Genomic DNA, 65,842 nt, shown 5'->3' with positions numbered 1-65,842 from the left:
TCATGATGGCGTTTTGTGTTGATTGATTCGAAAGGTCTGATGAAATACGTCAGGATGGCCGAGCGGTCTAAGGCGCTGCGTTCAGGTCGCAGTCTCCCCTGGAGGCGTGGGTTCGAATCCCACTTCTGACATTACATTTGGATCTCGTTGATTGTGATTATCTGTTCAAACTTTGTAATATGGAGAACATTTGGAAAAGGTATGGAGATTTAAACTCAATGGCCATCATTTATCAAACGAGCGTACGACAGAAAACGTGCGTAAAATGGATCTAGCCTACGCTCATTTCAACGTTGAGCTTGGCATTTATCAATTTGAACGTGAGCGCAGGCTGCGATGAAATCTCACGTCAGGTCTGAGCTCGTGTACGCAAGTTTTTTTGGCGCAACACACGGGTATTTCACTGATGAATAGAGCAGCACAAGTAGCCCATGTTGCACATCTGTATTAATTACTAAATAAATTGGAATTAGCCCAGCCGTTCAAACAATTACAAACAAGTCAGCCCTAATTAAAAACAGTATTGCTATGAAAATAATTAGAATGTGACAGGTGAAATGTTTATTCAGCTGTCTATATAAACAGGAGCTTTGCCAAATAGGTGGTCGAGTCGCAGCAATGGCAGATCTGGCTGTTAGAGGACCTCAACGCGCGTCTAAGACGAGAGAGATTTTCGAGAGCGATGAATGGCTCTTGAGTCGTTTTCGTCTCCCAAGGCATCTCCTAATGGAGCTATGCAATGCTTTGGAGCCACAGTTAAGGCGAGAAACTAGGCGTCTAAACGCAATACCTGTGCCAGTGCAGGTGTGCTCTACCTTGGGGTTTTTGGCCACCGGGACCTTTCAGCGGGAGATCGGGGACAGGTCTGGTATTTCCCAGCCAAGTATCCGAACCATGCCAGCAGTTTTGGCAGCTATACTGTCCCTCTCTGAACGTTATATTAAATTCCATACACTAACGATCAGCAAACTGGAATCAAACGGGATTTTTATGCTATTGCTATGTTTCCAAATGTGATTGGTGCGGTTGATTGTACCCATGTGCGTATGAAGCCACCATCTATTAATGATTAAGCGTACATCAACCGCAAAAGCTACCATTCAGTTAATGTTCCGATTATTTGCGATGCCAGAATGTCAATCCTGAACATGGTAGCCCGATGGCCTGGGGGCACGCACGATTCTTTTATTTTCCAAAATAGCAACGTTGGGCATCGTCTACATCAGGGCGCACTACATGGTCAGAGTCATCTCGGTGAGTTACGCTGCAGTCGCACTGCACCGGCCTCCTCCCGTTTCTTGCTTGGCCGGCTTCACAGCCGCAACACGTTTTTTGGTGATGAGCTTCATGTCGGACCATTTTTTCTTCACCTTATTCGGAATTAAATAACTTTAACGGAATGCAAACAATAGCATATATGTGAAATGTTTTAAGCTGGATAACAGAAGTTGTACATTTAATTTATTATTTAATTAATTTAATTAACAAACCTCTTCCGTAGCCGACGAACATTGGAACAATATTCACTGCAACAGTTATTTCCTTCCATATAGCATTCTTTTGCTGGCCTTTAATGCCAGCTTTTAGGCTACCAAATAAAACCAGACGGTTCGCATCCACCAGTGACCCGAGCGTCTCCATTTGGGTCTCGGAAAAATTCCTCTATTTTACCGTTGGACGTTTCTCCATGTCGTAAAAGTTGGGGGCGAGACTTCTGAAGACGTGCTTTTATATGGGCGTATCACGTTCATTACGATCAATCTCAGCCGCCGTATTTATCAACACCAGGGGCCTCATGTACTAAGGTTGCGTACGCACAAAAACGTGGCGTACGTCCTTTTCCACGCTCACGTTCAGATGTACAAAACGTGAAATGACCGTAAAAATGTGCGGTCCCCACGCCAGCCAGCTGTCGTACGCACGTTTCTACAGCTATTGTTCCTTTGGCGACACTTAGAGGTGACGCTGGGAAACTGGGAAAAAAGGTGAAAACAATGACTCATCAGAGTGATATGCACATCAGAAGTCCTTTTTCGATCAGATTTTTAAGCGAATTAACTCTTAAAGCGAATTAATTTGTAGCGACATAAGAAGCGCCTAAACGGTTTTCCATCGACAGAATGATTATAGCGAATTAAAATTGTGTCACAATGCCCCGTGTTGAAGCGCATTTTTCTAACCCGCTAGATTTTCCGTTGTCAATGCGCATGCGCGACATTCTATATCGCTTCAGCCGTTTTCCATTACTTTTATGTCGCTAGAACTTTCCCAAAACCACCTCTGCAGAGCGAATTAACTTAGTGCGACAAAATCGGCGTTAGAGCGATATAACCCTTTTTCCATCACATATGTCGCACTAACTTTTGATGCGCATCATTTTAAAGCGCATTATCTTTTTGATGGAAAAAGGAGAGACACACTAATGAACAATTAACACACCTTGCAATTATATGGGTGGCTATAAAAGCATGCGCAATGGATGAAGAAAATTGTTTTAAGAATGGCTGCGTTAGCGTTGTTAGAGGACATCGCAAATGGTCAAATCCGAAGGGCGCTGGAGACGCCGGGGCCGACGGAGGAGACGCCGGGGCCGACGGAGGAGACGCCAGGGCCGACGGAGCAATCCGTGCCCTCTCCTTGCTTGTCTATTCAAAAATAAAAAATGTAAGTTAATAAACACGAGTCAAAGTCTTTAATATCCTGGCATCTTTACGCACGACTTATGTGTATTGCAAGCAGCCAATTGACCAGTATAATTACAGCATTTATGACTTCAGCATATTTACCGTGGGGATGATCGGTGTCCCCTTCATGGGCTCCCACCACTCCGGTGAGAGCCGTGTCACCGATCAAAGCGGCCACTCTCAAATCGAAGGGGGAGAGTTCCCCCACTCCCGTCCCCCCACCTGTTGCGGTCACGCTTCGGCGATGGGCAGAAACCCTCCGCTTCACCTCCACCTTGGGGTCTGACCACTTCTTTTTAATTTCAGAGTGTGTGCGCTGCTGAGACCCCACTGCATTGACGGCCTCGCAAACACTCTCCCACTCACTTCTCTTTTGTTTTGCATTTATCCCTGTTGACAGGGTTCCAAATAGCATATGCTTGCGCATTTCTACCTCGTGGAGCAAAATCTCGAGCTCAGACTCCGTGAAGTTTCGTTTTTTGCCTCTGTTCATGGTGCCAGGTGATCGGATTACGAGGTGAATCTCAGGTCCAGAGGCCTATTTAAATGAAATTGCATATTCAAATGGGCGTGGACAGGGAGGAGTTTGGCACCTCGGCATGTGCGCTCAATTCCACGTGGATTGAGATGTACAAAAGAAACGTGCTTGGATCCATGCGTTCGCACACTTTGATACATCTGAATTTATTTGTGCGTAAGACAGTTTCTTGGTTTTGGCGTACGCCAAGTTTTAGTATGAAATCCACGCAAGTCTTAGTACATGAGGCCCCAAGATCCTTCGTACGCTGGGATTGGTGTGATACGAAGGTTTCGTAAATCTCACGTGGGTCCTATCGTAAGATGAATCATGCGTTCAGATTTGCGCTCATTTCTACGTTCGTTTGATAAATGAGGGCCACTGTCTCAATCTGTGTGTTTGCACGTCCGTGTCGGTGCATTAGTTTATGTAAGTAGTGTAATCCATGTAACTATGGTAACGTTACAGCGCATGGTAGCTGGGGTTTATTATCGGTCCTTGTTGTACGGACATTTGAATATACGAGAGCAGTAACCATGATGGTGTGTTGTTTTTATTGATTCGAAGGGTATGATGACATACGTCAGGATGGCCGCGCGGTCTAAGGTGCTGCGTTCAGGTCGCATTTGGAAAAGGTAAGGAGATTTAAACTCAAAGTGACTGGCTGGCTACGGTGGGGTAGTGGAAATGGGTAATGAGAGGGGTGTCTTTCTGTCTCAATCTTTGTGTGCACGTCCGTGTCTGTGCATTAGTTTATGTAAGTAGTGTAATCCATGTAACTATGGTAAGGTTACAGCGCATGGTAGCTGGGGTTTATTATCGGTCCATGTTTTACGGACATTTGAACATACGAGAGCAGTAACCATGATGGCGTTTGTGTTTATTGATTCGAAGGGTTTGATGAAATACGTCAGGATGGCCGAGCGGTCTAAGGCGCTGCGTTCAGGTCGCATTGTCCTATGGGGGTGTGGTTTCGAATCCCACTTCTGACAAGTTATATGGATCTTGTTGATTGTGATTATCTGTTCAAACTTAGCAATATGGAGAAAATTTGGAAAAGGTAAGGAGATTTAAACTCAAAGTGACTTGCTGGCTAATGTTGGGTAGTGGAAGTGGTTAATGAGATGGGTGTCTGCGTGTCATTCTGTCTCAATCTGTGTGCGTGCGTGTGCATTCGTTTATTTAAGTAGTGTAACCCATGTAACTATGGTAACGTTACAGCGCATGGTAGCTGGGGTTTATTATCGGTCCATGTTTTACGGACATTTGAACATACGAGAGCAGTAACCATGATGGCGTTTTGTGTTTATTGATTCGAAGGGTTTGATGAAATACGTCAGGATGGCCGAGCGGTCTAAGGCGCTGCGTTCAGGTCGCATTGTCCTATGGGGGTGTGCTTTCGAATCCCACTTCTGACAAGTTATATGGATCTTCTTGATTGTGATTATCTGTTCAAACTTAGTAATATGGAGAAAATTTGGAAAAGGTAAGGAGATTTAAACTCAAAGTGACTTGCTGGCTAATGTTGGGTAGTGGAAGTGGTTAATGAGATGGGTGTCTGCGTGTCATTCTGTCTCAATCTGTGTGCGTGCGTGTGCATTAGTTTATTTAAGTAGTGTAACCCATGTAACTATGGTAAAGTTACAGCGCATGGTAGCTGGGGTTTATTATCGGTCCATGTTTTACGGACATTTAAACATACGAGAGCAGTAACCATGATGGTGTGTTGTTTTATTGATTCGAAGGGTATGTTGACATACGTCAGGATGGCCGCGCGGTCTAAGGAGCTGCGTTAAGGTCGTAGTCTCCTCTGGAGGAGAGTGTTCGAATCCCACTTCTGACACTACATCTAGATCTCGTTGATTGTGGTTATTTCTCCAAACTTTGCAAAGTGGTGAACATTTGGAAAAGGTAAGGAGATTTAAACTCAATGTGACTGGCTGGCTACGGTGGGGTAGAGGAAATGGGTAATGAGAGGGGTGTCATTCTGTAACAATCTGTGTGTCTGTGCATTAGTTTATGTAAGTAGTGTAATCCATGTAACTATGGTAAGGTTACAGCGCATGGTAGCTGGCGGTTATTATCGGTCCTTGTTTTACGGACATTTGAACATACAAGAGCAGTAACCATGATGGCGTTTTGTGTTTATTGATTCGAAGGGTAATGTTGAAATACGTCAAGATGGCCGAGCGGTCTAAGGTTTCGTTTTTTGCCTCTGTTCATGGTGCCAGGTGATCGGATTACGAGGTGAATCTCAGGTCCAGAGGCCTATTTAAATGAAATTGCATATTCAAATGAGGGCGTGGACAGGGAGGAGTTTGGCACCTCGGCATGTGCGCTCAATTCCACGTGGATTGAGATGTACAAAAGAAACGTGCTTGGATCCATGCGTTCGCACACTTTGATACATCTGAATTTATTTGTGCGTAAGACAGTTTCTTGGTTTTGGCGTACGCCAAGTTTTAGTATGAAATCCACGCAAGTCTTAGTACATGAGGCCCCAAGATCCTTCGTACGCTGGGATTGGTGTGATACGAAGGTTTCGTAAATCTCACGTGGGTCCTATCGTAAGATGAATCATGCGTTCAGATTTGCGCTCATTTCTACGTTCGTTTGATAAATGAGGGCCACTGTCTCAATCTGTGTGTTTGCACGTCCGTGTCGGTGCATTAGTTTATGTAAGTAGTGTAATCCATGTAACTATGGTAACGTTACAGCGCATGGTAGCTGGGGTTTATTATCGGTCCTTGTTGTACGGACATTTGAATATACGAGAGCAGTAACCATGATGGTGTGTTGTTTTTATTGATTCGAAGGGTATGATGACATACGTCAGGATGGCCGCGCGGTCTAAGGTGCTGCGTTCAGGTCGCATTTGGAAAAGGTAAGGAGATTTAAACTCAAAGTGACTGGCTGGCTACGGTGGGGTAGTGGAAATGGGTAATGAGAGGGGTGTCTTTCTGTCTCAATCTTTGTGTGCACGTCCGTGTCTGTGCATTAGTTTATGTAAGTAGTGTAATCCATGTAACTATGGTAAGGTTACAGCGCATGGTAGCTGGGGTTTATTATCGGTCCATGTTTTACGGACATTTGAACATACGAGAGCAGTAACCATGATGGCGTTTTGTGTTTATTGATTCGAAGGGTTTGATGAAATACGTCAGGATGGCCGAGCGGTCTAAGGCGCTGCGTTCAGGTCGCATTGTCCTATGGGGGTGTGCTTTCGAATCCCACTTCTGACAAGTTATATGGATCTTCTTGATTGTGATTATCTGTTCAAACTTAGTAATATGGAGAAAATTTGGAAAAGGTAAGGAGATTTAAACTCAAAGTGACTTGCTGGCTAATGTTGGGTAGTGGAAGTGGTTAATGAGATGGGTGTCTGCGTGTCATTCTGTCTCAATCTGTGTGCGTGCGTGTGCATTAGTTTATTTAAGTAGTGTAACCCATGTAACTATGGTAAAGTTACAGCGCATGGTAGCTGGGGTTTATTATCGGTCCATGTTTTACGGACATTTAAACATACGAGAGCAGTAACCATGATGGTGTGTTGTTTTTATTGATTCGAAGGGTATGTTGACATACGTCAGGATGGCCGCGCGGTCTAAGGAGCTGCGTTAAGGTCGTAGTCTCCTCTGGAGGAGAGTGTTCGAATCCCACTTCTGACACTACATCTAGATCTCGTTGATTGTGGTTATTTCTCCAAACTTTGCAAAGTGGTGAACATTTGGAAAAGGTAAGGAGATTTAAACTCAATGTGACTGGCTGGCTACGGTGGGGTAGAGGAAATGGGTAATGAGAGGGGTGTCATTCTGTAACAATCTGTGTGTCTGTGCATTAGTTTATGTAAGTAGTGTAATCCATGTAACTATGGTAAGGTTACAGCGCATGGTAGCTGGCGGTTATTATCGGTCCTTGTTTTACGGACATTTGAACATACAAGAGCAGTAACCATGATGGCGTTTTGTGTTTATTGATTCGAAGGGTAATGTTGAAATACGTCAAGATGGCCGAGCGGTCTAAGGTTTCGTTTTTTGCCTCTGTTCATGGTGCCAGGTGATCGGATTACGAGGTGAATCTCAGGTCCAGAGGCCTATTTAAATGAAATTGCATATTCAAATGAGGGCGTGGACAGGGAGGAGTTTGGCACCTCGGCATGTGCGCTCAATTCCACGTGGATTGAGATGTACAAAAGAAACGTGCTTGGATCCATGCGTTCGCACACTTTGATACATCTGAATTTATTTGTGCGTAAGACAGTTTCTTGGTTTTGGCGTACGCCAAGTTTTAGTATGAAATCCACGCAAGTCTTAGTACATGAGGCCCCAAGATCCTTCGTACGCTGGGATTGGTGTGATACGAAGGTTTCGTAAATCTCACGTGGGTCCTATCGTAAGATGAATCATGCGTTCAGATTTGCGCTCATTTCTACGTTCGTTTGATAAATGAGGGCCACTGTCTCAATCTGTGTGTTTGCACGTCCGTGTCGGTGCATTAGTTTATGTAAGTAGTGTAATCCATGTAACTATGGTAACGTTACAGCGCATGGTAGCTGGGGTTTATTATCGGTCCTTGTTGTACGGACATTTGAATATACGAGAGCAGTAACCATGATGGTGTGTTGTTTTTATTGATTCGAAGGGTATGATGACATACGTCAGGATGGCCGCGCGGTCTAAGGTGCTGCGTTCAGGTCGCATTTGGAAAAGGTAAGGAGATTTAAACTCAAAGTGACTGGCTGGCTACGGTGGGGTAGTGGAAATGGGTAATGAGAGGGGTGTCTTTCTGTCTCAATCTTTGTGTGCACGTCCGTGTCTGTGCATTAGTTTATGTAAGTAGTGTAATCCATGTAACTATGGTAAGGTTACAGCGCATGGTAGCTGGGGTTTATTATCGGTCCATGTTTTACGGACATTTGAACATACGAGAGCAGTAACCATGATGGCGTTTTGTGTTTATTGATTCGAAGGGTTTGATGAAATACGTCAGGATGGCCGAGCGGTCTAAGGCGCTGCGTTCAGGTCGCATTGTCCTATGGGGGTGTGGTTTCGAATCCCACTTCTGACAAGTTATATGGATCTTCTTGATTGTGATTATCTGTTCAAACTTAGTAATATGGAGAAAATTTGGAAAAGGTAAGGAGATTTAAACTCAAAGTGACTTGCTGGCTAATGTTGGGTAGTGGAAGTGGTTAATGAGATGGGTGTCTGCGTGTCATTCTGTCTCAATCTGTGTGCGTGTGTGTGCATTAGTTTATTTAAGTAGTGTAACCCATGTAACTATGGTAAAGTTACAGCGCATGGTAGCTGGGATTTATTATCGGTCCATGTTTTACGGACATTTAAACATACGAGAGCAGTAACCATGATGGTGTGTTGTTTTTATTGATTCGAAGGGTATGTTGACATACGTCAGGATGGCCGCGCGGTCTAAGGAGCTGCGTTAAGGTCGTAGTCTCCTCTGGAGGAGAGTGTTCGAATCCCACTTCTGACACTACATCTAGATCTCGTTGATTGTGGTTATTTTTCCAAACTTTGCAAAATGGTGAACATTTGGAAAAGGTAAGGAGATTTAAACTCAATGTGACTGGCTGGCTACGGTGGGGTAGAGGAAATGGGTAATGAGAGGGGTGTCATTCTGTAACAATCTGTGTGTCTGTGCATTAGTTTATGTAAGTAGTGTAATCCATGTAACTATGGTAAGGTTACAGCGCATGGTAGCTGGCGGTTATTATCGGTCCTTGTTTTACGGACATTTGAACATACAAGAGCAGTAACCATGATGGCGTTTTGTGTTTATTGATTCGAAGGGTAATGTTGAAATACGTCAAGATGGCCGAGCGGTCTAAGGCGCTGCGTTCAGGTCGCAGTCTCCTCTGGAGCCGTGGGTTCGATTCCCACATCGGAGAAGACATTTGGATCTCGTTGATTGTGATTATCTGTTCAAACTTTTTAATATGGAGAACATTTGGAAAAGGTAAGGAGGTTTAAACTCAAAGTGACTGGCTGGCTACTTTGGGGTAGTAGAAAGGGGAAATGAGAGGGGTGTCTTTCTGTCTCAATCTGTGTGTTTGCACGTCTGTGTCGGTGCATTAGTTTATGTAAGTAGTGTAATCCATGTAACTATGGTAACGTTACAGCGCATGGTAGCTGGGGTTTATTATCGGTCCTTGTTGTACGGACATTTGAACATACGAGAGCAGTAACCATGATGTGTGTTGTGTTTATTGATTCGAAGGGTAATGTTGAATTATGTCAGGATGGCCGAGCGGTCTAAGGCGCTGCGTTCAGGTCGCAGTCTCCTCTGGAGGCGTGGGTTCGATTCCCACATCGGAGAAGACATTTGGATCTCGTTGATTGTGATAATCTGTTCAAACTTTTTAATATGGAGAACATTTGGAAAAGGTAAGGAGGTTTAAACTCAAAGTGACTGGCTGGCTACTTTGGGGTAGTAGAAAGGGGAAATGAGAGGGGTGTCTTTCTGTCTCAATCTGTGTGTTTGCACGTCTGTGTCGGTGCATTAGTTTATGTAAGTAGTGTAATCCATGTAACTATGGTAACGTTACAGCGCATGGTAGCTGGGGTTTATTATCGGTCCTTGTTGTACGGACATTTGCACATACGAGAACCGTAACCATGATGGTGTGTTGTGTTTATTGATTCGAAGGGTAATGTTGAAATTCGTCTGGATGGCCGAGCGGTCTAAGGCGCTGCGTTCAGGTCGCAGTCTCCTCTGGAGGCGTGGGTTCGAATCCCACTTCTGACAAGACATATGGATCTCGTTGATTGTGTTTATCTGTTCAAACTTTGTAATATGGAGAAAATTTGTAAAAGGTGAGGAGATTTACACTCAAAGTGACTCGCTGGCTAATGTTGGGTAGTGGAAATAGTTAATGAGATGGGTATCTGCGTCTCAATCTGTGTGCGTGCGTGTGCATTAGTTTATGTAAGTAGTGTAACCCATGTAACTATGGTAACGTTACAGCGCATGGTAGCTGGGGTTTATTATCGGTCCTTATTTTACGGACATTTAAACATACGAGAGCAGTAACCATGATGGTGTGTTGTTTTTATTGATTCGATGGGTATGATGACATACGTGAGGATGGCCGCGCGGTCTAAGGTGCTGCGTTCAGGTCGCAGTATCCTCTGGAGACGGGTTCGAATCCCAGTTCCGACACTACATCTAGTTCTCGTTGATTGTGTTTATCTGTTCAAACCTTGTAATATGGAGAAAATTTGTAAATGGTGAGGACATTTACACTCAAAGTGACTCGCTGGCTAATGTTGGGTAGTGGAAATGGTTAATGAGATGGGTGTCTGCTAGGGATGCAAACAATTAATCGATTATCGATTAATTGTCGATAAGAGATTACTCGATTAAAATAAATTACTTGCAATCAATCGCATTTTAACCCGTAATTCCCCAACCGTCCACGTGAGGGCGCACTTGACGCCAGACGTACTTGACGCACACGCGGGAACACAAGCGGGAACACAAGCAAAGCAGTGCCGTGTTCCAATACCCGTACTTCCATGAGTATACTTAAAGGAAGTATACTATCCGCACTGGCTACTACGTTAATTTTTCAAATGTGAGTGCTGTTCCAAATCGAGTACTCCGTGGTGCACTAACCGGAAATTACGATCACGACTGCCGCCGTGGCTCCTCCCCCGCAATAAACATCCCGCTTTGAACGGTGAACTATTTACGCCTAGCAGCTATAAAAAGCTATAAAAACTATAAAAACTACAAAATGACTCTATTAATGCAGGCTATGTGGAAAATGCGCCGACTTTGGCTTTGCCTGGCTCCGCCTCTTCTGCTACGTAGCTAAGAAGGCTGCCGTTCAGTTCAGTACGGGGAGTGTCCTTCGATCCACACTTCACGATTAGCCCGTTTTGAGTACGGCATCCGGGTGACGGGTCCTTGAAGTATACTTCTTTTCGCCGGATCTGAATTGGAGTACTGCGTACTCAAATTTTGGCTAGTAAGTACGGACAGTACGGGTATTGGAACACGGCAGGACAAGACAAACGAAAAGCGGGACACTGACACGATGAAGAGGGCAAAACGGAGTGCAGTATGGAGCCACTTTAAGTTGGTTAATGACGACAAAGACGGCAAATGCACAATATGTGGAAGTATTTTAAAGTAAACAACTAAACGACTTCGTTGAATTACCACCTAAATGTGTCACATTCAGAAGGAAATTCAGCTTCTCAGAAGAATTGCCGCTTATCAATTAATCGATCATCGATCGATAAGATGAAACAACTATCGATTAATGAATTACTCGATAATTTGCATCCCTAGTGTCTGCGTCTCAATCTGTGTGCGTGCGTGTGCATTAGTTTATGTAATAGTGTAACCAATGTAACTATGGTAACGTTACAGCGCATGTAGCTGGGGTTTATCATCGTCCTTGTTTTACGGACATTTAAACATACGAGAGAGTAACCATGATGGTGTTGTTGTTTATTGATTCGAAGGGTAGGTTGACATACGTCAGGATGGCCGCGCGGTCTAAGGGCTTCGTTAAGGTCGTAGTCTCCTCTCGGAGGCGCGTGTTCGAATCCCACTTCTGACACTCACATCTAGATCTCGTTGATTGTGGTGATTTCTCCAAACTGTGTAAAATGGTGAACATTTGGTAAAGGTAAGGAGATTTAAACTTCAAGTGACTGGCTGGCTCGGTGGGGTAGAGGAATATGGCAATGAGAGGGGTGTCATTCTGTCACAATTCTGTGTGTCTGTGCATTAGTTCATGTAAGTAGTGTAATCCCATGTAACTATGGTAAGGTTACAGCGCATGGTAGCTGGCGGTTATTATCGGTCCTTGTTTTACGGACATTTGAACATACAAGAGCAGTAACCATGATGGCGTTTTGTGTGGAATTGATTCGAAGGGTCTGATGATATACGTCAGGATGGCCGAGATGTCTAAGGCGCTGCGTTCAGGTCGCAGTCTCCTCTGGAGCCGTGGGTTCGGAATCCACCTTCTGACATTACATTTGGATCTCGTTGATTGTGATTATCTGTTCAAAACTTTGTTAATATGGAGAACATTTGGAAAAGGTAAGGAGGTTTAAACTCAAAGTGACTGGCTGGCTTACTTGGGGTAGTAGAAAGGGGAAATGAGAGGGGTGTCTTTCTGTCTCAATCTGTGTGTTTGCACGTCTGTGTCGGTGCATTAGTTTAATAGTAAGTAGTGTAATCCATGTAACTATGGTAACGTTACAGCGCATGGTAGCTGGGGTTTATTAGCGGTCCTTGTTGTACGGACATTTGAACATACGAGAGCAGTAACCATGATGGTGTGTCTGTGTTTATTGATTCGAAGGGTAATGTTGAAATATGTCAGGATGGCCCGAGCGGTCTAAGGAGCTGCGTCAGGTCGTAGTCTCCTCTGGAGGCGTGGGTTCGAATTCCCACATTCGGAGAATACATTTGGATCTCGTTGATTGTGATTATCTGTTCAAACTTTGTAATATGGAGATAATTTGGAAAAGGTAAGGAGATTTAAACTCAAAGTGACTGGCTGGCTACAGTTGGGGTAGTGGAAATGGGTAATGAGAGGGGTGTCATTCTGTCTCAATCTGTGTGTGTGTCTGTGCATTAGTTTATGTAAGTAGTGTAATCCATGTAACTATGGTAACGTTACAGCGCATGGTTTGCTGGGGTTTATTATCGGTCCTTGTTTTACGGACATTTGAACATACAAGAGCAGTAACCATGATGGCGTTTTGTGTTGATTGATTCAAAGGGACTGATGAAATAGGTCAGGATGGCCGAGCGGTCTAAGGCGCTGCGTGTTCAGGTCGCAGTCTCCTCTGGAGGCGTGGGTTAGAATCCCACTTCTGACATTACATTTGGATCTCGTTTATTGTGATTATCTGTTCAAACTTTGTAAAATGGAGAACATTTGGAAAAGGTAAGGAGATTGAACTCAAAGTGACTGGCTGGCTACGGTGGGGTAGAGGAAATGGGTAATGAGAGGGGTGTCATTCTGTCTCAATCTGTGTGTCTGTGCATTAGTTTTATGTAAGTAGTGTAATCCATGTAACTATGGTAAGGTTACAGCGCAAGGTAGCTGGGGTTATTATCGGTCCTTGTTTTACGGGACATTTGAACATACAAGAGCATTAACCATGATGGCGTTTTGTGTTCATTGATTCGAAGAGTCTGATGCAATACGTCAGGATGGGTCCGAGCGGGTCTAAGGCGCTGCGTTCAGGTCGCAGTCTCCTCTGGAGGCGTGGGTCTCGTTGATTGTGATTATCTGTTCAAACTTTGTAATATGGAGAACATTTGGAAAAGGTAAGGATATTTAACTCAAAGTGACTGGCTGGCTACGTTGGGGTAGTAGAAAGGGGACATGAGAGGGCTGTCTTTCTGTCTCAATTTGTGTGTTTTGCACGTCCATGTCGGTGCATTAGTTTGATGTAAGTAGTGTAACCCATGTAACTATGGTAACGTTACAGCGCATGGTAGCTGGGGTTTATTATCGGTCCTTGTTTTACGGACATTTGAACATACAAGAGCAGTAACCATGATGGCCGTTTTGTGTTGATTGATTCGAAGGATGTGATGAAATACGTCAGGATGGCCGAGCGGTCTAAGGCGCTGCGTTCAGGTCGCAGTCTCCCCTGGAGGCGGGGTTCGAATCCCACTTCGACACTACATTTTGATCTTTGTTGATTGTGATTATCTGTTCAAACTTTAGTAAATATGGAGAAAATTTTGAAAAGGTAAGGAGTTTTAACTCAAAAGTGACTAGCTGGCTAATGTGGGGTAGTGGAAATGGTTAATGATGATGGGTGTCTGCGTGTCATTCTGTCCTCAATTGTTGTGCGATGGTTGCATTAGTTTATGGTAAGTAGTGTACCCATGTAACTATGGTAACGTTACAGCGCATGGTAGCTGGGGTTTATTACGGTCCTGTTTTACGGACATTTGAACATACAAGAGCAGTAACCATGATGGCGTTTTGTGTTGATTGATTCGAAGGATCTGATTGAAATACGTCAGGATGGCCGAGCGGTCTAAGGGCTGCGTTCAGGTCGCAGTCTCCTCTGGAGGCGTGGTGTTTCTCGTTGATTGTGATTATCTGTTCACACTTTGTAAAATGGAGAACATTGGGAAAAGGTAAGGAGTTTTAAACTCAAAGTGACTGGCTGGCTACTTTGGGGTAGTAGAAAGGGGAAATGAGAGGGCTGTCTTTCTGTCTCAATCTGTGTGTTTGCACGTCCGTGTCGGTGCATTAGTTTATGTAAGTAGTGTAATCCATGTAACTATGGTAACGTTACAGCGCATGGTAGCTGCGGTTTATTATCGGTCCTTGTTTTACGGACATTTGAACATACAAGAGCAGTAACCATGATGGCGTTTTGTGTTGATTGATTCGAAGGGTCTGATGTAAAAGGTCAGGATGGCCGAGCGGTCTAAGGCGCTGCGTTCAGGTCGCAGTCTCCTCTGGAGGCGTGGGTTCGAATCCCACTTCTGACATTACATTTGGATCTCGTTTATTGTGATTATCTGTTCAAACTTTGTAAAATGGAGAACATTTGGAAAAGGTAAGGAGATTGAAACTCAAAGTGACTGGCTGGCTACGGTGGGGTAGAGGAAATGGGTAATGAGAGGGGTGTCATTCTGTCTCAATCTGTGTGTCTGTGCATTAGTTTATGTAAGTAGTGTAATCCATGTAACTATGGTAAGGGTTACAGCGCATGGTAGCTGGGGTTTATTATCGGTCCTTGTTTTACGGACATTTGAACATACAAGAGCAGTAACCATGATGGCGATTTTGTGTTGATTGATTCGAAGAGGTTGATGCAATACGTCAGGATGGCCGAGCGGTCTAAGGCGCTGCGTTCAGGTCGCAGTCTCCTCTGGAGGCGTGTGTCCGAATCCCACTTCTGACAAGACATATGGATCTCGTTGTTTGTGATTATCTGTTCAAATTAGTAATATGGAGAAAATTTGGAAAAGGTAAGGAGTTTTAAACTCAAAGTGACTCGCTGGCTAATGTTGGGTAGTGGAAATGGTTAATGAGATGGGTGGTCCTGCGTGTCATTCTGTCACAATTGTTGTGCGTGTGCAGTAGTTTATGTAAGTAGTGTAACCCATGTAACTATGGTAACGTTACAGCGCATGGTAGCTGGGGTTATTATCGGTCCATGTTGTATGGACATTTGATCATACGAGAGCAGTAACCATGATGGTGTGTTGTGTTTATTGATTCGAAGGGTAATGTTGAATTACGTCAGGATGGCCGAGTGGTCGAAGGCGCTGTGTTCAGGTCGCAGTCTCCCCTGGAGGCGTTGGTTCGAATCCCCACTTCTGACATTTTGATCTTGTTGATTGTGATTATCTGTTCAAACTTTTTAATATGGAGAACATTTGGAAAAGGTAAGGATATTTAAACTCAAAGTGACTGGCTGGCTACGTTGGGGTAGTAGAAAGGGGAAATGAGAGGGCTGTCTTTCTGTCTCAATTTGTGGTGTTTGCACGTCCAGTGTCGGTGCATTAGTTTATGTAAGTAGTGTAACCCATGTAACTATGGTAACGTTACAGCGCATGGTAGCTGGGGTTTATTATCGGTCCTTGTTTTACGGACATTTGAACATACAAGAGCAGTAACCATGATGGCGTTTTGTGTTGATTGATTCGAAGGGACAGATGAAAAAGGTCAGGATGGCAGAGCGGTCTAAGGCGCTGCGTTCAGGTCGTAGTCTCCTCTGGAGGCGTGGGTTCGAATCCCACTTCTGACATTACATTTGGATCTCGTTTATTGTGATTATCTGTTCAAACTTTGTAAAATGGAGAACATTTGGAAAGGTAAGGATATTTAAACTCAAAGTGACTGGCTGGCTACTTTGGGGTAGTAGAAAGGGGAAATGAGAGGGCTGTCTTTCTGTCTCAATCTTTGTGTGCACGTCCGTGTCGGTGCATTAGTTTATGTAAGTAGTGTAATCCATGTAACTATGGTAACGTTACAGCGCATGGTAGCTGCGGTTTATTATCGGTCCTTGTTTTACGGACATTTGAACATACAAGAGCAGTAACCATGATGGCGTTTTGTGTTGATTGATTCGAAGGGTCTGTTGTAAAAGGTCAGGATGGCCGAGCGGTCTAAGGCGCTGCGTTCAGGTCGCAGTCTCCTCTGGAGGCGTGGGTTCGAATCCCACTTCTGACATTACATTTGGATCTCGTTTATTGTGATTATCTGTTTCAAACTTTGTAAAATGGAGAACATTTGGAAAAGGTAAGGAGATTGAAACTCAAAGTGACTGGCTGGCTACGGTGGGGTAGAGGAAATGGGTAATGAGAGGGGTGTCATTCTGTCTCAATCTGCTGTGTCTGTGCATTAGTTTATGTAAGTAGTGTAATCCATGTAACTATGGTAAGGTTACAGCGCATGGTAGCTGGGGTTTCTTATCGGTCCTGTTTTTACGGACATTTGAACATACAAGAGCAGTAACCATGATTGCGATTTTGTGTTGATTGATTCGAAGAGGTGATGCAATACGTCAGGATGGCCCGAGCGGTCTAAGGCGCTGCGTTCAGGTCGCAGTCTCCTCTGGAGGCGTGTGTCCGAATCCCACTTCTGACAAGACATATGGATCTCGTTGTTTGTGATTATCTGTTCAAATTAGTAATTCTGGAGAAAATTTGGAAAAGGAAAGGAGTTTTTAACACTCAAAGTGACTCGCTGGCTAATGTTAGGGTAGTGGAAATGGTTAATGAGATGGGTGTCTGCGTGTCATTCTGTCACAATTGTTGTGCGTGTGCATTAGTTTATGTAAGTAGTGTAACCCATGTAACTATTGTAAGTTTACAGCGCATGGTAGCTGGGGTTTATTATCGGTCCATGTTGTATGGACATTTGATCATACGAGAGCAGTAACCATGATGGTGTGTTGTGTTTATTGATTCGAAGGGTAATGTTGAATTACGTCAGGATGGCCGACGTGGTTCTAAGGCGCTGCTGTTTCAGGTCGCAGTCTCCCCTGGAGGCGTTTGGTTCGAATCCCACTTCTGACATTTTGATCTTGTTGATTGTGATTATCTGTTCAAACTTTTTAATATGGAGAACATTTGGAAAAGGTAAGGAGTTTTAAACTCAAAGTGACTGGCTGGCTACGTTTGGGGTAGTAGAAAGGGGAAATGAGAGGGCTGTCTTTCTGTCTCAATTTGTGTGTTTGCACGTCCGTGTCGGTGCATTAGTTTATGTAAGTAGTGTAATCCATGTAACTATGGTAACGTTACAGCGCATGGTAGCTGGGGTTATTATCGGTCCATGTTTTACGGACATTTGAACATACAAGAGCAGTAACCATGATGGCGTTTTGTGTTGATTGATTCGAAGAGTCTGATGAAAAAGGTCAGGATGGCCGAGCGGTCTAAGGCGCTGCGTTCAGGTCGCAGTCTCCTCTGGAGGCGTGGGTTCGAATCCCACTTTCTGACATTCCATTTTGGATCTCGTTATTGTGATTATCTGTTCAAACTTTGTTAAAATGGAGAACATTTGGAAAAGGTAAGGAGATTGAAAACTCAAAGTGACTGGCTGGCTACGGTGGGGGTAGAGGAAATGGGTAATGAGAGGGGTGTCATTCTGTCTCAATCTGTGTGTCTGTGCATTAGTTTATTGTACGTAGTGTAATCATGTAACTATGGTAAGGTTACAGCGCATGGTAGCTGGGGTTTATTATCGGTCCTTGTTTTACGGACATTTTGAACGTACAAGAGCTAGTAACCATGATGGCGTTTTGTGTTGATTGATTCGAAGGGTCTGATGAAAAAGGTCAGGATGGCCGAGCGGTCTAAGGCGCTGCGTTCAGGTCGCAGTCTCCTCTGGAGGCGTGGGTTCGAATCCCACTTCTGACATTACATTTGGATCTCGTTTATTGTGATTATCTGTTCAAACTTTGTAAAATGGAGAACATTTGGAAAAGGTAAGGAGATTGAAACTCAAAGTGACTGGCTGGCTACGGTGGGGTAGAGGAAATGGGTAATGAGAGGGGTGTCATTCTGTCTCAATCTGTGTGTCTGTGCATTAGTTTATTTAAGTAGGGTAATCCATGTAACTATGGTAAGGTTACAGCGCATGGTAGCTGGGGTTTATTATCGGTCCTTGTTTTACGGACATTTGAACATACAAGAGCAGTAACCATGATGGCGTTTTGTGTTGATTGATTCGAAGGATCTGATGAAATACGTCAGGATGGCCGAGCGGTCTAAGGCGCTGCGTTCAGGTCGCAGTCTCCTCTGGAGGCGTGGGTTCTCGTTGATTGTGATTATCTGTTCAAACTTTGTAATATGGAGAACATTTGGAAAAGGTAAGGATATTTAAACTCAAAGTGACTGGCTGGCTACGTTGGGGTAGTAGAAAGGGGAAATGAGAGGGCTGTCTTTTTGTCTCAATTTGTGTGTTTGCACGTCCATGTCGGTGCATTAGTTTATGTAAGTAGTGTAACCCATGTAACTATGGTAACGTTACAGCGCATGGTAGCTGGGGTTTATTATCGGTCCTTGTTTTACGGACATTTGAACATACAAGAGCAGTAACCATGATGGCGTTTTGTGTTGATTGATTCGAAGGATCTGATGAAATACGTCAGGATGGCCGAGCGGTCTAAGGCGCTGCGTTCAGGTCGCAGTCTCCTCTGGAGGCGTGGGTTCTCTTTGATTGTGATTATCTGTTCAAAACTTTTTAATATGGAGAACATTTGGAAAAGGTAAGGATATTTAAACTCAAAGTGACTGGCTGGCTACGTTGGGGTAGTAGAAAGGGGAAATGAGAGGGCTGTCTTTCTGTCTCAATTTGTGTGTTTGCACGTCCATGTCGGTGCATTAGTTTATGTAAGTAGTGTAACCCATGTAACTATGGTAACGTTACAGCGCATGGTAGCTGGGGTTTATTATCGGTCCTTGTTTTACGGACATTTGAACATACAAGAGCAGTAACCATGATGGCGTTTTGTGTTGATTGATTCGAAGGATCTGATGAAATACGTCAGGATGGCCGAGCGGTCTACGGCGCTGCGTTCAGGTCGCAGTCTCCTCTGGAGGCGTGGGTTCTCGTTGATTGTGATTATCTGTTCAAACTTTGTAATATGGAGAACATTTGGAAAAGGTAAGGATATTTAAACTTAAAGTGACTGGCTGGCTACGGTGGGGTAGTGGAAATGGGTAATGAGAGGGGTGTCTTTCCGGCACAATCTTTGTGTGCACGTCCGTGTCTGTGCATTAGTTTATGTAAGTAGTGTAATCCATGTAACTATGGTAAGGTTACAGCGCATGGTTGCTGGGGTTTATTATCGGTCCATGTTTTACGGACATTTGAACATACGAGAGCAGTAACCATGATGTCGTTTTGTTTTTATTGATTCGAAGGGTCCGATGAAAATGGTCAGGATGGCCGAGCGGTCTAAGGCGCTGCGTTCAGGTCGCAGTCTCCACTGGAGGCGTGGGTTCGAATCCCACTTCTGACATTACATTTGGATCTCGTTTATTGTGATTATCTGTTCAAACTTTGTAAAATGGAGAACATTTGGAAAAGGTAAGGAGATTGAAACTCAAAGTGACTGGCTGGCTAGGGTGGGGTAGAGGAAATGGGTAATGAGAGGGGTGTCATTCTGTGTGTCTGTGCATTAGTTTATGTTGTCCTAGAATGTAATAAGTTACATGAACACATGTTATATACGATGAATGAATTGCTGCATTTAAGTGTAAAAAGCTAATTCTTTACATTTCACTTCAGTAAATGGAATTAGTAATGCTAACTCATAATACACTTGTCACAATAACTCTAGATATAAGAGTTATCTTTACTTAAATAAATTAAGTACCAGCAATTATTTTATGTGAGTTAGTAAACTTAAATAGTTCAAGGCAATCGGTTTCCTCAAATAGTTTAAGTTGAACTAACTTATCAGGTTTTACAGTGCACTACATTTTGATCTTGTTGATTGTGATAATCTGTTCAAACTTTTTAATATGGAGAACATTTGGAAAAGGTAAGGATATTTAAACTCAAAGTGACTGGCTGGCTACGTTGGGGTAGTAGAAAGGGGAAATGAGAGGGCTGTCTTTCTGTCTCAATTTGTGTGTTTGCACGTCCGTGTCGGTGCATTAGTTTATGTAAGTAGTGTAACCCATGTAACTATGGTAACGTTACAGCGCATGGTAGCTGGGGTTTATTATCGGTCCTTGTTTTACGGACATTTGAACATACAAGAGCAGTAACCATGATGGTGTTTTGTGTTGATTGATTCGATGGATCTGATGTAATACGTCAGGATGGCCGAGCGGTCTAAGGCGCTGCGTTCAGGTCGCAGTCTCCTCTGGAGGCGTGGGTTCGAATCCCACTTCTGACATTAAATTTTGATCTTGTTGATTGTGATTATCTGTTCAAACTTTGTAATATGGAGAACATTTGGAAAAGGCAAGGAGGTTTAAACTCAAAGTGACTGGCTGGCCACGGTGGGGTAGTGGAAATGGGTAATGAGAGGGGTGTCTTTCCGTCTCAATCTTTGTGTGCACGTCCGTGTCTGTGCATTAGTTTATGTAAGTAGTGTAATCCATGTAACTATGGTAAGGTTACAGCGCATGGTTGCTGGGGTTTATTATCGGCCCATGTTTTACGGACATTTGAACATACGAGAGCAGTAACCATGATGGCGTTTTGTTTTGATTGATTCGAAGGGTCTGATGAAAAATGTCAGGATGGCCGAGCGGTCTAAGGCGCTGCGTTCAGGTCGCAGTCTTCTCTGGAGGCGTGGGTTCGAATCCCACTTCTGACATTACATTTGGATCTCGTTAATTGTGATTATCTGTTCAAACTTTGTAATATGGAGAAAATTTGGAAAAGGCAAGGAGGTTTAAACTCAAAGTGACTGGCTCGCTACTTTGGGGTAGTAGAAAGGGGGAATGAGAGGGCTGTCTTTCTGTCTCAATCTGTGTGTTTGCACGTCCGTGTCGGTGCATTAGTTTATGTAAGTAGTGTAATCCATGTAACTATGGTAACGTTACAGCGCATGGTAGCTGGGGTTTATTATCGGTCCTTGTTTTACGGACATTTGAACATACAAGAGCAGTAACCATGATGGCGTTTTGTGTTGATTTATTCGAAGGATCTGATGAAATACGTCAGGATGGCCGAGCGGTCTAAGGTGCTGCGTTCAGGTCGCAGTCTCCTCTGGAGGCGTGGGTTCTCGTTGATTGTGATTATCTGTTCAAACTTTGTAATATGGAGAACATTTGGAAAAGGTAAGGAGGTTTAAACTCAAAGTGACTGGCTGGCTTCTTTGGGGTAGTAGAAAGGGGAAATGAGAGGGGTGTCTTTCTGTCTCAATCTGTGTGTTTGCACGTCCGTGTCGGTGCATTAGTTTATGTAAGTAGTGTAATCCATGTAACTATGGTAAGGTTACAGCGCATGGTAGCTGGGGTTTATTATCGGTCCTTGTTTTACGGACATTTGAACATACAAGAGCAGTAACCATGATGGCGTTTTGTGTTGATTGATTCGAAGAGTCTGTTGCAATACGTCAGGATGGCCGAGCGGTCCAAGGCGCTGCGTTCAGGTCGCAGTCTCCTCTGGTGGCGTGGGTTCGAATCCCATTTCTGACACTACATCTTGATCTTGTTGATTGTTATTATCTGTTCAAACTTTGTAAATATGGAGGAAATTTGGAAAAGGTAAGGAGATTTAAACTCAAAGTGACTGGCTGGCTACGGTGGGGTAGTGGAAATGGGTAATGAGAGGGGTGTCTTTCCGTCTCAATCTTTGTGTGCACGTCCGTGTCTGTGCATTAGTTTGTGTAAGTAGTGTAATCCATGTAACTATGGTAAGGTTACAGCGCATGGTTGCAGCGGTTTTTGTCGTGGAAATATCAATCATAACTAATAATATACAATCACACACAAATTATATTAACCTTGTTTATATAATTATTACATTCGAAGGAACTGTATACATTCTCCCTGTAACTTAAGTTAATTCGTATTCAAGTTCCCACTGGAGCCAGGAAGTCTGGTTTTGTGACCAGGCCAATCGACTGACTTCTTTGTAGTGTAAACTCGTTTACAGCCAAACCTGTAGACATGTCCAATAACCACCCATTGTATTACAAATTTACTTGGCTTAAGGTCACTCCCACTTCCTTCCCATAATGTTAATGTTCCCTATAAGAATCTTGTGAATCTATTGTCTCGGCGAATGTGTTCTTGGTAAACTTTGCTGCCAGTACTTTTCCCATGATCATGCTTTAAGATTAAATCAAATATTTCGCTGTCCGACGTGTCCGTGAGAGAACTTTCTCTTCATCAAATGGCGTTGTCGGCAGGATCCCAATATGAGATCATCAGACTGGTAAGTTATGTTTCTTTTAAATGACTATCTTGCCATTCTGACCCTCTGACGGGATCCGGAATTTGGAAAATAGATAAACACATGTGATTAGGATCTGACCTGGACCTTTGGAGGCGATTAGCACTAAAACAACTATTCAGCTAAAGAGGGGATAAGTGGACATAGTTGCCTGCCTTTGGTATGATGAAAGTAAAGATCTATTTCAAATAGGGCTGATAATTGCACCCACGGGAAGAAGTTATTTAATTTTGACGCGGACCTTTGCACCGTTTCTGCACTGACAGAAACGGTTCAAAGGTATGATGAATGGACACTAGAGATCTATTTCAAATAGGGCTGATGATTGCACCCACGGGAAAATCGATCTAAAAGCATGAGGTTTCATTTAAATTCTTATTTAGGCGGAGGCTCTGTCTGATATTTTTTGCTAAAATATCCAAGAATTAGGAATCCCTACGAATTGATAATCCGTACTACGTAGGCATCAATGATTGGCCAGTAGTAGACTGTTTGTTACTACGAATGGAAAGCTTGTGCCGTGCGAATCATTAGCAAGATTTCGCTCTGCAGATTAACTCTTGTTATGTGACGAATGCAGGAATGTTGGCGGAGAACGTTTTGATTACTCTCAGTAAGGGTAACAACCCTCCAAAGAACTACGTACATTACAAGAGTTACGTTGGTGTGTTAATGAACTGTGTATCCCAAGTAGAACACATTCAGTAAGTAGCCCGGTAATAAAACAGTTTGGGACCCCACATCCGGCCAACCAGTGAATGTATTTGCTTGGACCTCAGATGAATGGGTAATGTACGTCCCTCGGAAGTTATGCAATTCTGACCCAGGACCTTTGAACGTTTCTGTACTGACAGACCTTTCACTGGTATGATGAATAGATAAAGATCTATTTCAAATAGGGCTGATAATTGCACCCACGGGAAGAAGTTATTTAATTTTGACCCGGACCTTTGCACCGTTTCTGCACTGACAGAAACGGTTCAAAGGTATGATGAATGGACACTAGAGATCTATTTCAAATAGGGCTGCACCCACGGTAAAACCAAGTAGGATGAATTGAGTGGCCTCATGTTGTTTGAACCTGAATGAAATGTACATAAAATAGAGGAGCCTCCCAACCTAAAGACACCAACGACGGCGAAAAATTTGATTTAACCACTGTTCAACTTTTCTTGTCATGTTACTAAACTTATTTTATTTCAGAAAAGTGGACGAGTGGTAAAACTAAATATAATAGAGAAATAACGTCCGGCCTTTACGGACGCAAACAGTGCCAGCAGGTAAGTATGGCACTGAAACAACTGAGGGAATAGGCCCCCCTCCGTTGTGAAAAGAAAAAATATATAAAAAACATCGTTGTGTTTCATCCCAATTGTTATGTTATGTATTTTTCGCGCCGTATTTCTATCCTTTCTTTCCATGCTTTGCTTTCATGTTGTCTACAACCTCTTGTAGACCCTTCTTCTTTCCACAGCGCTGGAGAAGCAGTTTTACGCCGTCCTGAAATTCGAAATGTATTTGAATGCGATTGTAATAGATTTACTGCTGAGTTGTATTAATATGATCTGAGAGATCGTATAGATTTTTTTCAGATAAATAGCAATGCCCAAGGAACGAATGCCCGAAAAACGTAGCAGTTCAAGACACTGATCGAGAGCCAGAGGACAATTCAACTCCACAAAAGTTTATTCTTCAAACAGGTTTGATTGATAAACCACGAGTGAGTACCTTGAAACTAACATAGAAATAAATAAATCGGGCTCCTTTGAGACATTGACTTTACTCTGATTTACAAATTTGTACAAAATATATTAATATCATTCAGTTAGATAACATTTCTTTGTTTCTTTATCAAACAGATCTGTGGTCTCCATTTACGTTGAGTTCCACATGTTTTAAAATTATTAAATAACATTAACATAGCCTACTTTTAGCATTAAAGAATTCATGACGTAAAACTATAACAAAAGTGATTGTATTTTGTTTCGTATATCCCTATCTGTTGTATCAGCTGTGTGTGTATTCCTTTATTCGTATTAATTTGTTTGTGTTTTCTTTCCAAAAGAACGTCTGACTCCCACAGTCATAAAGAGTAAAATGGGCGCCAATTCATCAAAACGGGACGCTAAGGTGACAATAACGGTATCTAAGCAAATTAAAAAACGAGCGGACGTGGTAAGAACTCGCTATGGCAGTGGTTTTCAAACTGTGGGGCGCGCCCAGAGTTCTTCAGGGGGGGCGCGACGTGAGAAAAAAATAAACCCGAAGAAAAACCTGAAAGTCGATGATTCAAATCATCAATCGTACTTCAACTGTAGAAGTAACCTAACTAAATCAATTTTCAACCGTTTATCTTCGTGCAAACCATTTAACAAGTCTACACACTTGTATCTTCAATCATATCCAAACAGAATTTCGATATCATTTAAAATTTCTTCAGAACCACCGTTTTAGTTTCATACCGCTTCGTTTTCAGCTGTTTTCATTGAAGACGTCTGCCCATTCTGATACACCTACTTCTAGACATCGTAACTCATTAATTTTTCAACCGTTTACCATCGTTCAAACCATTGAACAAATCTACACTCTTGTATCTTCAATACTATCCAAACGGAATTTTGATAGCATTTATACTTTTTTCAGAATCACAGTTTTAGTTTCAAACCGGCATCGTTTTCAGTTGCTTATAATAATTTAGGTCACCATAGCAACGCCGGTAAACAAACCCCGCTGAATAGTCGAATCTCTGGACTGAAAAAGCAGATCTGATTCGACTCATTTAGAGTCGGGGACCCTGAAGGAATCGGTGTAAACTGGCAGTTTACACAGATTAAGATGTTCAAATGTATTTAAAAAAGGTTAAGCTAAAATATGCTTAGATAAAGTTGTTAAGAAATGTGTTTAAAAACGCACAAAGATGTTGTAATGTTTCAGAAATATGTTTAAAATGTTTAAAAAATATGTTTCAAATGTTTTAAAATTATGATCAGTGATGTTTAAAATGTGTAAAATAATTAAGATAGCTTTCAAAACACAGGTCTTTAGAAAAAAAAAATGGGGGGGGGGGGGGGGGGGGGGGGGCTCAGCTGAATTCTTTTCTCTGAGGGGGGGCTCACTCTCTCACACTTTGAAAACCCCTGCGCTATGGTAAGAAAAAAAACGATCCTATAGTGCCACCAAGATCCCCCGCAGATATAGTCTTGAGGGAAGAAGGCATATACTCGGTCTTTCCATTTACTTATGATGTGTACGAATGGACAGATGGCTGTTGGCCAATAGGTGGTTCTTTTGATTCTTGCAAACTACAAGAATTAAAATAAACAATAACGTCTGGACCAGATCCGAAATGGGATTTTCATTACACACAGAATTGTTTAGATGCATGGATTCGCACTGCAAAACGTCACCCAATACCAAAACCAGTTAAACAAGAAGTAACTCCAGAAATCGCGTCTAACATTTTCAAAAAAACGATGCAAATCGACCCAGATTGGCCAGAAGTGTATAGAACAGCTCTGTTGAACATAACAGCAACTAATAATGCAGAACATGTTGATAAATTAATGACTGAAATAGAGTTAACAGCCGCCGAAGTAGACGCTATTAAAACAGCGCAAAACAACAGAAAAGACAAAACCGTCCTCGCTACACTTTGTGTATGGAGCCAACGTCAACTCGTTATAGACCTAAACAGATTGCAGAAACTAGCGCGTAAAGTAGGACTTTCCGTTAACCAAGACTGTACAGGATTGTTTCCCAAACTACCCACAGATAACGGACTAGACGACACCGAACTCGCCGCAATAGCAATCGCCACCCGAAAATCCATAGAATCGAATCAACTCGGTACTTCAGGTACAGTGGGTGTGTTCGAAACCGCATACTTGCTTACTGCTTACTACCTACTAAATATTTGGCTTACTTCTCGAATCCTTAAAAATGATTGAGTAATCCATTTGAGTAATCGACGTTCAGAAGACCGTCCTTACTTAACCACCTCTGATCACGTGAATCAAAATGACGCGTCAATAACCTACCGGCCGGGCGCCGTTAATAAATATTATAAATAAATATATAAACGCCACATTTAACGTCACAGTACACCTTCAACCTAAGGATTTGCGGTTATATGTTAAAACAATTATTAAACAATTATTAAACAAAATGATTAATTATTTTATATTATTCTTGTCTATTGTCTGATTTTCCCTCGTTTCGTCTTCTTTGTCCTAATGCTAGATTGCCAGTTAATACAGTTAACTGCCAGTTAATACAGAATATATACTTACCTGCATACCTAGCCTACAGATAAATAGACCGATAGATAGATTTAGTTAGATTAGACAGACAGCCTTTTATATTTCCATTTTTGATTTAGATTTTATATATATTCCAATCATTTTGATAGATTTGTTATTTTATTGTTTTATCATCGCGTTCGTTCGTTCGTAAAATGTACCTGACCAGCCGTAGGAGAGCCGCAGCAGCACGGAGACGAAGGAGGGAGTCAGCTCGCCGTCGGTACATGGTTGCCGTGTACGGACATTTATGTTGTGGCACTGAAGTAAGTACCCTATTTGTAAGGTAAACTGTATCAAAGTGCTGTCAACAATTGATAAGAGTATGGCAATCCTAGATTACTATCTATTTGAGCGTCTAGAACACCGCTTCATTTTCTCCTCACAGACTAATAATGAGAAGCCTACAGTAGTGATAAGAATAGTCATTGTTAATGTAATACTAGGGATGCAAACAATTAATCGATTATCGATTAATTGTCGATAAGAGATTACTCGATTAAAATAAATTACTTGCAATTAATCGCATTTTAACCCGTAATTCCCCAACCGTCCACGTGAGGGCGCACTTGACGCCAGACGTACTTGACGCACACGCGGGAACACAAGCGGGAACACAAGCAAAGCAGGGCCGTGTTCCAATACCCGTACTTCCATGAATATACTTAAAGGAAGTATACTATCCGCACTGGCTACTACGTACATTTTTCAGATGCGAGTGCTGTTCCAAATCGAGTACTCCGTGGTGCACTAACCGGAAATTACGATCACGACTGCCGCCGTGGCTCCTCCCCCGCAATAAACATCCCGCTTTGAACGGTGAACTCTTTACGCCTAGCAGCTATAAAAAGCTATAAAAACTACAAAATGACTATATTAATGCAGGCTATGTGGAAAATGCGCCGACTTTGGCTCAGCCTGGCTCCGCCTCTTCTGCTACGTAGCTAAGAAGGCTGCCGTTGAGTACGGGGAGTGTCCTTCGATCCACACTTCACGATTAGCCCGTTTTGAGTACGGCATCCGGGTCCTTGAAGTATACTTCTTTTCGCCGGATCTGAATTGGAGTACTGCGTACTCAAATTTTGGCTAGTAAGTACGGACAGTACGGGTATTGGAACACGGCAGGACGGAGTGCAGTATGGAGCCACTTTAAGTTGGTTAATGACGACAAAGACGCCAAATGCACAATATGTGGAAGTATTCTAAAGTACAACAACTAAACGACTTTGTTGAATTACCACCTAAATGTGTCACATTCAGAAGGAAATTCAGCTTCTCAGAAGAATTGCCGCTTATCAATTAATCGATCATCGATCGATAAGATGAAACGACTATCGATTAATGAATTACTCGATAATTTGCATCCCTATGTAATACTGATCAATACACTTGATATGATGAATAGTATTCATAATATGGCAGAAACCATATGGGAAGCAGCATTTACAGGCTATAAGACAGTAGGAATACATTTAAATAAATAATCTAATAGCCTATACATAGTAAGAATAAATAGATATGAATAAATCATTATTAACGCAGTACACAAATAATTTGATGTGATTAAATGGTTTAATATATAAGAACATACATTTAAATAAACAATGAACAAATAAATAAATAAATACATGATTGGAATAAATAATGATATTGAATGTATAATTATAATTTACAGGTTGGTGCAAGAGGGCCATATTCCAGGCTGAACATTCATGTTCCCCTGGTGCGCCTCTACTTTGAAGACGGTGACCTAAGGAAGGACTTCCGCCTTTCCAGGCCTACGCTGGATAGCCTGGTCCACCGTCTCCAGGGGCCGGTCGACCACGGGTGGGGGAAGGCCTTTGAGGTGCTGGTGTTCCTGTTCTGGCTGGCGTGTGGAACGTCCTATCGAGTGGTGTCGGAGGCCTTCGACATTCCCCGCACGACATGCCACGATTTGGTTCACAGGGTGAGCAAAGGCATCCAACAAATTTTCAGGCAGCAGATCCACTTTCCGAGCAGGGATGAGCTGCCAGAAATTGGGGCTGGGTTCCAGCAGCTGGCAGGATCCCCGGCTTTTGGCAATGTGGCAGGGGCCATTGATGGATGCCACGTTCGCATTGTGCCCCCTGGAGCCTTCGCTGCAGATTACTTCAACCGAAAGCTGTTCCACTCCATACAGTTTCAGGCCATCTGCGACCATAAAGGTCGCTTTTTGGATGTGCACGTGGGCTTCCCTGGCTCGGTGCACGACGCCAGGGTCCTGAAGAGCAGCCCTTTCTACGTGCACCAGCTTTACCCCCCTCCAGGTTGGTGCCTCCTTGGCGACGGAGGGTATCCTTGCCTGGCTCAGCCGATCCGTCTGCTGACCCCCTACCGGGAGCCTGTCCGCAACGCTGTCCAGGGTCGCTATAATGCGAAGATGTCGAGGGCAAGGTGTGTGGTGGAGAGGGCCTTTGGGGTGCTGAAGACCAGGTGGCGCTCCATCTTTTTAAAGGCCCTTGAGGTGAAGGTGGAGTTTGTGTCGGAGGTGATCATCGACTGCCTCTTCCTGCACAACCTGTGCATCGGCACTGGGGACATCCTGGAGCCTGAGGAGGAGGACGACGACAACGGAGATGGGGATGAGGTTGCCCAAGAGTGCCAGCAGCAGTCGGGGGAAACTCTTCGGGACAGACTCGCAGCTGCAGTGTCTGCTGCTCCTGCTCCTGAGCTCAGGATTCCTGTTCTTCTGGAACATGATTATTGTTGATTATCTTGTAAATATAAAAAAATAAAAAACATAAAAAAAATATGTTAATAGTTATAGCACACAAATGTAAATAGATATAAATGATAACAAATAAATGTAGTTATATTGTTTTTTTTACTTCAGTTTGATTTTTCTGATCAGTTTTAATTAGATCTAACATGATAACCAATTAATGTACATAGTTATATTGATATCTCTTTATTCTAGCCAAATCAATGCTTGTTATTGTACATATTTGGCATGTTTTTCATTCACCTTTGATTTTTCTGATCAGTTTTAATTAGATCTAACATGATAACCAATTAATGTACATAGTTATATTGATATCTCTTTATTCTAGCCAAATCAATGCTTGTTATTGTACATATTTGGCATGTTTTTCATTCACCTTTGATTTTTCTGATCAGTTTTGATTAGATCTAACATGATAACCAATTAATGTACATAGTTATATTGATATCTCTTTATTCTAATCCCATATCAATGCTTGTTATTGTACATATTTGGCATGTTTTTCATTCACCTTTGATTTTTCTGATCAGTTTTAATTAGATCTAACATGATAACTAAATCATAAATTAAATCATTTAATTATATTATATTTCAATATCATGTTATTACTGCCTCCCTTTACTCTTTATAATCCTTCAGAATTATCTGCAACAAAAGAGGAAACGGTTCAAATAGACTTTATTTAATATTTTTTTGTTATGGCCTCTAAGAGGGCAAGCAGCCTTTCCTCCCTGGCCATATTGTCCCTGTCCCTCTCCGCTCTCTCTCTTCTTTCCTCTCTTTGCCTCGCATCCATCCATTCTCGCCACTCTCTCTCTCTCCTTCTGTCTTCCTCTCTCTTTTCTCTCTCCTTCCTCTCTTCTCTCTGTAGTTCCTCTCTCTCTTTCTGCTCCTCTCTCTCTTCCGCCCTCCTTTCCTTTTCCTCTTCCTTCTCTTCCATTTTCCTAACATAGGAGAGCCACTCCGGCTCCCTCTTTCGTTTGGAGCACGGAGTGGACTCCCCCTCTTCCTCCTGAGGAGAGGCCACTGCAGCAGAGTTTGTTCCCATGGCTGAGGAGATGGGGTTTGGTGGAGTGATCGCTGGGCGGTGCCCCATCACCTCATCCATGAGAACAAACCACTTCCAGTTTGCTGCAGTGGCCTCTCCTCCCTCTGTGCTTACGCCCGTCCTTGGGGCTTTCAATTCCTAAAACAAAGAAACATCTGATAACTATGATTCACAGGTTACAACGTTAGTTTGCTGTGGCCTTTTTTATTCATCAGTTACGTATGTGGTTTACTGGGATCTGAAATGCACTATACAAGCCTCCAGATTTTCTTTTGAAGAGATTACGGATAAACAGTTTTGCTTTTCAGGAGCATTTCTTTTTTAAGGCAAGCTAAGGTGAAATATGATACCTGGACTCACCTTGTATTTTTGTTTTAAATTCTCCCACTTTTTTTTTGCCCAGAGGGCCTCTACTTTCCCCTCCAGCTCCATGTCCTTTATATAGGTCCTACACAAATAACATTGGTCAAATTAGCATAAACTTATGAAAGGGGCAACTAAACTAACTCGTCTCATCCAATAGCCTATTTTTACAAACACACTTCTCATGAGAGCACAAAGGTAACCCTCAACCCTTTGATATATTTTCGTGCCTCTATATAAAACGTAAGATAACACAATTGAAAAGTGGTGTCTTACTGAAATCCGGACATGGAGGCATTGCGCCTCCCCGTGAAGAACACATCATTGGCCCCTCTCCACCTGATAAGCGCCTCCGTGTCTTCATCAGTCCCTTAAACGATCAATAACGCACATACTTTTTATCGATGGTAGCAGGGGGATAGAAACGCAGCTGGTGACGTTAATTAATTAAAACTACGGTGATATCACTTGCATTACTGTTACCCGTTTATTTACATGCTATATAGCTATCAACAGGCTGACCCTTTAGTCATCAAGAACGGTAACTTTAAACACATGTTGGACTACAACAAAGCTACGTTCATCCTAAAAAATCTAATCAATCAAATATATGTTGACCACATACGATTGGTAATAGACGATTCACTTACATCGGTATGGCTGTGGGCTCTGCTGCGGCTCCGTGTTTAGCGCCATTGCTTCCATTTTATTTTTGAATAGACGCAGTGCATTCTGGGGCAGTTTAGTACGTCTAGTAAGCTAGCGATGCTTACTCAAAATCTTTCCGGAAGTAGAAGACATTCGGATACTACTCGCTTACCTAAACTCGCTTACTAAATTCTCGCTTACTCAATTTGACGTCATAGTTAGTAAGCGTAGTAAGCAAGTATGCGGTTTCGAACAGACCCAGTGTCTAACGCTGCACCAACAATACCCACTAGAACTGCAAGCAGTTATGCAGGGGTCCAAGAAGTGTGCATTTCGCCGGCACAACGCGACAAGAAATGTGCGTTTCGCCGGCACAACGCGAAGCATGTGTTTAAAACGCTACCCTGAACCTGTGGATACAAAGGATTTGACTGTGGTAGGAGTAGCGAGAAGTCAGTGTAGCGTTTTCGAGGTGAAATTTTGTAGAAGATATACAATTTCCTCGTTTATTGCGCCCCCTAACTTCGAAATTGTCCGAAATTTTTATCGAACGTCATTAAGGTTAGCACCAACATGTGTGTAGAATTTGGACTCGATCCGATGTCTAATTTTGGATTTTTTTGGATTTTTAATTTTCCACGTCTAATTTAGCTAATAAACAAATATTCAAAACTCTACCGTTTCGTCGTGAAAGGTCGGATCAAAAAACTGTTGATGATTTCTTTGCGTGTGCGTCTGAAGATGCCGTGTGCAAAGTTTTGTGTCAATTGGTCAAGAAATGTGGGAGGAGTAGCGAAAATACAGTTTTGCGGTTTTCGCGATTTAGCGAAAAATATTCATAGACGCAAATGGGCGTGGCCTAGGCCACAAGATGCAGCAGACTCCAGTGCATCTGTGTGTACACGTTTTTGGACTGTGGGAGGTTCGGTGTGGGAGTTATAGCCCCAAACACGTTTTCCGAGGTATAGCGCCACCTAGTGACCGGCAGGTCTGGATTTTTTCGTCTGCGTAGTCTACACGTACCTGGATCTAGTCATGTAATTGGCTTGTGTGCACCATTTACGGTTTGGGCTGTAGTACCACTTCTAACCTTGGAAGTATAATAACTAGAACTGCAAGCAGTTATGCAGGGGTCCAAGAAGTGTGCATTTCGCCGGCACAACGCGACAAGAAATGTGCGTTTCGCCGGTGCAACGCGAAGCATGTGTTCAAAACACTACCCTGAACCTGTGGATACAAAGGATTTGACTGTGGTAGGAGTAGCGAGAAGTCAGTTTGCGGCAATTTTTTTTAGAAGATATACAATTTCCTTGTTTATGGCGCCCCCTAATGGCGAAATTTTCCGAAATTTTTATCGAACGACATTAAGGTTAGAACCAACATGTCTGTATTTGGACTCGTTCCGATGTCTACTTTTGGATTTTTCTGGATTTTTGATTTTCCACGTCTAATTTAGCTAATATACCAATATTCAAAATGCTACCGTTTCGTCGTCGAAGGTCGGATCAAAAAACTGTTGATGATTCCTTTGCGTGTGCGTCTGAAGATGTCGTGTGCAAAGTTTGGTGTTGATTGGTCAAGAAATGTGGGAGGAGTAGGGAAAAAACAGTTTTGCGGTTTTCGCGATTTAGCGAAAAATATTCATAGACGCAAATGGGCGTGGCCCAGGCCAAAAGATGCAGCAGACTCCAGTGCATCTGTGTGTACAAGTTTTTGGACTCTGGGACGTTCGGTGTGGGAGTTATAGCCCCAAACGCGTATTCGTTGGTATAGCGCCACCTAGAGGCCGGCGTGTCTGGATTTGGTTATCTGAGTAGCGGTGCCGGACCTGGATCTAGTCATGCAATTGGCGTGTGTGCACCATTTACGGTTTGGGCTGTAGTCCCACTTCTATGGCGGGAAGAATAACTAGAACTGCAAGCAGTTATGCAGGGGTCCAAGAAGTGTGCATTTCGCCGGCACAACGCGAAGCATGTGTTCGAAATTGAGGAACGGCGTATGCCAAAAGATGCAGCTGACTCCAGTGAATCTGTAGATATAACGTTTTTGATTGTGGGAGCTTCGGTGTGGGAGTTATAGCCTAAAACGCGTTTTCAGAACATTCCATTGGCCAGTTAGGAGATATATTATTTTGCCGTTTATTTGCGCCCCCTTGTGGCGAAATTTTCCAAAGACAATTTTCCTTTGCCAAATAACTCCCGCCTACATCATTAATTCTTGGCCATATTTTTTATATAGACTCGGGTTTGCCCCTTGATGGTTCCCTTATAGTTTGAAGAACATTCCTTTGGCCAATTAGAAGATATACAATTTCCTCGTTTATTGCGCCCCCTAATGGCGAAATATTCCGAATTCTTTATTGAACGCCACTAAGGGTAGCACCGACATGTGTCTAAAATTTGGACTTGATCCGACGTCTACTTTTGGTATTCTTTGAATTTTTGCGTTTCGACGTAAAACGTAGCCAATAAACAAATATTCAAAACGCTACCGTTTCGTCGTCGAAGGTCGGATCAAAAAACTGTTGATGATTCCTTTGCGTGTGCGTCTGAAGATGTCGTGTGCAAAGGTTGGTGTTGATTGGTCAAGAAATGTGGGAGGAGTAGGGAAAAAACTGTTTTGCGGTTTTCGCGATTTAGCGAAAAATATTCATAGACGCAAATGGGCGTGGCCTAGCCCAAAAGATGCAGCAGACTCCAGTGCATCTGTGGGTATAACGTTTTTGACTGTGGGAGGTTCGGTGTGGGAGTTATAGCCCCAAACGCGTATTCCTTGGTATAGCGCCACCTAGTGGCCGGCATGTCTGGATTTTGTCGTCTGCGTAGTCGCCACGGATCTTGATCTAGTCATGCATTTGGCATGTCTGCACCATTTACGGTTTGTGCTGTGGGCCCACTTCTAGGGGGGGAATAATAACTAGAACTGCAAGCAGTTATGCAGGGGTCCAAGAAGTGTGCATTTCGCCGGCACAACGCGAAGCATGTGTTCGAAATTGAGGAACGGCGTATGCCAAAAGATGCAGCTGACTCCAGTGAATCTGTAGATATAACGTTTTTGATTGTGGGAGCTTCGGTGTGGGAGTTATAGCCTAAAACGCGTTTTCAGAACATTCCATTGGCCAGTTAGGAGATATATTATTTCGTCGTTTATTTGCGCCCCCTTGTGGCGAAATTTTCCAAAGACAATTTTCCTTTGCCAAATAACTCCCGCCCACATTAATAATTCTTGGCCATATTTTTTATATAGACTCGGGTTTGCCCCTTGATGGTTCCCTTATAGTTTGAAGAACATTCTTTCGGCCAATTAGAAGATATACAATTTCCTTGTTTATTGCGCCCCCTAATGGCGAAATATTCCGAATTCTTTATTGAACGCCATTAAGGGTAGCACCGACATGTGTGTAGAATTAGGACTCGATCCGATGTCTACTTTTGTATTTTTTTGTATTTTTGATTTTCCACGTCTAATTTAGCTAATAAACAAATATTCAAAATGCTACCGTTTCGTTGTCGAAGGTCGGATCAAAAAAGTGTTGATGATTTCTTTGCGTGTGCGTCTGAAGATGCCGTGTGCAAAGTTTGGTGTCGATTGGTAAAGAAATGTGGGAGGAGTAGGGAAAAAACAGTTTTGCGGTTTTCGCGATTTAGCGAAAAATATTCATAGACGCAAATGGGCGTGGCCTAGGCCAAAAGATGCAGCAGACTCCAGTGCATCTGTGTGTACAAGGTTTTGAATGTGGGAGGTTCGGTGTGGGAGTTATAGCCCCAAACGCGTATTCCTTGGTATAGCGCCACCTAGTGACCGGCGCGTCTGGATTTTGTCGTCTGCTTAGTCCCGAACAGATCTGGATCTAGTCATGCAATTCGCGTGTCGGCACCATTTACGGTTTGGGCTGTGGTCCCACTTTTAGGGGGGTAAGAATAATAGGAACTAGAACTGCAAGCAGTTATGCAGGGGTCCAAGAAGTGTGCATTTCGCCGGCACAACGCGACAAGAAATGTGCATTTCGCCGGCACAACGCGTAGCAAGTATTCAAAACGCTACCGTGAACAACATGTGGATATAAAGGTTTTGACTGTGGGAGCTTCGGTGTGGGAGTTATAGCCTAAAACGCGTTTTCAGAACATTCCATTGGCCAAATAGGAGATAGACAATGTCGTCGTTTTTTGGAGCCGCCCTGTTGGCGAAATTTTCCAAAGACAATTTTCCTTTGCCAAATAACTCCCGCCCACATTAATAATTATAAGCCATATTTTCTGTATAGACTCGGGTTTGCCCCTTGATGGTTTCACTTGAGTTTGAAGAACATTCCTTTGGCCAATTAGAAGATATACAATTTCCTCGTTTATTGCGCCCCCTAAAGGCGAAATTGTCCGAATTTTTTATCGTACGTCAGTAAGGTTAGCACCAACATATGTGTAGAATTTGGACTCGATCCGATGTCTAATTTTGGATTTTTTTGGATTTTAAATGTTCCACGTCTAATTTAGCTAATAAACCAATATTGAAAACTCTACCGTTTCGTTGTCGAAGGTCGGATCAAATAACTGTTGATGATTTCTTTGCGTGTGGGTCTGAAGATGTCGTGTGCAAAGTTTGGTGTCGATTGGTCAAAAAATGTGGGAGGAGTAGGGAAAAAACAGTTTTGCGGTTTTCGCGATTTAGCGAAAAATATTCATAGACGCAAATGGGCGTGGCCTAGGCCAAAAGATGCAGCAGACTCCAGTGCATCTGTGGGTACAAGTTTTTGGACTCTGTGAGGTTCGGTGTGGGAGTTATAGCCCCAAACGCGTATTCCTTGGTATAGCGCCACCTAGTGACCGGCGTGTCCGGATTTTGTCGTCTGCGTACACATCACAGACATGGATCTAGTCATGCAATTGGCGTGTCCGCACCATTTACGGTTTGGGGTGTGGGCCCACTTTTAGGGAAGGAAGTATAATAATAATAATAATAAAAATCCTTACAAAAACAATAGGGATCCAACCTGTTGGCTTGGACCCCTAACTAGAACTGCAAGCAGTTATGCAGGGGTCCAAGAAGTGTGCATTTCGCCGGCACAACGCGAAGCATGTGTTCAAAAATTGAGAAACAGCGTATGCCAAAAGATGCAGCTGACTCCAGTGAATCTGTGGATATAAAGGTTTTGACTGTGGGAGCTTCGGTGTGGGAGTTATAGCCACAAACGCGTTTTCAGAACATTCCATTGGCCAGTTAGGAGATATATTATTTCGTCGTTTATTTGCGACCCCTTGTGGCGAAATTTTCCAAAGACAATTTTCCTTTGCCAAATAACTCCCGCCCACATTAATAATTCTTGGCCATATTTTTATATAGACTCGGGTTTGCCCCTTGATGGTTTCCTTTGAGTTTGAAGAACATTCCTTTGGCCAATAAGAAGATATACAATTTCCTCGTTTATTGCGCCCCCTAATGGCGAAATATTCCGAAAATTTTATTGAACGACATTAAGGTTAGCACCAACATGTCTGTAAAATTTGGACTCGTTCCGATGTCTACTTTTGGATTTTTCTGGATTTTTGATTTTCCACGTCTAATTTAGCTAATATACCAATATTCAAAACGCTACCGTTTCGTCGTCGACGGTCGGATCAAAAAACTGTCCGATAATTTCTTTGCGTGTGCGTCTGAAGATGTCGTGTGCAAAGTTTGGTGTTGATTGGTCAAAAAATGTGGGAGGAGTAGGGAAAAAACTGTTTTGCGGTTTTCGCGATTTTGCGAAAAATATTCATAGACGCAAATGGGCGTGGCCTATGGCAAAAGATGCAGCAGACTCCAGTGCATCTGTGTGTACAAGTTTTTGGACTCTGGGAGGTTCGTTGTGGGAGTTATAGCCCCAAACGCGTCTTTCCTTGGTATAGCGCCACCTAGTGGCCGGCGTGTCTGGATTTTGTCGTCTGCCTAGAACTCAGGGACCTGGATCTAGTCATGCAATTGGCGTGTCGGCACCATTTACGGTTTGGGCTGTGGACCCACTTCTAGGGGGGAATAATAATAAAAAAAATCCTTACAAAAACAATAGGGATCCAACCTGTTGGCTTGGACCCCTAATAATAATCCTTACAAAAACAATAGGGATCCAACCTGTTGGCTTGGACCCCTAATAATAATAATCCTTACAAAAACAATAGGGATCCAACCTGTTGGCTTGGACCCCTAACTAGAACTGCAAGCAGTTATGCAGGGGTCCAAGAAGTGTGCATTTCGCCGGCACAACGCGACAAGAAATGTGCATTTCGCCGGCACAACGCGAAGCATGTGTTGAAAACGCTACCCTGAACCTGTGGATACAAAGGATTTGACTGTGGTAGGAGTAGCGAGAAGTCAGTGTGGCGTTTTCCGCGGCGAAATTTTGTAGAAGATATACAATTTCCTCGTTTATTGCGCCCCCTAATGGCGGAATTTTCCGAAATTTTTATCGAACGTCATTAAGGTTAGCACCAACATGTGTGTAGAATTTGGACTCGATCCGATGTCTAATTTTGGATTTTTTTGGATTTTTAATTTTCCACGTCTAATTTAGCTAATAAACCAATATTCAAAACTCTACCGTTTCGTCGTCGAAGGTCGGATCAAAAAACTGTCTAAGATTTCTATGCGTGTGCGTCTGAAGATGTCGTGTGCAAAGTTTGGTGTCGATTGGTCAAGAAATGTGGGAGGAGTAGGGAAAAAACAGTTTTGCGGTTTTCGCGATTTAGCGAAAAATATTCATAGACGCAAATGGGCGTGGCCTAGGCCAAAAGATGCAGCAGACTCCAGTGCATCTGTGTGTACAAGGTTTTGAATGTGGGAGGTTCGGTGTGGGAGTTATAGCCCCAAACGCGTATTCCTTGGTATAGCGCCACCTAGTGACCGGCGCGTCTGGATTTTGTCGTCTGCTTAGTCCGAACAGATCTGGATCTAGTCATGCAATTCGCGTGTCGGCACCATTTACGGTTTGGGCTGTGGTCCCACTTTTAGGGGGGTAAGAATAATAGGAATAATAATCCTTACAAAAACAATAGGGATCCAACCTGTTGGCTTGGACCCCTAATAATAATAATCCTTACAAAAACAATAGGGATCCAACCTGTTGGCTTGGACCCCTAACTAGAACTGCAAGCAGTTATGCAGGGGTCCAAGAAGTGTGCATTTCGCCGGCACAACGCGACAAGAAATGTGCATTTCGCCGGCACAACGCGAAGCATGTGTTGAAAACGCTACCCTGAACCTGTGGATACAAAGGATTTGACTGTGGTAGGAGTAGCGAGAAGTCAGTGTGGCGTTTTCGCGGCGAAATTTTGTAGAAGATATACAATTTCCTCGTTTATTGCGCCCCCTAATGGCGGAATTTTCCGAAATTTTTATCGAACGTCATTAAGGTTAGCACCAACATGTGTGTAGAATTTGGACTCGATCCGATGTCTAATTTTGGATTTTTTTGGATTTTTAATTTTCCACGTCTAATTTAGCTAATAAACCAATATTCAAAACTCTACCGTTTCGTCGTCGAAGGTCGGATCAAAAAACTGTCTAAGATTTCTATGCGTGTGCGTCTGAAGATGTCGTGTGCAAAGTTTGGTGTCGATTGGTCAAGAAATGTGGGAGGAGTAGGGAAAAAACAGTTTTGCGGTTTTCGCGATTTAGCGAAAAATATTCATAGACGCAAATGGGCGTGGCCTAGGCCAAAAGATGCAGCAGACTCCAGTGCATCTGTGTGTACAAGTTTTTGGACTGTGGGAGGTTCGGTGTGGGAGTTATAGCCCCAAACGCGTATTCCTTGGTATAGCGCCACCTAGTGGCCGGCGTGTCTGGATTTTGTCGTCTGCATAGTCTTCACTGACCTGGATCTAGTCATGCAATTGGCGTGTGTGCAACATTTACGGTATGGGCTGTATTCCCACTTTCTTGGTAGGAAGTATAATAACTAGAACTGCAAGCAGTTATGCAGGGGTCCAAGAAGTGTGCATTTCGCCGGCACAACGCGACAAGAAATGTGCATTTCGCCGGCACAACGCGAACCAAGTATTCAAAACGCTACCGTGAACAACCTGTGGATATAAAGGTTTTGACTGTGAGAGGTTCAGTGTGGGAGTTTCGGCCCCAAACGCATTTTCCGCTACCGTTTAGTCGTCGTTGGATCAAAATAGTTTTTACTGATTTGCAACGCAAAACATATATTCAAAACGCTACCGTTTCGTCAACGATGGTCGGATCAAAATAGTTTTGCTGATTTCTTGTAGTGTGCGTCTGAAGATGTCGTGTGCAAAGTTTGGTGTCAATTGGGCAAGAAATGTGGGAGGAGTAGCGAAAAGGCAGTTTAGCTGTTTTTGCGATTTTGCATAAAGAAAATACTGACGCAAATGGGCCTGGCCTATGCCAAAGGATGCAGCTGACTCCAGTGAATCTGTGCGTATAACGTTTTTGACTGTGGGAGCTTCGGTGTGGGAGTTATAGCCTAAAACGCGTTTTCAGAACATTCCATTGGCCAAATAGGAGATATATTATTTCGTCGTTTTTTGGCGCCGCCCTGTTGGCGAAATTTTCCAAAGACAATTTTCCTTTGCCAAATAACTCCCGCCTACATTATTAATTCTTGGCCATATTTTTTATATAGACTCGGGTTTGCCCCTTGATGGTTCCCTTATAGTTTGAAGAACATTCCTTTGGCCAATTAGAAGATATACAATTTCCTCGTTTATTGCGCCCCCTAATGGCGAAATATTCCGAATTTCTTATTGAACGCCAATAAGGGTAGCACCGACATGTGTCTAAAATTTTGACTTGATCCGATGTCTACTTTTGGTATTCTTTGAATTTTTGCGTTTCGACGTAAAACGTAGCCAATAAACAAATATTCAAAACGCTACCGTTTCGTCGTCGAAGGTCGGATCAAAAAACTGTTGATGATTCCTTTGCGTGTGCGTCTGACGATGTCGTGTGCAAAGTTTGGTGTTGATTGGTCAAGAAATGTGGGAGGAGTAGGGAAAAAACTGTTTTGCGGTTTTCGCGATTTAGCGAAAAATATTCATAGACGCAAATGGGCGTGGCCTAGCCCAAAAGATGCAGCAGACTCCAGTGCATCTGTGGGTATAACGTTTTTGACTGTGGGAGGTTCGGTGTGGGAGTTATAGCCCCAAACGCGTATTCCTTGGTATAGCGCCACCTAGTGGCCGGCATGTCTGGATTTTGTCGTCTGCGTAGTCGCCACGGATCTTGATCTAGTCATGCATTTGGCATGTCTGCACCATTTACGGTTTGTGCTGTGGGCCCACTTCTAGGGGGGGAATAATAATAATAATAATAATAATAATAATAATAATCCTTACAAAAACAATAGGGATCCAACCTGTTGGCTTGGACCCCTAACTAGAACTGCAAGCAGTTATGCAGGGGTCCAAGAAGTGTGCATTTCGCCGGCACAACGCGAAGCATGTGTTCAAACGCTACCCTGAACCTGTGGATACAAAGGATTTGACTGTGGTAGGAGTAGCGAGAAGTCAGTGTAGCGTTTTCGGGGCGAAATTTTGTAGAAGATATACAATTTCCTCGTTTATTGCGCCCCCTAATGGCGAAATCTTCCGAAATTTTTATCGAACGACATTAAGGTTAGCACCAACATGTGTGTAGAATTAGGACTCGATCCGATGTCTACTTTTGGATTTCTTTGTATTTTTGATTTTCCACGTCTAATTTAGCTAATAAACAAATATTCAAAACTCTACCGTTTCGTCGTCGAAGGTCGGATCAAAAAACTGTTGATGATTCCTTTGCGTGTGCGTCTGAAGATGTCGTGTGCAAAGTTTGGTGTTGATTGGTCAAGAAATGTGGGAGGAGTAGGGAAAAAACAGTTTTGCGGTTTTCGCGATTTAGCGAAAAATATTCATAGACGCAAATGGGCGTGGCCTAGGCCAAAAGATGCAGCAGACTCCAGTGCATCTGTGTGTACAAGTTTTGGACTCTGGGAGGTTCGGTGTGGGAGTTATAGCCCCAAACGTGTTTCTCCTTGGTATAGCGCCACCTAGTGGCCGGCATGTCTGGATTTGGTTATCTGAGTAGCGGTGCCGGTACTGGTTCTAGTCATGTAATTGGCGCGTGTGCACCATTTACGGTTTGGGCTGTGGTTCCACTTTCACGGGGAGGTAGTATAATAATAATAATAAAAAAAATCCTTACAAAAACAATAGGGATCCAACCTGTTGGCTTGGACCCCTAACTAGAACTGCAAGCAGTTATGCAGGGGTCCAAGAAGTGTGCATTTCGCCGGCACAACGCAAAGCATGTGTTCGAAATTGAGGAACGGCGTATGCCAAAAGATGCAGCTGACTCCAGTGAATCTGTGGATATAAAGTTTTTGACTGTGGGAGCTTCGGTGTGGGAGTTATAGCCTAAAACGCGTTTTCAGAACATTCCATTGGCCAGTTAGGAGATATATTATTTCGTCGTTTATTTGCGCCCCCTTGTGGCGAAATTTTCCAAAGACAATTTTCCTTTGCCAAATAACTCCCGCCCACATTAATAATTCTTGGCCATATTTTTTATATAGACTCGGGTTTGCCCCTTGATGGTTCCCTTATAGTTTGAAGAACATTCTTTTGGCCAATTAGAAGATATACAATTTCCTCGTTTATTGCGCCCCCTAAGGGCGAAATATTCCGAATTCTTTATTGAACGCCATTAAGGGTAGCACCGACATGTGTGTAGAATTAGGACTCGATCCGATGTCTACTTTTGGATTTTTTTGTATTTTTGATTTTCCACGTCTAATTTAGCTAATAAACAAATATTCAAAACTCTACCGTTTCGTCGTCGAAGGTTGGATCAAAAAACTGTCTAAGATTTCTTTGCGTGTGCGTCTGAAGATGCCGTGTGCAAAGTTTGGTGTCGATTGGTCAAGAAATGTGGGAGGAGTAGGGAAAAAATAGTTTTACGGTTTTCGCGATTTAGTGAAAAATATTCATGGACGGAAATGGGCGTGGCCTAGGCCAAAGATGCAGCAGACTCCAGTGCATCTGTGTGTACAAGGTTTTGAATGTGGGAGGTTCGGTGTGGGAGTTATAGCCCCAAACGCATATTCCTTGGTATAGCGCCACCTAGTGACCGGCGCGTCTGGATTTTGTCGTCTGCTTAGTCCGAACAGATCTGGATCTAGTCATGCAATTTGCGTGTCGGCACCATTTACGGTTTGGGGTGTGGTATCACTTTTAGGGGGGTAAGAATAATAAGAAAAATCCTTACAAAAACAATAGGGATCCAACCTGTTGGCTTGGACCCCTAACTAGAACTGCAAGCAGTTATGCAGGGGTCCAAGAAGTGTGCATTTCGCCGGCACAACGCGACAAGAAATGTGCGTTTCGCCGGCACAACGCGAAGCATGTGTTCAAAACGCTACCCTGAACCTGTGGATACAAAGGATTTGACTGTGGTAGGAGTAGCGAGAAGTCAGTGTAGCGTTTTCGCGGCGAAATTTTGTAGAAGATATACAATTTCCTCGTTTATTGCGCCCCCTAATGGCGGAATTTTCCGAATTTTTTATCGAACGTCATTAAGGTTAGCACCAACATGTGTGTAGAATTTGGACTCGATCCGATGTCTAATTTTGGATTTTTTTTGTATTTTTGATTTTCCACGTCTAATTTAGCTAATATACCAATATTCAAAATGCTATCGTTTCGTCGTCGAAGGTCGGATCAAAAAACTGTATATGATTCCTTTGCGTGTGCGTCTGAAGATGTCGTGTGCAAAGTTTTGTGTCGATTGGTCAAGAAATGTGGGAGGAGTAGCGAAAAAACAGTTTTGCGGTTTTCGCGATTTTGCGAAAAAAAATTATAGACGCAAATGGGCGTGGCCTATGCCAAAAGATGCAGCAGACTCCAGTGAATCTGTGTGTACGAGGTTTTGAATGTGGGAGGTTCGGTGTGGGAGTTATAGCCCCAAACGCGTCTTTCCTTGGTATAGCGCCACCTAGTGGCCGGCGTGTCTGGATTTTGTTATCTGAGTAGCGGTGCCGGACCTGGATCTAGTCATGCAATTGGCGTGTCGGCACCATTTACGGTTTGGGCTGTGGGCCCACTTTTAGCGCGGGAAGTATAACTAGAACTGCAAGCAGTTATGCAGGGGTCCAAGAAGTGTGCATTTCGCCGGCACAACGCGACAAGAAATGTGCATTTCGCCGGCACGACGCGAAGCATGTGTTCAAAACGCTACCCTGAACCTGTGGATACAAAGGATTGACTGTGGTAGGAGTAGCGAGAAGTCAGTGTAGCGTTTTCGGGGCGAAATTTTGTAGAAGATATACAATTTCCTCGTTCATTGCGCCCCCTAATGGCGAAATCTTCCGAAATTTTTATCGAACGACATTAAGGTTAGCAACAACATGTGTGTAGAATTAGGACTCGATCCGATGTCTACTTTTGGATTTTTTTGTATTTTTGATTTTCCACGTCTAATTTAGCTAATAAACAAATATTCAAAACTCTACCGTTTCGTCGTCGAAGGTCGGATCAAAAAACTGTTGATGATTCCTTTGCGTGTGCGTCTGAAGATGTCGTTTGCATAGTTTGGTGTTGATTGGTCAAGAAATGTGGGAGGAGTAGCGAAAAAACAGTTTTGCGGTTTTCGCGATTTAGCGAAAAATATTCATAGACGCAAATGGGCGTGGCCTAGGCCAAAAGATGCAGCAGACTCCAGTGCATCTGTGTGTACAAGTTTTTGGACTGTGGGAGGTTCGGTGTTGGAGCTATAGCCCCAAACGTGTTTCTCCTTGGTATAGCGCCACCTAGTGGCCGGCATGTCTGGATTTGGATATCTGAGTAGCGGTGCCGGTACTGGTTCTAGTCATGTAATTGGCGCGTGTGCACCATTTACGGTTTGGGCTGTGGTACCACTTTTAGCGCAGGAATAATAACTAGAACTGCAAGCAGTTATGCAGGGGTCCAAGAAGTGTGCATTTCGCCGGCACAACGCGACAAGAAATGTGCATTTCGCCGGCACATCGCGAAGCATGTGTTGAAAACGCTACCCTGAACCTGTGGATACAAAGGATTTGACTGTGGTAGGAGTAGCGAGAAGTCAGTGTAGCGTTTTTGCGGCGAAATTTTGTAGAAGATATACAATTTCCTCGTTTATTGCGCCCCCTAATGGCGGAATTTTCCGAAAATTTTATCGAACGTCATTAAGGTTAGCACCAACATGTGTGTAGAATTTGGACTCGATCCGATGTCTAATTTTGGATTTTTTTGTATTTTTGATTTTCCACGTCTAATTTAGCTAATATACCAATATTCAAAATGCTATCGTTTCGTCGTCGAAGGTCGGATCAAAAAACTGTATATGATTCCTTTGCGTGTGCGTCTGAAGATGTCGTGTGCAAAGTTTTGTGTCGATTGGTCAAGAAATGTGGGAGGAGTAGCGAAAAAACAGTTTTGCGGTTTTCGCGATTTTGCGAAAAAAAATTATAGACGCAAATGGGCGTGGCCTATGCCAAAAGATGCAGCAGACTCCAGTGAATCTGTGTGTACGAGGTTTTGAATGTGGGAGGTTCGGTGTGGGAGTTATAGCCCCAAACGCATTTTCCCTTGGTATAGCGCCACCTAGTGGCCGGCGTGTCTGGATTTTGTTATCTGAGTAGCGGTGCCGGACCTGGATCTAGTCATGCAATTGGCGTGTCGGCACCATTTACGGTTTGGGCTGTGGACCCACTTTTAGCGCGGGAAGTATAACTAGAACTGCAAGCAGTTATGCAGGGGTCCAAGAAGTGTGCATTTCGCCGGCACAACGCGAAGCATGTGTTCAAAACGCTACCCTGAACCTGTGGATACAAAGGATTTGACTGTGGTAGGAGTAGCGAGAAGTCAGTGTAGCGTTTTCGGGGCGAAATTTTGTAGAAGATATACAATTTCCTCGTTTATTGCGCCCCCTAATGGCGAAATCTTCCGAAATTTTTATCGAACGACATTAAGGTTAGCACCAACATGTGTGTAGAATTAGGACTCGATCCGATGTCTACTTTTGGATTTCTTTGTATTTTTGATTTTCCACGTCTAATTTAGCTAATAAACAAATATTCAAAACTCTACCGTTTCGTCGTCGAAGGTCGGATCAAAAAACTGTTGATGATTCCTTTGCGTGTGCGTCTGAAGATGTCGTGTGCAAAGTTTGGTGTTGATTGGTCAAGAAATGTGGGAGGAGTAGGGAAAAAAACAGTTTTGCGGTTTTCGCGATTTAGCGAAAAATATTCATAGACGCAAATGGGCGTGGCCTAGGCCAAAAGATGCAGCAGACTCCAGTGCATCTGTGTGTACAAGTTTTTGGACTCTGGGAGGTTCGGTGTGGGAGTTATAGCCCCAAACGTGTTTCTCCTTGGTATAGCGCCACCTAGTGGCCGGCATGTCTGGATTTGGTTATCTGAGTAGCGGTGCCGGTACTGGTTCTAGTCATGTAATTGGCGCGTGTGCACCATTTACGGTTTGGGCTGTGGTTCCACTTTCACGGGGAGGTAGTATAATAATAATAATAAAAAAAATCCTTACAAAAACAATAGGGATCCAACCTGTTGGCTTGGACCCCTAATAATTATGCAGGGGTCCAAGAAGTGTGCATTTCGCCGGCACAACGCGACAAGAAATGTGCGTTTCGCCGGCACGACGCGAAGCATGTGTTCAAAACGCTACCCTGAACCTGTGGATACAAAGGATTTGACTGTGGTAGGAGTAGCGAGAAGTCAGTGTAGCGTTTTCGGGGCGAAATTTTGTAGAAGATATACAATTTCCTCGTTTATTGCGCCCCTAATGGCGAAATCTTCCGAAATTTTTATCGAACGACATTAAGGTTAGCACCAACATGTGTGTAGAATTAGGACTCGATGCGATGTCTACTTTTGGATTTTTTTGTATTTTTGATTTTCCACGTCTAATTTAGCTAATAAACAAATATTCAAAACTCTACCGTTTCGTCGTCGAAGGTCGGATCAAAAAACTGTTGATGATTCCTTTGCGTGTGCGTCTGAAGATGTCGTGTGCAAAGTTTGGTGTTGATTGGTCAAGAAATGTGGGAGGAGTAGGGAAAAAACTGTTTTGCGGTTTTCGCGATTTAGCGAAAAATATTCATGGACGCAAATGGGCGTGGCCTAGGCCAAAAGATGCAGCAGACTCCAGTGAATATGTGGGTACAAGTTTTTGACTGTGGGAGGTTCGGTGTGGGAGTTATAGCCCCAAACGCGTATTCCTTGGTATAGCGCCACCTAGTGACCGGCGCGTCTGGATTTTGTCGTCTGCTTAGTCCGAACAGATCTGGATCTAGTCATGCAATTCGCGTGTCGGCACCATTTACGGTTTGGGCTGTGGTCCCACTTTTAGGGGGGTAAGAATAACTAGAACTGCAAGCAGTTATGCAGGGGTCCAAGAAGTGTGCATTTCGCCGGCACAACGCGACAAGAAATGTGCATTTCGCCGGAAAAACGCGAAGCATGTGTTCAAAACGCTACCCTGAACCTGTGGAGTAGCGAGAAGTCAGTGTAGCGTTTTCGCGGCGAAATTTTTGTAGAAGATATACAATTTCCTCGTTTATTGCGCCCCCTAATGGCGAAATTTTCCGAAATTTTTATCGAAGGTCATTAAGGTTAGCACCAACATGTGTCTAAAATTTGGACTCGATCCGATGTCTAATTTTGGAATTTTTTGTTTTTTTAATTTTCCACGTCTAATTTAGCTAATAAAAGAATATTCAAAACTCTACCGTTTCGTCGTCGAAGGTCGGATCAAAAAACGGTATATGATTCCTTTGCGTGTGCGTCTGAAGATGCCGTGTGCAAAGTTTGGTGTTGATTGGTCAAGAAATGTGCGAGGAGTAGCGAAAAAACAGTTTTGCGGTTTTCGCGATTTAGCGAAAAATATTCATAGACGCAAATGGGCGTGGCCTAGGCCAAAAGATGCAGCAGACTCCAGTGCATCTGTGTGTACAAGTTTTTGGACTCTGGGAGGTTCGGTGTCGGAGTTATAGCCCCAAACGCGTATTCCCTGGTATAGCGCCACCTAGTGGCCGGCGTGTCTGGATTTTGTCGTCTGCGTAGTCCGAAGAGATCTGGATCTAGTCATGTAATTGGCGTGTGTGCACCATTTACGGTTTGGGCTGTGGTACCACTTTTAGGGGGGTAAGTATAAAAATAATAATAACTAGAACTGCAAGCAGTTATGCAGGGGTCCAAGAAGTGTGCATTTCGCCGGCACAACGCGACAAGAAATGTGCATTTCGCCGGCACAATGCGAAGCATGTGTTCAATACGCTACCCTGAACCTGTGGATACAAAGGATTTGACTGTGGTAGGAGTAGCGGGAAGTCAGTGTAGCGTTTTCGCGGCGAGATTTTGTCGAAGATATACAATTTCCTCATTTATTGCGCCCCCTTATGGCAAAATATTCCGATTATTTTATTGAACGCCAGTAGGGGTAGCATCAACATGTGTCAAAAATTTGGACTTGATCCGATGACTAATTTTGGTATTTTTTTAATTTTTTGCGTTTCGACGTAAAACGTAGCTAATAAACAAATATTCAAAACGCTACCGTTTCGTCGTCGAAGGTCGGATCAAAAAAGTGTCTAGGATTTCTTTGCGTGTGCGTCTGAAGATGTCGTGTGCAAAGTTTTGTGTTGATTGGTCAAGAAATGTGGGAGGAGTAGGGAAAAAACTGTTTTGCGGTTTTTGCGATATAGCGAAAAATATTCATGGACGCAAATGGGCGTGGCCTATGCCAAAAGATGCAGCAGACTCCAGTGCATCTGTGGGTACAATTTTTTGGACTCTGGGAGGTTCGGTGTGGGAGTTATAGCCCCAAACGCGTATTCCTTGGTATAGCGCCACCTAGGGACCGGCGTGTCTGGATTTTGTTATCTGAGTAGCGGTGCCGGACCTGGTTCTAGTCATGTAATTGGCGCGTGTGCACCATTTACGGTTTGGGCTGTGGTACCACTTCTAAGGCGTACGAAATAATAATAATAATAATCCTTACAAAAACAATAGGGATCCAACCTGTTGGCTTGGACCCCTAACAAGAAGTGTGCATTTCGCCGGCACAACGCGACAAGAAATGTGCATTTCGCCGGCACATCGCGAAGCATGTGTTGAAAACGCTACCCTGAACCTGTGGATACAAAGGATTTGACTGTGGTAGGAGTAGCGAGAAGTCAGTGTAGCGTTTTTGCGGCGAAATTTTGTAGAAGATATACAATTTCCTCGTTTATTGCGCCCCCTAATGGCGGAATTTTCCGAAATTTTTATCGAACGTCATTAAGGTTAGCACCAACATGTGTGTAGAATTTGGACTCGATCCGATGTCTAATTTTGGATTTTTTTGTATTTTTGATTTTCCACGTCTAATTTAGCTAATATACCAATATTCAAAATGCTATCGTTTCGTCGTCGAAGGTCGGATCAAAAAACTGTATATGATTCCTTTGCGTGTGCGTCTGAAGATGTCGTGTGCAAAGTTTTGTGTCGATTGGTCAAGAAATGTGGGAGGAGTAGCGAAAAAACAGTTTTGCGGTTTTCGCGATTTTGCGAAAAAAAATTATAGACGCAAATGGGCGTGGCCTATGCCAAAAGATGCAGCAGACTCCAGTGCATCTGTGTGTACAAGTTTTTGGACTCTGGGAGGTTCGGTGTGGGAGTTATAGCCCCAAACGCGTATTCCTTGGTATAGCGCCACCTAGTGGCCGGCGTGTCTGGATTTTGTCGTCTGCTTAGAACTCAGGGCCCTGGATCTAGTCATGCAATTGGCGTGTCGGCACCATTTACGGTTTGGGCTGTGGACCCACTTCTAGGGGGGAATAATAATAATAACTAGAACTGCAAGCAGTTATGCAGGGGTCCAAGAAGTGTGCATTTCGCCGGCACAACGCGACAAGAAATGTGCATTTCGCCGGAAAAACGCGAAGCATGTGTTCAAAACGCTACCCTGAACCTGTGGAGTAGCGAGAAGTCAGTGTAGCGTTTTCGCGGCGAAATTTTTGTAGAAGATATACAATTTCCTCGTTTATTGCGCCCCCTAATGGCGAAATTTTCCGAAATTTTTATCGAAGGTCATTAAGGTTAGCACCAACATGTGTCTAAAATTTGGACTCGATCCGATGTCTAATTTTGGAATTTTTTGTTTTTTTAATTTTCCACGTCTAATTTAGCTAATAAAAGAATATTCAAAACTCTACCGTTTCGTCGTCGAAGGTCGGATCAAAAAACGGTATATGATTCCTTTGCGTGTGCGTCTGAAGATGCCGTGTGCAAAGTTTGGTGTTGATTGGTCAAGAAATGTGCGAGGAGTAGCGAAAAAACAGTTTTGCGGTTTTCGCGATTTAGCGAAAAATATTCATAGACGCAAATGGGCGTGGCCTAGGCCAAAAGATGCAGCAGACTCCAGTGCATCTGTGTGTACAAGTTTTTGGACTCTGGGAGGTTCGGTGTCGGAGTTATAGCCCCAAACGCGTATTCCCTGGTATAGCGCCACCTAGTGGCCGGCGTGTCTGGATTTTGTCGTCTGCGTAGTCCGAAGAGATCTGGATCTAGTCATGTAATTGGCGTGTGTGCACCATTTACGGTTTGGGCTGTGGTACCACTTTTAGGGGGGTAAGTATAAAAATAATAATAACAAGAAGTGTGCATTTCGCCGGCACAACGCGACAAGAAATGTGCATTTCGCCGGCACATCGCGAAGCATGTGTTGAAAACGCTACCCTGAACCTGTGGATACAAAGGATTTGACTGTGGTAGGAGTAGCGAGAAGTCAGTGTAGCGTTTTTGCGGCGAAATTTTGTAGAAGATATACAATTTCCTCGTTTATTGCGCCCCCTAATGGCGGAATTTTCCGAAATTTTTATCGAACGTCATTAAGGTTAGCACCAACATGTGTGTAGAATTTGGACTCGATCCGATGTCTAATTTTGGATTTTTTTGTATTTTTGATTTTCCACGTCTAATTTAGCTAATATACCAATATTCAAAATGCTATCGTTTCGTCGTCGAAGGTCGGATCAAAAAACTGTATATGATTCCTTTGCGTGTGCGTCTGAAGATGTCGTGTGCAAAGTTTTGTGTCGATTGGTCAAGAAATGTGGGAGGAGTAGCGAAAAAACAGTTTTGCGGTTTTCGCGATTTTGCGAAAAAAAATTATAGACGCAAATGGGCGTGGCCTATGCCAAAAGATGCAGCAGACTCCAGTGCATCTGTGTGTACAAGTTTTTGGACTCTGGGAGGTTCGGTGTGGGAGTTATAGCCCCAAACGCGTATTCCTTGGTATAGCGCCACCTAGTGGCCGGCGTGTCTGGATTTTGTCGTCTGCTTAGAACTCAGGGCCCTGGATCTAGTCATGCAATTGGCGTGTCGGCACCTTTTACGGTTTGGGCTGTGGACCCACTTCTAGGGGGGAATAATAATAATAATAAAAACTAGAACTGCAAGCAGTTATGCAGGGGTCCAAGAAGTGTGCATTTCGCCGGCACAACGCGACAAGAAATGTGAATTTCGCCGGCACAACGCGAAGCATGTGTTCAAAACGCTACCCTGAACTTGTGGATACAAAGGATTCGACTGTGGTAGGAGTAGCGAGAAGTCAGTGTAGCGTTTTCGCGGCAAAATTTTGTAGAAGATATACAATTTCCTCGTTTATTGCGCCCTCTAATGGCGAAATTGTCCGAAATTTTTATCGAACGTCATTAAGGTTAGCACCAACATGTGTGTAGAATTTGGACTCGATCCGATTTCTAATTTTGGATTTTTTTGTATTTTGGATTTTCCACGTCTAATTTAGCTAATATACCAATATTCAAAATGCTACCGTTTCGTCGTCGAAGGTCGGATCAAAAAACTGTATACGATTCCTTTGCGTGTGCGTCTGAAGATGTCGTGTGCAAAGTTTGGTGTCGATTGGTCAAGAAATGTGGGAGGAGTAGGGAAAAAACAGTTTTGCGGTTTTCGCGATTTAGCGAAAAATATTCATAGACGCAAATGGGCGTGGCCTAGGCCAAAAGATGCAGCAGACTCCAGTGCATCTATGTGTACAAGTTTTTGGACTCTGGGAGGTTCGGTGTGGGAGTTATAGCCCCAAACGCGTATTCCTTGGTATAGCGCCACCTAGTGACCGGCGTGTCTGAATTTTATTATCTGAGTAGCGGTGCCGGACCTGGATCTAGTCATGCAATTGGCGTGTCGGCACCATTTACGGTTTGGGCTGTGGGCCCACTTTTAGCGCGGGAAGTATAATAATAATAATAATCCTTACAAAAACAATAGGGATCCAACCTGTTGGCTTGGACCCCTAAAAATCCTTACAAAAACAATAGGGATCCAACCTGTTGGCTTGGACCCCTAATAAAAAAAATCCTTACAAAAACAATAGGGATCCAACCTGTTGGCTTGGACCCCTAATAATAATAATCCTTACAAAAACAATAGGGATCCAACCTGTTGGCTTGGACCCCTAACTAGAACTGCAAGCAGTTATGCAGGGGTCCAAGAAGTGTGCATTTCGCCGGCACAACGCGGAGTATGTGTTCAAAACAAATGGGCTTGGCCTATGCCAAAAGATGCAACTGACTCCAGTGAATCTGTGGATATAAAGGTTTTGACTGTGGGAGGTTCGTTGTGGGAGTTATAGCCCAAAACGCGTTTTGAGAACATTCCATTGGCCAGTTAGGAGATATATTATTTCGTCGTTTTTTTGCGACCCCTTGTGGCGAAATTTTCCAAAGACAATTTTCCTTTGCCAAATAACTCCCGCCCACATTAATAATTCTTGGCCATATTTTTTATATAGACTCGGGTTTGCCCCTTGATGGTTCCCTTATAGTTTGAAGAACATTCCTTTGGCCAATTAGAAGATATACAATTTCCTCGTTTATTGCGCCCCCTTATGGCGAAATATTCCGATTATTTTACTGAACGCCAGTAGGGGTAGCATCGACATGTGTCAAAAATGTGGACTTGATCCGATGTTTAATTTTGGTATTTTTTAATTTTTTTGCGTTTCGACGTAAAACGTAGCTAATAAACAGATATTCAAAACGCTACCGTTTCGTCGTCAAAGGGCAAATCAAAAAAGTGTTCAAAAATTTCTTTGCGTGTCTGTCTGAAGATTTCGTGTGCAAAGTTTGGTGTTGATTGGTCAAGAAATGTGGGAGGAGTAGCGAAAAAACAGTTTTACGGTTTTCACGATTTTGCGAAAAAAAATTATAGACGCAAATGGGCGTGGCCTATGCCAAAAGATGCAGCAGACTCCAGTGGATATGTGGGTACAAGTTTTTGACTGTGGGAGGTTCGGTGTGGGAGTTATAGCCCCAAACGCGTTTTCCCTTGGTATAGCGCCACCTAGTGTTCGGCGTGTCTGGATTTTGTCGTCTGCGTAGTCCGAAGAGATCTGGATCTAGTCATGCAATTCGCGTGTCGGCACCATTTACGGTTTGGGCTGTGGTCCCACTTTTAGGGAGGTAAGAATAATAATAATAATCCTTACAAAAACAATAGGGATCCAACCTGTTGGCTTGGACCCCTAACTAGAACTGCAAGCAGTTATGCAGGGGTCCAAGAAGTGTGCATTTCGCCGGCACAATGCGACAAGAAATGTGCATTTCGCCGGCACAACGCGAAGCATGTGTTCAAAACGCTACCCTGAACCTGTGGATACAAAGGATTTGATTGGTAGGAGTAGCGAGAAGTCAGTGTAGCGTTTTCGCGGCGAAATTTTGTAGAAGATATAACATTTTCTCGTTTTTTGCGCCCCCTAATGGCGAAAATTTCCGAAATTTTTAGCGAACGTCAATAAGGTTAGCACCAACATGTGTGTAGAATTTGGACTCGATCCGATGTCTAATTTTTGATTTTTTTGGATTTTTGATTTTCCACATCTAATTTAGCTAATATACCAATATTCAAAACGCTACCGTTTCGTCGTCGAAGGTCGGATCAAAAAACTGTTGATGATTCCTTTGCGTGTGCGTCTGAAGATGTCGTGTGCAAAGTTTGGTGTTGATTGGTCAGGAAATGTGGGAGGAGTAGGGAAAAAACAGTTTTGCGGTTTTCGCGATTTAGCGAAAAATATTCATGGACGCAAATGGGCGTGGCCTAGGCCAAAAGATGCAGCAGACTCCAGTGCATCTGTGTGTACAAGTTTTTGGACTCTGGGAGGTTCGGTGTGGGAGTTATAGCCCCAAACGTGTTTCTCCTTGGTATAGCGCCACCTAGTGGCCGGCATGTCTGGATTTGGTTATCTGAGTAGCGGTGCCGGTACTGGTTCTAGTCATGTAATTGGCGCGTGTGCACCATTTACGGTTTGGGCTGTGGTACCACTTTTAGCGCAGGAATAATAACTAGAACTGCAAGCAGTTATGCAGGGGTCCAAGAAGTGTGCATTTCGCCGGCACAACGCGACAAGAAATGTGCATTTCGCCGGCACAACGCGAAGCATGTGTTCAAAACGCTACCCTGTACCTGTGGATACAAAGGATTTGACTGTGGTACGAGTAGCGAGAAGTCAGTGTAGCGTTTTCGCGGCGAAATTTTGTAGAAGATATACAATTTCCTTGTTTATTGCGCCCCCTAATGGCGAAATTTTCCGATATTTTTATCGAACGTCATTAAGGTTAGCACCAACATGTCTGTAAAATGTGGGCTCGATCCGATGTATAATTCTGGATTTCTTCGGATTTTTGACTTTTCACGTCTAATTTAGCTAATAAACAAATATTCAAAACGCTACCGTTTCGTCGTCGAAGGTCGGATCAAAAAGTGTCTAGGATTTCTTTGCGTGTGCGTCTGAAGATGTCGTGTGCAAAGTTTGGTGTTGATCGGGCGAGAAATGTGGGAGGAGTAGCGAAAAAACAGTTTTGCGGTTTTCGCGATTTAGCGAAAAATATTCATAGACGCAAATGGGCGTGGCCTAGGCCAAAAGATGCAGCAGACTCCAGTGCATCTGTGTGTACAAGTTTTTGGACTCTGGGAGGTTCGGTGTGGAAGTTATAGCCCCAAACGCGTATTCCTTGGTATAGCGCCACCTAGGGACCGGCGTGTCTGGATTTTGTAATCTGAGTAGCGGTGCCGATTCTGGATCTAGTCATGCAATTGGCGCGTGTGCACCATTTACGGTTTGGGCTGTGGTACCACTTCTAAGGCGTACGAAATAATAATAATCCTTACAAAAACAATAGGGATCCAACCTGTTGGCTTGGACCCCTAATAAGAACAAGAAGTGTGCATTTCGCCGGCACAACGCGACAAGAAATGTGCATTTCGCCGGCACAACGCGAACCAAGTATTCAAAACGCTACCGTGAACAACCTGTGGATATAAAGGTTTTGACTGTGAGAGGTTCAGTGTGGGAGTTTTGGCCCCAAACGCATTTTCCGCTACCGTTTAGTCGTCGTTGGATCAAAATAGTTTTTACTGATTTGCAACGCAAAACATATATTCAAAACGCTACCGTTTCGTCAACGATGGTCGGATCAAAATAGTTTTGCTGATTTCTTGTAGTGTGCGTCTGAAGATGTCGTGTGCAAAGTTTGGTGTCAATTGGGCAAGAAATGTGGGAGGAGTAGCGAAAAGGCAGTTTAGCTGTTTTTGCGATTTTGCATAAAGAAAATACTGACGCAAATGGGCCTGGCCTATGCCAAAGGATGCAGCTGACTCCAGTGAATCTGTGCGTATAACGTTTTTGACTGTGGGAGCTTCGGTGTGGGAGTTATAGCCTAAAACGCGTTTTCAGAACATTCCATTGGCCAAATAGGAGATATATTATTTCGTCGTTTTTTGGCGCCGCCCTGTTGGCGAAATTTTCCAAAGACAATTTTCCTTTGCCAAATAACTCCCGCCTACATTATTAATTCTTGGCCATATTTTTTATATAGACTCGGGTTTGCCCCTTGATGGTTCCCTTATAGTTTGAAGAACATTCCTTTGGCCAATTAGAAGATATACAATTTCCTCGTTTATTGCGCCCCCTAATGGCGAAATTTTCCGATTTTTTCATCGACCGACATTAAGGTTAGCACCAACATGTTTGTACAATTTGGACTCGATCCGATGTCTAATTTTAGATTTTTGGGATTTCTGATTTTCCACGTCTAATTTAGCTAATATACCAATATTCAAAATGCTACCGTTTCGTCGTCGAAGGTCGGATCAAAAAACTGTTGATGATTTCTTTGCGTGTGCGTCTGAAGATGCCGTGTGCAAAGTTTTGTGTCAATTGGTCACGAAATGTGGGAGGAGTAGCGAAAAAACAGTTTTGCGGTTTTCGCAATTTTGTGAAAAAAAATTATGGACGCAAATGGGCGTGGCCTAGGCCAAAAGATGCAGCAGACTCCAGTGCATCTGTGTGTACAAGTTATTGGACTCTGGGTGGTTCGGTGTGGGAGTTATAGCCCCAAACGCGTATTCCTTGGTATAGCGCCACCTTGTGGCCGGCGTGTCTGGATTTGGTCGTCTGCGTAGTCCGAAGAGATCTGGATCTAGTCATGCAATTCGCGTGTCGGCACCTTTTACGGTTTGGGGTGTGGGCCCACTTTTAGGGGGGTAAGTATAACTAGAACTGCAAGCAGTTATGCAGGGGTCCAAGAAGTGTGCATTTCGCCGGCACAACGCGAAGCATGTGTTCAAAAATTGAGAAACAGTGTGCCAAAAGATGCAGCTGACTCCAGTGAATCTGTGGATATAAAGGTTTTGACTGTGGGAGCTTCGGTGTGGGAGTTATAGCCCAAAACGCGTTTTCAGAACATTCCATTGGCCAGTTAGGAGATGTATTATTTCGTCGTTTATTTGCGCCCCCTTGTGGCGAAATTTTCCAAAGACAATTTCCTTTGCCAAATAACTCCCGCCCACATTAATAATTCTTGGCCATATTTTTTATATAGACTCGGGTTTGCCCCTTGATGGTTCCCTTATAGTTTGAAGAACATTCCTTTGGCCAATTAGAAGATATACAATTTCCTCGTTTATTGCGCCCCCTTATGGCGAAATATTCCGATTATTTTACTGAACGCCAGTAGGGGTAGCATCGACATGTGTCAAAAATTTGGACTTGATCCGATGTTTAATTTTGGTATTTTTTAATTTTTTTGCGTTTCGACGTAAAACGTAGCTAATAAACAAATATTCAAAACGCTACCGTTTCGTCGTCAAAAGGCAAATCAAAAAAGTGTTCAAAAATTTCTTTGCGTGTCTGTCTGAAGATGTCGTGTGCAAAGTTTGGTGTTGATTGGTCAAGAAATGTGGGAGGAGTAGCGAAAAAAACAGTTTTACGGTTTTCGCGATTTTGCGAAAATAAATTATAGACGCAAATGGGCGTGGCCTATGCCAAAAGATGCAACAGACTCCAGTGGATATGTGGGTACAAGTTTTTGACTGTGGGAGGTTCGGTGTGGGAGTTATAGCCCCAAACGCGTTTTCCCTTGGTATAGCGCCACCTAGTGTTCGGCGTGTCTGGATTTTGTCGTCTGCGTAGTCCGAAGAGATCTGGATCTAGTCATGCAATTCGCGTGTCGGCACCATTTACGGTTTGGGCTGTGGTCCCACTTTTAGGGAGGTAAGAATAATAATAATAATCCTTACAAAAACAATAGGGATCCAACCTGTTGGCTTGGACCCCTAATAAAAGAAAAATCCTTACAAAAACAATAGGGATCCAACCTGTTGGCTTGGACCCCTAACTAGAACTGCAAGCAGTTATGCAGGGGTCCAAGAAGTGTGCATTTCGCCGGCACAACGCGACAAGAAATGTGCATTTCGCCGGCACATCGCGAAGCATGTGTTGAAAACGCTACCCTGAACCTGTGGATACAAAGGATTTGACTGTGGTAGGAGTATCGAGAAGTCAGTGTAGCGTTTTTTGCGGCGAAATTTTGTAGAAGATATACAATTTCCTCGTTTATTGCGCCCCCTAATGGCGGAATTTTCCGAAATTTTTATCGAACGTCATTAAGGTTAGCACCAACATGTGTGTAGAATTTGGACTCGATCCGATGTCTAATTTTGGATTTTTTTTGTATTTTTGATTTTCCACGTCTAATTTAGCTAATATACCAATATTCAAAATGCTATCGTTTCGTCGTCGAAGGTCGGATCAAAAAACTGTATATGATTCCTTTGCGTGTGCGTCTGAAGATGTCGTGTGAAAAGTTTTGTGTCGATTGGTCAAGAAATGTGGGAGGAGTAGCGAAAAAACAGTTTTGCGGTTTTCGCGATTTTGCGAAAAAAAATTATAGACGCAAATGGGCGTGGCCTATGCCAAAAGATGCAGCAGACTCCAGTGAATCTGTGTGTACGAGGTTTTGAATGTGGGAGGTTCGGTGTGGGAGTTATAGCCCCAAACGCATTTTCCCTTGGTATAGCGCCACCTAGTGGCCGGCGTGTCTGGATTTTGTTATCTGAGTAGCGGTGCCGGACCTGGATCTAGTCATGCAATTGGCGTGTCGGCACCATTTACGGTTTGGGCTGTGGACCCACTTTTAGCGCGGGAAGTATAATAACTAGAACTGCAAGCAGTTATGCAGGGGTCCAAGAAGTGTGCATTTCGCCGGCACAACGCGAAGCATGTGTTCAAAACGCTACCCTGAACCTGTGGATACAAAGGATTTGATTGGTAGGACTAGCGAGAAGTCAGTGTAGCGTTTTCGCGGCGAAATTTTGTAGAAGATATAACATTTTCTCGTTTATTGCGCCCCCTAACGGCGAAATTGTCCGAAATTTTTATCGAACGTCAATAGGGTTAGCACCAACATGTGTGTAGAATTTGGACTCGATCCGATGTCTAATTTTGGATTTTTTTGGATTTTTGATTTTCCACATCTAATTTAGCTAATATACCAATATTCAAAACGCTACCGTTTCGTCGTCGAACGTCGGATCAAAAAACTGTTGATGATTCCTTTGCGTGTGCGTCTGTAGATGTATCGTGCAAAGTTTGGTGTTGATTGGTCAAGAAATGTGGGAGGAGTAGGGAAAAAACAGTTTTGCGGTTTTCGCAATTTAGCGAAAAATATTCATAGACGCAAATGGGCGTGGCCTAGGCCAAAAGATGCAGCAGACTCCAGTGCATCTGTGTGTACATGTTTTTGGACTCTGGGAGGTTCGGTGTGGGAGTTATAGCCCCAAACGTGTTTCTCCTTGGTATAGCGCCACCTAGTGGCCGGCATGTCTGGATTTGGTTATCTGAGTAGCGGTGCCGGTACTGGTTCTAGTCATGTAATTGGCGCGTGTGCACCATTTACGGTTTGGGCTGTGGTTCCACTTTCACGGGGAGGTAGTATAATAATAATAATAACAAGAAGTGTGCATTTCGCCGGCACAATGCGACAAGAAATGTGCATTTCGCCGGCACAACGCGAAGCATGTGTTCAAAACGCTACCCTGAACCTGTGGATACAAAGGATTTGATTGGTAGGAGTAGCGAGAAGTCAGTGTAGCGTTTTCGCAGCGAAATTTTGTAGAAGATATAAAATTTTCTCGTTTATTGCGCCCCCTAACGGCGAAATTGTCCGAAATTTTTATCGAACGTCAATAGGGTTAGCACCAACATGTGTGTAGAATTTGGACTCGATCCGATGTCTAATTTTGGATTTTTTTGGATTTTTGATTTTCCACATCTAATTTAGCTAATATACCAATATTCAAAACGCTACCGTTTCGTCGTCGAACGTCGGATCAAAAAACTGTTGATGATTCCTTTGCGTGTGCGTCTGTAGATGTATCGTGCAAAGTTTGGTGTTGATTGGTCAAGAAATGTGGGAGGAGTAGGGAAAAAACAGTTTTGCGGTTTTCGCAATTTAGCGAAAAATATTCATAGACGCAAATGGGCGTGGCCTAGGCCAAAAGATGCAGCAGACTCCAGTGCATCTGTGTGTACAAGTTTTTGGACTCTGGGAGGTTCAGTGTGGGAGTTATAGCCCCAAACGTGTTTCTCCTTGGTATAGCGCCACCTAGTGGCCGGCATGTCTTGATTTGGTTATCTGAGTAGCGGTGCCGTTACTGGTTCTAGTCATGTAATTGGCGCGTGTGCACCATTTACGGTTTGGGCTGTGGTTCCACTTTCACGGGGAGGTAGTATAATAATAATAATAAAAAAAATCCTTACAAAAACAATAGGGATCCAACCTGTTGGCTTGGACCCCTAACTAGAACTGCAAGCAGTTATGCAGGGGTCCAAGAAGTGTGCATTTCGCCGGCACAACGCGACAAGAAATGTGTGTTTCGCCGGCACAACGCGAAGCATGTATTCAAAACGCTACCCTGAACCTGTGGATACAAAGGATTTGACTGTGGTAGGAGTAGCGAGAAGTCAGTTCGCGGTAATTTTTTTTAGAAGATATACAATTTCCTAGTTTATTGCGCCCCCTAACGGCGAAATTGTCCGAAATTTTTCTCGAACGTCATTAAGGTTAGCACCAACATGTGTGTAGAATTTGGACTCGAGCCGATGTCTAATTTTGAATTTCTTTGGATTTTTAATTTTCCACGTCTAATTTAGCTAATATACCAATATTCAAAACGCTACCGTTTCGTCGTCGAAGGTCGGATCAAAAAACTGTTGATGATTCCTTTGCGTGTGCGTCTGAAGATGTCGTGTGCAAAGTTTGGTGTTGATTGGTCAAGAAATGTGGGAGGAGTAGGGAAAAAACAGTTTTGCGGTTTTCGCGATTTAGCGAAAAATATTCATAGACGCAAATGGGCGTGGCCTAGGCCAAAAGATGCAGCAGACTCCAGTGCATCTGTGTGTACAAGTTTTTGGACTCTGGGAGGTTCGGTGTGGGAGTTATAGCCCCAAAAGTGTTTCTCCTTGGTATAGCGCCACCTAGTGGCCGGCATGTCTGGATTTGGTTATCTGAGTAGCGGTGCCGGTACTGGTTCTAGTCATGTAATTGGCGCGTGTGCACCATTTACGGTTTGGGCTGTGGTTCCACTTTCACGGGGAGGTAGTATAATAATAATAACTAGAACTGCAAGCAGTTATGCAGGGGTCCAAGAAGTGTGCATTTCGCCGGCACAACGCGACAAGAAATGTGCATTTCGCCGGCACATCGCGAAGCATGTGTTGAAAACGCTACCCTGAACCTGTGGATACAAAGGATTTGACTGTGGTAGGAGTAGCGAGAAGTCAGTGTAGCGTTTTTGCGGCGAAATTTTGTAGAAGATATACAATTTCCTCGTTTATTGCGCCCCCTAATGGCGGAATTTTCCGAAATTTTTATCGAACGTCATTAAGGTTAGCACCAACATGTGTGTAGAATTTGGACTCGATCCGATGTCTAATTTTGGATTTTTTTGTATTTTTGATTTTCCACGTCTAATTTAGCTAATATACCAATATTCAAAATGCTATCGTTTCGTCGTCGAAGGTCGGATCAAAAAACTGTATATGATTTCTTTGCGTGTGCGTCTGAAGATGCCGTGTGCAAAGTTTGGTGTCGATTGGTCAAGAAATGTGGGAGGAGTAGCGAAAATACAGTTTTGCGGTTTTCGCGATTTAGCGAAAAATATTCATAGACGCAAATGGGCGTGGCCTAGGCCAAAAGATGCAGCAGACTCCAGTGCATCTGTGTGTACACGTTTTTGGACTCTGGGAGGTTCGGTGTTGGAGTTATAGCCCCAAACGCGTATTCCTTGGTATAGCGCCACCTAGTGGCCGGCGTGTCTGGATTTTGTCGTCTGAATAGTCTTCACGGACCTGGATCTAGTCATGCAATTGGCATGTCGGCACCATTTACGGTCTGGGCTGTGGTACCACTTTCTTGGTAGGAAGTATAAAAAGAACTAGAACTGCAAGCAGTTATGCAGGGGTCCAAGAAGTGTGCATTTCGCCGGCACAACGCGACAAGAAATGTGCATTTCGCCGGCACAACGCGAACCAAGTATTCAAAACGCTACCGTGAACAACCTGTGGATATAAAGGTTTTGACTGTGAGAGGTTCAGTGTGGGAGTTTCGGCCCCAAACGCATTTTCCGCTACCGTTTAGTGGTTTTGACTGTGAGAAGTTCAGTGTGGGAGTTTCGGCCCCAAACGCATTTTCCGCTACCGTTTAGTCGTCGTTGGATCAAAATAGTTTTTACTGATTTGCAACGCAAAACATATATTCAAAACGCTACCGTTTCGTCAACGATGGTCGGATCAAAATAGTTTTGCTGATTTCTTGTAGTGTGCGTCTGAAGATGTCGTGTGCAAAGTTTGGTGTCAATTGGGCAAGAAATGTGGGAGGAGTAGCGAAAAGGCAGTTTAGCTGTTTTTGCGATTTTGCATAAAGAAAATACTGACGCAAATGGGCCTGGCCTATGCCAAAGGATGCAGCTGACTCCAGTGAATCTGTGCGTATAACGTTTTTGACTGTGGGAGCTTCGGTGTGGGAGTTATAGCCTAAAACGCGTTTTCAGAACATTCCATTGGCCAAATAGGAGATATATTATTTCGTCGTTTTTTGGCGCCGCCCTGTTGGCGAAATTTTCCAAAGACAATTTTCCTTTGCCAAATAACTCCCGCCCACATTAATAATTCTTGGCCATATTTTTTATATAGACTCGGGTTTGCCCCTTGATGGTTTCCTTATAGTTCGAAGAACATTCCTTGGTCCAATTAGAAGATATAAAATTTCCTTGTTTATTGCACCCCCTAATGGCGAAAAATTCCGGAATTTTTATCGAACGAGATTAAGGTTAGCAACAACATGTGTGTAAAATTTGGACTCGTTCCGATGCCTAATTTTGGATTTCTTTGGATTTTTGATTTTCCATGTCTAATTTAGCTCATAAACCAATATTCAAAACGCTCCCGTTTCGTCGTCGAAGGTCGGATCAAAAAACTGTCCGATAATTTCTTTGCGCGTGCGTCTGAAGATGTCGTGTGCAAAGTTTGGTGTTGATTGGTCAAGAAATGTGCGAGGAGTAGCGAAAAAACAGTTTTGCGGTTTTCGCGATTTAGCGAAAAATATTCATAGACGCAAATGGGCGTGGCCTATACCAAAAGATGCAGCAGACTCCAGTGAATCTGTGTGTACAAGGTTTTGAATGTGGGAGGTTCGGTGTGGGAGTTATAGCCCCAAACGCGTCTTTCCTTGGTACAGCGCCACCTAGTGGCCGGCGTGTCTGGATTTGGTCGTCTGCTTAGAACTCAGGGCCCTGGATCTAGTCATGCAATTGGCGTGTCGGCACCATTTACGGTTTGGGCTGTGGACCCACTTCTAGGGGGGAATAATAATAATAATAATAATAATAATAATAAAAAAATCCTTACAAAAACAATAGGGATCCAACCTGTTGGCTTGGACCCCTAATAATAATCCTTACAAAAACAATAGGGATCCAACCTGTTGGCTTGGACCCCTAATAAAAAGCATTTGTTCGAAATTGATGAACGGCGTAAGCCAAAAGATGCAGCTGACTCCAGTGAATCTGTGGATATAACGTTTTTGACTGTGGGAGCTTCGGTGTGGGAGTTATAGCCTAAAACGCGTTTTCAGAACATTCCATTGGCCATTTAGGAGATATATTATTTCGTCGTTTATTTGCGCCCCCTTGTGGCGAAATTTTCCAAAGACAATTTTCCTTTGCCAAATAACTCCCGCCCACATTAATAATTCTTGGCCATATTTTTTATATAGACTCGGGTTTGCCCCTTGATGGTTCCCTTATAGTTTGAAGAACATTCTTTCGGCCAATTAGAAGATATACAATTTCCTCGTTTATTGCGCCCCCTAATGGCGAAATATTCCGAATTCTTTATTGAACGCCAGGAAGGGTAGCACCGACATGTGTCTAAAATTTGGACTTGATCCGACGTCTACTTTTGGTATTCTTTGAATTTTTGCGTTTCGACGTAAAACGTAGCCAATAAACAAATATTCAAAACGCTTCCGTTTCGTCGTCGAAGGTCGGATAAAAAAACTGTTGATGATTCCTTTGCGTGTGCGTCTGAAGATGTCGTGTGCAAAGTTTGGTGTTGATTGGTCAAGAAATGTGGGAGGAGTAGGGAAAAAACTGTTTTGCGGTTTTCGCGATTTAGCGAAAAATATTCATAGACGCAAATGGGCGTGGCCTAGGCCAAAAGATGCAGCAGACTCCAGTGCATCTGTGTGTATAAAGTTTTGAATGTGGGAGGTTCGGTGTGGGAGTTATAGCCCCAAACGCGTATTCCTTGGTATAGCGCCACCTAGTGGCCGGCATGTCTGGATTTTGTCGTCTGCCGTCACCTCACGGACCTGGATCTAGTCATGCAATTGGCGTGTCGGCACTATTTACGGTTTGGGCTGTGGGCACACTTTTAGTGCTGGAATAATAATAATAATAATAGGAATAATCCTTACAAAATTTAGTGCTGGAATAATAATAATAATAATAGGAATAATCCTTACAAAAACAATAGGGATCCAACCTGTTGGCTTGGACCCCTAATAATAATCGCTACAAAAACAATAGGGATCCAACCTGTTGGCTTGGACCCCTAACTAGAACTGCAAGCAGTTATGCAGGGGTCCAAGAAGTGTGCATTTCGCCGGCACAACGCGGAGTATGTGTTCAAAACAAATGGGCTTGGCCTATGCCAAAAGATGCAACTGACTCCAGTGAATCTGTGGATATAAAGGTTTTGACTGTGGGAGGTTCGTTGTGGGAGTTATAGCCCAAAACGCGTTTTGAGAACATTCCATTGGCCAGTTAGGAGATATATTATTTCGTCGTTTTTTTGCGACCCCTTGTGGCGAAATTTTCCAAAGACAATTTTCCTTTGCCAAATAACTCCCGCCCACATTAATAATTCTTGGCCATATTTTTTATATAGACTTGGGTTTGCCCCTTGATGGTTCCCTTATAGTTTGAAGAACATTCCTTGGGCCAATTAGAAGATATACAATTTCCTCGTTTATTGCGCCCCCTAATGGCGAAATATTCCGAAATTTTATTCGAACGCCATTAAGGTTAGCACCGACATGGTTGTAATATTTGGACTCAATCCGATGTCTAATTTTCGTATTTTTTGAATTTTTGCGTTTCGACGTGAAACGTAGCTAATAAACCAATATTCAAAACGCTACCGTTTCGTGGTCGAAGGTCGGATCAAAAAAGTATATATGATTTCTTTGCGTGTGCGTCTGAAGATGTCGTGTGCAAAGTTTGGTGTCGATTGGTCAAGAAATGTGGGAGGAGTAGGGAAAAAACAGTTTTGCGGTTTTCGCGATTTTGCGAAAAAAAATTATAGACGCAAATGGGCGTGGCCTATGCCAAAAGATGCAGCAGACTCCAGTGAATCTGTGTGTACAAGGTTTTGAATGTGGGAGGTTCGGTGTGGGAGTTATAGCCCCAAACGCGTCTTTCCTTGGTATAGCGCCACCTAGTGGCCGGCGTGTCTGGATTTTGTCGTCTACCTAGAACTCAGGGACCTGGATCTAGTCATGCAATTGGCGTGTCGGCACCATTTACGGTTTGGGCTGTGGACCCACTTCTAGGGGGGAATAATAATAATAATAATAACAAGAAGTGTGCATTTCGCCGGCACAACGCGACAAGAAATGTGCATTTCGCCGGCACAATGCGAAGCATGTGTTCAAAACGCTACCCTGAACCTGTGGATACAAAGGATTTGACTGTGGTAGGAGTAGCGGGAAGTCAGTGTAGCGTTTTCGCAGCGAGATTTTGTCGAAGATATACAATTTCCTCATTTATTGCGCCCCCTTATGGCGAAATATTCCGATTATTTTATTGAACGCCAGTAGGGGTAGCATCAACATGTGTCAAAAATTTGGACTTGATCCGATGACTAATTTTGGTATTTTTTTAATTTTTTGCGTTTCGACGTAAAACGTAGCTAATAAAAGAATATTCAAAACGCTACCGTTTCGTCGTCGAAGGTCGGATCAAAAAAGTGTCTAGGATTTCTTTGCGTGTGCGTCTGAAGATGTCGTGTGCAAAGTTTTGTGTTGATTGGTCAAGAAATGTGGGAGGAGTAGGGAAAAAACTGTTTTGCGGTTTTTGCGATATAGCGAAAAATATTCATGGACGCAAATGGGCGTGGCCTATGCCAAAGATGCAGCAGAGACTCCAGTGCATCTGTGGGTACAAGTTTTTGGACTCTGGGAGGTTCGGTGTGGGAGTTATAGCCCCAAACGCGTATTCCTTGGTATAGCGCCACCTAGGG

At 43.4% G+C, this 65,842-nt stretch overlaps 9 non-coding genes across 9 annotated transcripts; all 9 read left to right on the top strand.

Moving 5' to 3' along the window:
- Window positions 1–48: 48 nt before the first annotated feature.
- On the top strand, window positions 49–131 carry trnal-cag (transfer RNA leucine (anticodon CAG)). Its single transcript has one exon. It is a non-coding gene; the product is annotated as a tRNA-Leu (tRNA).
- Window positions 132–9,883: 9,752 nt separating this feature from the next.
- On the top strand, window positions 9,884–9,966 carry trnal-cag (transfer RNA leucine (anticodon CAG)). The gene has a single exon. It is a non-coding gene; the product is annotated as a tRNA-Leu (tRNA).
- A 4,660-nt stretch (window positions 9,967–14,626) lies between these two features.
- On the top strand, window positions 14,627–14,709 carry trnal-cag (transfer RNA leucine (anticodon CAG)). Its single transcript has one exon. It is a non-coding gene; the product is annotated as a tRNA-Leu (tRNA).
- Window positions 14,710–16,316: 1,607 nt separating this feature from the next.
- Window positions 16,317–16,399, top strand: trnal-cag (transfer RNA leucine (anticodon CAG)). Its single transcript has one exon. It is a non-coding gene; the product is annotated as a tRNA-Leu (tRNA).
- Window positions 16,400–17,587: 1,188 nt separating this feature from the next.
- Window positions 17,588–17,671, top strand: trnal-cag (transfer RNA leucine (anticodon CAG)). Its single transcript has one exon. It is a non-coding gene; the product is annotated as a tRNA-Leu (tRNA).
- Window positions 17,672–18,007: 336 nt separating this feature from the next.
- Window positions 18,008–18,090, top strand: trnal-cag (transfer RNA leucine (anticodon CAG)). Its single transcript has one exon. It is a non-coding gene; the product is annotated as a tRNA-Leu (tRNA).
- A 1,524-nt stretch (window positions 18,091–19,614) lies between these two features.
- On the top strand, window positions 19,615–19,697 carry trnal-cag (transfer RNA leucine (anticodon CAG)). The gene has a single exon. It is a non-coding gene; the product is annotated as a tRNA-Leu (tRNA).
- Window positions 19,698–20,499: 802 nt separating this feature from the next.
- Window positions 20,500–20,582, top strand: trnal-cag (transfer RNA leucine (anticodon CAG)). The gene has a single exon. It is a non-coding gene; the product is annotated as a tRNA-Leu (tRNA).
- A 343-nt stretch (window positions 20,583–20,925) lies between these two features.
- trnal-cag (transfer RNA leucine (anticodon CAG)) lies at window positions 20,926–21,008 on the top strand. The gene has a single exon. It is a non-coding gene; the product is annotated as a tRNA-Leu (tRNA).
- Window positions 21,009–65,842: the final 44,834 nt, after the last annotated feature.

The sequence above is a fragment of the Gadus chalcogrammus genome, chromosome 12, assembly GCF_026213295.1.
Source record: "Gadus chalcogrammus isolate NIFS_2021 chromosome 12, NIFS_Gcha_1.0, whole genome shotgun sequence".
NCBI lineage: Eukaryota > Metazoa > Chordata > Actinopteri > Gadiformes > Gadidae > Gadus > Gadus chalcogrammus.
Note: the sequence above shows the minus strand (reverse complement) of the source record. Positions and strands in the feature narration are given on the sequence as shown.